At 35.5% G+C, this 60,948-nt stretch overlaps 1 protein-coding gene, 1 long non-coding RNA gene and 1 pseudogene across 2 annotated transcripts; 1 reads left to right on the top strand and 2 right to left on the bottom strand.

Moving 5' to 3' along the window:
* Positions 1 to 4,871: 4,871 nt before the first annotated feature.
* LOC130049422 (uncharacterized) lies at positions 4,872 to 16,142 on the bottom strand. The gene is made up of 3 exons (XR_008797908.1): positions 15,383 to 16,142; positions 9,499 to 9,647; positions 4,872 to 5,098 (listed from the first exon to the last, which is right to left on the bottom strand). It is a non-coding gene; the product is annotated as an uncharacterized LOC130049422 (long non-coding RNA).
* An 8,829-nt stretch (positions 16,143 to 24,971) lies between these two features.
* On the top strand, positions 24,972 to 28,129 carry LOC130049605 (uncharacterized; annotated as a pseudogene).
* Positions 28,130 to 28,448: 319 nt separating this feature from the next.
* LOC130049420 (ATP-dependent DNA helicase RecQ-like) lies at positions 28,449 to 29,707 on the bottom strand. The gene is made up of 2 exons (XM_056146926.1): positions 29,524 to 29,707; positions 28,449 to 28,929 (listed from the first exon to the last, which is right to left on the bottom strand). Exons 1-2 carry the CDS (start codon positions 29,585 to 29,587, stop codon positions 28,460 to 28,462), a joined length of 534 nt encoding a protein of 177 aa, XP_056002901.1. The 5' UTR covers positions 29,588 to 29,707; the 3' UTR covers positions 28,449 to 28,459.
* Positions 29,708 to 60,948: the final 31,241 nt, after the last annotated feature.

The raw sequence follows: 60,948 nt of genomic DNA, 5'->3' as shown, positions 1-60,948 counted from the left end.
CCGGAAGTGATTTTTCAAAAATTGAAACGGCGGTACAAACTTCGAATGGCAACGCATCAATCCTGAAAATTTGAAGCAAATTGATCCAGCCATCTCCGAGAAATCTTCTGCACAAAAATCGGTAAGGAGAAAAAAAAAAGAATAATAATAATAATAATAATAAGAAAAGTGAAAAATCAACAATAGAATAATAGAAAGGTCTTCCGCTGAAGACGGAAGACCCTAATAATAACTAGATGTGATCTCGTTGAGAGCAACGAGTGGGTCTTCCGTCCAATTTTAGATGTGATGAGATAAGAATTTGACTGAGATTTTCATTCATAAATAATGATACAAATATATTGTCTAGACGTACAATTTAGCTTCGGTATTGTTTTACAAATATTGATCATTTAAGTGTTATAAATTAAAAACTCTCTGCCCCTCTCGGCCACTAATTAAAGGGGACAGCCTTTTTTCGAGAAAAAAGTTAATAATGTTGTTTACTGCGATACAAATTCGACTGATCAGACGAGTCATGTAGCCCGGAGGCCTAACTATGATATCATTCTAGACATATCTCGCAAAACTGAACAATTTTTTTTATACATGTCCTATGGAAATTTTCTTGAGAAAAAAAGTTATTGATTGGACATTTATCTTTTTTTTTCTCCTTACCGATTTTGTGCAGAATATTTCTCGGAGATGGCTGGATCGATTTGCTTCAGATTTTCAGGGTTGATGCGTTGCCATTTGAAGTTTGTATCGCCGTTTCAATTTTTGAAAAATCACTTCCGGTTGGAAGTTATTCCCCTTTTATCGATTTTCAGATGACCATTTTGTCCGGACAAAAACTCAAAAACGACATAAGGTAGAGTGCTGAAATTTTCAGTGATGTTAGACGACATGTGGTAGTTGTTCACCTGGGTTTTCAAAATATATAACAAAAGTTGTACAGTTTATGAAGATCTTTCGTGCCATATCAAGAAATGGGCCCATAGGCCCCATGGCTTGCCTGAACCATTGAATTTCGGTTACAGTGATTAACTTTTTTTTCACGAAAGTGTTGATAAGACATGTATAATAAAAGTTGTTCAGTTTTGCAAGATCTATCTAATGATATCAAAAATAGGCCTCCGGGAGTCATGGCTCGCCTGAATAGTCCAATTTATATCACAATTAATAACATTAACACTTTTTTTGTCGAGAAACTTTTGACAAGATATTTAGAACAAAAGTTGTTCAGTGTAGCAAGTGTTAACTAGCGATGTTAAGAAATAGGCCTGAGGGTCTCATGTGCTCACCTGAGCAGTTAGGTTATTGTTGCAATCTATAGCATTTTTGTCAAGAAACTTTTAATAAGACATCTAGAACAAACATTTGTTCAGTTTTGCAAGATCTTTCGAACAACGTCATGAAAAATGCAAGCGGACCTCATGGGTCGACTGAAAAATTTGATTAATGTCACAATTGCTAACCTTTTTCTCGAGAATCTTTTGATAAGACAAGTAGTACAAAACTTGTTCAGGTTTGCAAGATCTTTCAAACGATATAAAGAAAAAGGCCCACGGGCCTTGTGACTTGCCTTAACAGTCTCATAAATTTCAATAACCTTTATCTCAAGAAAATTTCCATAGGACATGTAGAACAAAATTTGTTCAGTTTTGTGAAATATATCTAGAATTATATAAAAAAAAAATAGGCCTCAGGGCGACATGACTCGCCTGATCAGTCGAATATGTATTGCCGTAAATAACATTAACTTTTTTCTCGAAAAAAAGCTGACCCCTTTAATTAGTTGCCGAGAGGGAGAGAGAGTCTTTAATTTATAACATTTAAATGATCAATAATTGTAAAACATTACCGAAGCTAAATTGTCCGTCTAGACAATATATTTGTATCATTATTTATGAACGAAAATGTCAGTCAAATTCTTATCTTATCACATCTAAAATTGAACGGAAGACCCACTCGTTGCTCGCAACGAGAACGTATCTAGTTATTAGGGCTTTCCACCTTTCTGTGGAAAGTCCTATTGTTGTTGTTCTGTTTATTAGGTCTTTCCATCTTTCTGTGGAAAGACCTTTTGTTATTGTTCTGTTTATTATTATTATTTGTCTTCTTTTCTTTCCGCCGCGAGAAGCTCTTGACGTTTTAAGACTTATCAAAAAACAATGTAGACCATCATATTTGACATCTCGAAACATGCTCAGATCTCACCCTGCGTATTTGATCTTTGACCCCTAACGTACTTATGGGGCTTTACGCAAAAAACCCTTGTTATCGGTTCACCTCGAAAACCGTAAATGATAAGAGCATGAAACTTTCACTAAATTCTTTAGTCGATCAAGCTGAAACGTGATAGTGTTTACTTTTAAGTTTTCGGTGATCCCTAAAGGGAGTTAATGGCCCTGAAAGTATACGATTTTTACGGAAAAATTCAAAACTCCTAAAATATAAGTCGTAGAAAGACGGAACCAACTGGAATGGAATACTTGACCTTTGACCTTGAAAATCAGGTCAAGGTCAAAGGCCAAGGTCATCTAGAAACTTCGAAAATAAGCACTTTTCATACTGTCGAAAGCATATAAAGTACAGATATGGTATAATAGGCACAAGAAGTCACAAACCAACTTAAGTCAACGCATTGCATTACGACTCTTAACTTTGACCTTTCTTCGATTTACAGCAACTTGCGTAAAAACCATTGTTATCACTACAGTATGGAAACCGTAAATGGTACGAACACGAAATGTTCACTAAACTTATTGCCTGATCAATTGTAAAAGATGACTTTCTGTTTTTGACAGTTCGCCAATCCGTAACGGGAATTAATGCCCTTGAAAGTTTTCGATTTCGCGTAGAAATTTACAACTCCGAAAGTATTTGTCATAGAAAGACAGGACCAACTGAAGTGACATCCCTGACCTTTGACCTTGAAAATTAGGTCAAGTTCAAATGTCAAGGTCATCTAGAAACTTTGAAAATAAGCAATGTTCATACCGTTTAAAGCATATAAAGTACAGATAAGGTATAATATGCAGAAGTAGTCACAAACCAACTTATTCCAATGCATTGCATTACAACTCTGAACTTTCACCTTTCTCGATTTACAGCAACTAGCATAAAAACCATTGTTATCACTATAGCATCGATTAGATTTTTTGTATTCAGAGACATTGTATGAATGTCTGAAAACCTGAAAAGGTGGAAAGACCTCTAATTGTTCGCGAACAATTAGGATTACTAGTTATTAGGGCTTTCCACCTTTCTGTGGAAAGTCCTATTGTTATTGTTCTGTTTATTAGGGCTTTCCACCTTTCTGTGGAAAGTCCTATTGTTATTGTTCTGTTTATTATTATTATTATTAGGGCTTTCCACCTTTCAGTGGAAAGTCCTATTGTTATTGTTCTGTTTATTATTATTATTATTATTATTATTATTATTATTATTTTCCTGCTGTCAAAAAAAATCTTCGTCTTAAGACTTATCGAAAAACTTTATAGTCCATCATATAGTACTTCTTGAGAATCGAATACAGTTCACCCTGCGTAATTGAACTTTGACCCCTTACGGAGTTATTTGACCTTTCGCAGAAATCATTGTTAGCACTTCTACTTTGTAACCGTAAATGATAGGAGGATGAAACCTTTTCTAAAACACAGAGGGTAATTAGTAGAAGCGAAGAATTTCAAATGAAGGGATTCGGTGTCCCCTAAAGGGAGTTAATGCCCCCTCATGTTTTGCGATTTGTCCCCTACAAATTGACGACTCCTAAAGTCTTCGTCGTAGAGAGACGGAACCCACTGGGACGGGTTGGGTGACCTTGACCTTGAAAAAGTAGGTCAAGGTCAAAGGTCAAGGTCATCCAGAATGGCCAGAAAATGGCACTTTTTATACGCTCTTTCACGCTTCAGATAGCATCGAAATATCACATGGGTCAGCAAGGAATTTTGGACCGGTCTCGGCATCACGAATGTCAACTCTGAACTTTGACCACTCTGCGAATGGCGGCGACTTAACGTCGAAAACCCCGTTATCGCTACTCTCACTAGACCGCAAGTCGTGGAGAGGCGAGACCTTCGCCGACGAATTCCAGATGAAACGCTCTCGCACAGAAAAGTTGACCGAGGGAAACCGAGAACCCCGAAGCACGGTTCTCGCCCCCGAAAGTCTCCGACGTCATCGTTCGAGCCCACAACTTCTTCACGGATGTAGATAGGGATGCGGGACCACTTAAACGAAGCCCCGTGACCTCTCTGACCTTCAAAATGAGGTCAAGGTCAAAGGTCAAGGTCACACTTTCTCCCCCATGTGTTTTTGAGGTTTGACCTTGAAAGTGGGTCAAGGTCAAAGGTCAAGGTCACGCATCCAGGGGCCAGTCTCCACGAGTAAGGCCAACCCACCCATCACGCCTGTCGTCCCCAAGGAAGAAACCCCCCACCCTTCAAGTGATCTGTCTGTCCTCAGCTGTTTATAATACACTATTTTGACCGGTTTCATGCCCAACAACAGGATTTTTGAGGTTTGACCTTGAACGTGGGTCAAGGTCAAAGGTCAAGGTCACGCATCCAGGGGCCAGTCTCCACGAGTAAGGCCAACCCACCCATCACGCCTGTCGTCCCCAAGAAAGAAACCCCCCACCCTTCAAGTGATCTGTCTGTGATCAGCTGTTTCAATACACTATTTTGACCGGTCTCATGCCATGCAACAATTACAGGATTCTAGCTAATCTGACCTACACCTACACATCTGACCTACACCCATTTCTTCCATTTCTTGACTGTCTTGTCAATCAAACATGAATTCCATTTACATTCATGAAAAGACATAGGCCAGATTCAATTGTCTGCCTGCATCAACATAAAGACTTAAGTTGTTTTTTTTTATAATGATGATGCAACTTTACTTGACAGTTGAACTCATTGACATTCCATCCCGACTGTCATTGTAAACAAATAAACACTTACCTGCAGGATCAGATGGGATGCAGTACTCCTATTCTCCGTTCAGATATCCTACATGCACTCAGACACTTTCTAATTCACCGGCCGCCATTTTGGTTGTTTGTTGTCAAAGCCTATCAATCCGTATATGCATGCCTCCTTGGGTGAAATGACTGAAAGACATTGTCTCCGTGAATTAGAACACATAGGATGAGCCATTACAAACTGTATATTCAATTCCACAATCCACAACACACACGGTCAAATCCAGTGCATCTTCACAACATCTGACAACATGAGGCTTGTATAGACTCCCAGCATGCACCAGCAGTTACTACAATCTAGGAAAATGGCACATCCGGTTTCTTTGCACCTCCAAATATCACATCTAACAGGTCTAAAGTCACCCCAAACACCTGCACAAGTCCCATTACACTTTTACCTGATATGTGCATATGTGCTGGCTACCCAACACCCACACCCCTTTTCTCCCTCAAATTTGACGGGTACTTAATGCGAAACCAAGCATTGAACACACCTCAACACTCAAATTTAGGCGGCAAATTTGAATTTCTTTTCTAGCCAAATCAATTTTTTGTTTTTTTTGTTTTTGGGTGAGGGTGGGATGGGGTAGGGGGGGGGGGGGGGGGGCTTTTAGCATTTCAACACTACTGAAAAACCGCTAGAAGGTGGGAAGCCCTCTAATTGTTCGCGAACAATTAGGATCACTAGTTATTATTATTATTATTATTATTTTCCTGCCGTCAAAAAAAATCTTCGTCTTAAGACTTATCGAAAAACTTTATAGTCCATCATATAGTACTTCTTGAGAAACGAATACAGTTCACCCTGCGTAATTGAACTTTGACCCCTTACGGAGTTATTTGACCTTTCACAGAAATCATTGTTAGCACTTCTACTTTGTAACCGTAAATGATAGGAGGATGAAACCTTTTCTAGAACATAGAGGGTAATTAGTAGAAGCGAAGAATTTAAAATGAAGGGATTCGGTGTCCCCTAAAGGGAGTTAATGCCTCTTTATGTTTTGCGATTTATTCATAAAACATGTCGAGCTTGAGAACGGTTTGTCGTAGAGACATGGGACCAACTGGAATAGGATCGGTGACCTTTGACCTTGAAAATTAGGTCAAGGTCAAAGGTCAAGGTCATCAGAAAAGAGGAAAAAGTAGCACTTTTTATACTCTCTTTCCTGCTTAAGATAGCGTTGAAATATTATATGGGTAAGTATTGACTTCTTGATTGGTTTTGATAGTATGCATTACAACTTTGAACTTTGACCCTTCTGTGAATTTCGGAGACTCGCGTCGAAAACCTTGTTATCGCTACTCCTACTTAACGGAAAGTCATAGAGACACGAAACCTTCGCTAATGAATTCACAGTAAAACCCTCTTGCAAAGAAAAAATAATCAAAGGGATACAAAAACCCTTAAGCATAGTTATTGCCCCTGAAAGTCTCCAATATCATTATCTAAGCCTATAACTTTTATATTAATATAGATAGAGACATGGGATCACTTGCATTAAGACCGATGACCTTTGACCTTCAAAATGAGGTCAAGGTCAAAGGTCAAGGTCATCATCAAAATTAATTTTTTTCCATTTTCAAGGTCTTTAAAAGTATTTTTATCATTGATAAGTTAACCGAAAGTAACCGAAAACCCATAAACAAATTATTGCCCCTGAATATCTTGATTAACATTTTTTAAAGCTTATAGCTTTTACATTAATATAGATAGAGACATGGGATCAGTTGCATTAAGACCGATGACCTTTGACCTTCAAAATGAGGTCAAGGTCAAAGGTCAAGGTCATCGTGAAAATGATCAATTAAATTTTCTTGGTCATTTTGAGTTTCGTACATCATCTTAAATATTCTTAAATATCTTTTTTTAAATCATTGCAGGTGGAAAGCCCTCTAATTGTTCGAGAACAATTAGGATCACTAGTTATTATTATTATTTTCCTGCCGTGAAAAAACATTTTCGTCTTAAGACTTATTGAAAAACTTTATAGTCCATCATATAGTACTTCTTTAGAAACGAATACAGTTCACCCAACGTATTTGAACTTTGACCCCTTACGGAGTTATTTGACCTTTCGCAGAAATCATTGTTAGCGCTTCTACTTTGTAACCGTAAATGATAGGAGGATGAAACCTTTTCTAAAACATAGAGGGTAATTAGTAGAAGCGAAGACTTTAAAATGAAGGGATTCGGTGTCCCTTAAAGGGAGTTAATGCCTCTTTATGTTTTGCGATTTATTCGTAAAACATGTCGAGCTTGAGAACGGTTTGTCGTAGAGACATGGGACCAACTGGAATAGGATCGGTGACCTTTGACCTTGGAAATTGGGTCAAGGTCAAAGGTCAAGGTCATCAGAAAAGAGGAAAAAATAGCACTTTTTATACTCTCTTTCCTGCTTAAGATAGCGTTGAAATATTATATGTGTAAGTATTGACTTCTTGATTGGTTTTGATAGTATGCATTACAACTTTGAACTTTGACCCTTCTGTGAATTTCGGAGACTCGCGTCGAAAACCTTGTTATCGCTACTCCTACTTAACGGAAAGTCATAGAGACACGAAACCTTCGCTAATGAATTCACAGTAAAACCCTCTTGCAAAGAAAAAATAATCAAAGGGATACGAAAACCCTTAAGCATAGTTATTGCCCCTGAAAGTCTCCAATATCATTATCTAAGCCTATAACTTTTATATTAATATAGATAGAGACATGGGACCACTTGCTTTGACATCGATGACCTTTGACCTTCAAAATGATGTCAAGGTCAAAGGTCAAGGTCATCATCAAAAAATTTTTTTTTTCCATTTTAAAAGTCTTTCAAAGGATATTTAGCATTGAGAAACTAACCGAAAGTAACCGAAAACCCCTAAACAAATTATTGCCCCTGAATGTCTTGATTAACGTTTTTAAGCTGATAGCTTTTACATTAATATAGATAGAGACATGGGATCACTTGAATTAAGAGCGATGACCTTTGATTTTCAAAATGAGGTCAAAGGTCAAGGTCATCGTGAAAATTATTATTTAAATTCACAAGGTCGTTTTGAGTTTCGTACATCATCTTAAATATTCTTAAATATCTTTTTTTAAATCATTGTAGGTGGAAAGCCCTCTAATTGTTCGCGAACAATTAGGATCACTAGTTAGGGCTTTCCACCTTTCTGTGGAAAGTCCTATTGTTATTGTTCTGTTTATTATTATTATTATTATTTTCCTGCCGTCCAAAAAAATTTTCGTCTTAAGACTTATCGAAAAACTTTAGAGTCCATCCTAGAGCACTTCTTGAGAAACGAATACATTTCACCCTGCGTCATGGAACTTTGACCCCTTACAGAGTTATCGGACCTGTTAGCAGAAATCATTGTTATCGCTACTCCTTTTTAACCGTAAAGGATAGGAGGATGAAACCTTTGCTGAAGCATAGAGGTCAATTAGTAGAAGCGAAGAATTTCAAATGAAGGGATTCGGTGTCCCCTAAAGGGAGTTAATGCCCCCTCATGTTTTGGGATTTGTCCCCTACAAATTGACGACTCCTAAAGTCTTCGTCGTAGAGAGACGGAATCCACTGGGACGGGTTGGGTGACCTTGACCTTGAAAAAGTAGGTCAAGGTCAAAGGTCAAGGTCATCCAGAATGGCCAGAAAATGGCACTTTTTATACGCTCTTTCCCGCTTCAGATAGCATCGAAATATCACATGGGTCAGCATGGAATTCTGGACCGGTCTCGGAATCCTGAATTATAACTCTGAACTTTGACCGCTCTGCGAAAGGCGGCGACTTAACGTTGAAAACCCCGTTATCGCTACTCCCACTAGACCGCAAGTCGTGGAGAGGCGAGACCTTCGCCGACGAATTCCAGATGAAACACTCTCGCACAGAGAAGTTGACCGAGGGAAACCGAGAACCCCGAAGCACGGTTCTCGCCCCCGAAAGTCTCCGACGTCGTCGTTCGAGCCCACAACTTCTTCACGGATGTAGATAGAGACGCGGGACCACTTAAACGAAGCCCCGTGACCTCTCTGACCTTCAAAATCAGGTCAAGGTCAAAGGTCAAGGTCACACTTTCTCCCCCATGGGTTTTTGAGGTTTGACCTTGAAAGTGGGTCAAGGTCAAAGGTCAAGGTCACGCATCCAGGGGCCAGTCTCCACGAGTAAGGCCAACCCACCCATCACGCCTGTCGTCCCCAAGGAAGAAATCCCCCACCCTTCAAGTGATCTGTCTGTGATCAGCTGTTTCAATACACTATTTTGACCGGTCTCATGCCATGCAACAATTACAGGATTCTAGCTAATCTGACCTACACTTACACATCTGACCTACACCCATTTCTTCCATTTCTTGACTGTCTTGTCAATCAAACATGAATTCCATTTACATTCATGAAAAGACATAGGCCAGATTCAATTGTCTGCCTGCATCAACATAAAGACTTAAGTTTTTTTTTTTATAATGATGATGCAACTTTACTTGACAGTTGAACTCATTGACATTCCATCCTGACTGTCATTGTAAACAAATAAACACTTACCTGCAGGATCAGATGGGATGCAGTACTCCTATTCTCCGTTCAGATATCCTACATGCACTCAGACACTTTCTAATTCACCGGCCGCCATTTTGGTTGTTTGTTGTCAAAGCCTATAAATCCGTATATGCATGCCTCCTTGGGTGAAATGACTGAAAGACATTGTCTCCGTGAATTAGAACACATAGGATGAGCCATTACAAACTGTATATTCAATTCCACAATCCACAACACACACGGTCAAATCCAGTGCATCTTCACAACATCTGACAACATGAGGCTTGTATAGACTCCCAGCATGCACCAGCAGTTACTACAATCTAGGAAAATGGCACATCCGGTTTCTTTGCACCTCCAAATATCACATCTAACAGGTCTAAAGTCACCCCAAACACCTGCACAAGTCCCATTACACTTTTACCTGATATGTGCATATGTGCTGGCTACCCAACACCCACACCCCTTTTCTCCCTCAAATTTGACGGGTACTTAATGCGAAACCAAGCATTGAACACACCTCAACACTCAAATTTAGGCGGCAAATTTGAATTTCTTTTCTAGCCAAATCAATTTTTTTTTTGGGTGAGGGTGGGGTGGGGTAGGGGGGGGGGGCTTTTAGCATTTCAACACTACTGAAAAACCGCTAGAAGGTGGGAAGCCCTCTAATTGTTCGCGAACAATTAGGATCACTAGTTATTAGGGCTTTCCACTTTTCTGTGGAAAATCCTATTGTTATTGTTCTGTTTATTATTAGGGCTTTCCACCTTTCTGTGGAAAGTCCTATTGTTATTGTTCTGTTTATTATTATTATTTTCCTGCCGTCAAAAAAACTTTTCGTCTTAAGACTTATCGAAAAACTTTATAGTCCATCATATAGTACTTCTTGAGAAACGAATACAGTTCACCCTGCGTAATTGAACTTTGACCCCTTATGGAGTTATTTGACCTTTCGCAGAAATCATTGTTAGCGCTTCTACTCTGTAACCGTAATTGATAGGAGGATGGAACCTTTTCTAAAACATAGAGGGTAATTAGTAGAAGCGAAGAATTTAAAATGAAGGGATTCGGTGTCCCTAAAGGGAGTTAATGCCCCTTTATGTTTTGCGATTTATTCGTGAAACATGTCGAGCTTGAGAAGGGTTTGTCGTAGAGACAAAGGACCAACTGGAATAGGATCGGTGACCTTTGACCTTGAAAATTAGGTCAAGGTCAAAGGTCAAGGTCATCAGAAAAGAGGAAAAAATAGCACTTTTTATACTCTCTTTCCTGCTTAAGATAGCGTTGAAATATTATATGAGTAAGTATTGACTTTTGATAGTATGCATTTCAACTTTGAACTTTGACCCTCCTGTGAATTTCGGAGACTTGCGTCGAAAACCTTGTTATCGCTACTCCTACTTAATGGAAAGTCATAGAGACACGAAACCTTCGCTAATGAATTCACAGTAAAACCCCCTTGCAAAGAAAAAATAATCAAAGGGATACGAAAACCCTTAAGCATAGTTATTGCCCCTGGAAGTCTCCAATATCATTATCTAAGCCTATAACTTTTATATTAATATAGATAGAGACATGGGACCACTTGCATTAAGACCGATGACCTTTGACCTTCAAAATGAGGTCAAGGTCAAAGGTCAAGGTCATGATCAAAATTATTTTTTTCCCATTCTCAAGGTCTTTCAACGGATTTTAGCATTGATAAGCTAACTGAAAGTAATCGAAAACCCCTAAACAAATTCTTGCCTCTGAATGTCTTGATTAACATTTTTTAAGCTTATAGCTTTTACATTAATATAGATAGAGACATGGGATCACTTGCATTAAGACGGATGACCTTTGACCTTCAAAATGAGGTCAAGGTCAAAGGTCAAGGTCATCGTGAAAATTATTATTTAAATTTTCAAGGTCGTTTTGAGTTTCGTTCATCATCTTAAATATTCTTAAATATCTTTTTTTTTTAAATCAATGTAGGTGGAAAGCCCTCTAATTGTTCACGAACAATTAGGATCACTAGTTATTATTATTATTTTTCTGCCGTCAAAAAAAATTTTCGTCTTAAGACTTATCGAAAAACTTTATAGTCCATCATATAGTACTTCTTGAGAAACGAATACAGTTCACCCTGCGTAATTGAACTTTGACCCCTTACGGAGTTATTTGACCTTTCGTAGAAATCATTGTTAGCACTTCTACTTTGTAACCGTAAATGATAGGAGGATGAAACCTTTTCTAAAACATAGAGGGTAATTAGTAGAAGCGAAGACTTTAAAATGAAGGGATTCGGTGTCCCCTATGGGGAGTTAATGCCTCTCTATGTTTTGCGATTTATTCGTAAAACATGTCGAGCTTGAGCACGGTTTGTTGTAGAGACATGGGAGCAACTGGAATAGGATCGGTGACCTTTGACCTTGAAAATTAGGTCAAGGTCAAAGGTCAAGGTCAATAGAAAAGAGGAAAAAATAGCACTTTTTATACTCTCTTTCCTGCTTAAGATAGCGTTGAAATATTATATGGGTAAGTATTGACTTCTTGATTGGTTTTGATAGTATGCATTACAACTTTGAACTTTGACCCTTCTGTGAATTTCGGAGACTCGCGTCGAAAACCTTGTTATCGCTACTCCTACTTAACGGAAAGTCATAGAGACACGAAACCTTCGCTAATGAATTCACAGTAAAACCGTATTGCAAAGAAAAAATAATCAAAGGGATACGAAAACCCTTAAGCATAGTTATTGCCCCTGAAAGTCTCCAATATCATTATCTAAGCCTATAACTTTTATATTAATATAGATAGAGACATGGGACCACTTGCTTTGACATCGATGACCTTTGACCTTCAAAATGATGTCAAGGTCAAAGGTCAAGGTCATCATCAAAATTATTTTTTTCCATTTTAAAAGTCTTTCAAAGGATATTTAGCATTGAGAAACTAACCGAAAGTAACCGAAAACCCCTAAACAAATTATTGCCCCTGAATGTCTTGATTAACGTTTTTAAGCTGATAGCTTTTACATTAATATAGATAGAGACATGGGATCACTTGAATTAAGAGCGATGACCTTTGATTTTCAAAATGAGGTCAAAGGTCAAGGTCATCGTGAAAATTATTATTTAAATTTACAAGGTCGTTTTGAGTTTCGTACATCATCTTAAATATTCTTAAATATCTTTTTTTAAATCATTGTAGGTGGAAAGCCCTCTAATTGTTCGCGAACAATTAGGATCACTAGTTAGGGCTTTCCACCTTTCTGTGGAAAGTCCTATTGTTATTGTTCTGTTTATTAGGGCTTTCCACCTTTCAGTGGAAAGTCCTATTGTTATTGTTCTGTTTATTATTATTATTATTATTATTTTCCTGCCGTCAAAAAAAATCTTCGTCTTAAGACTTATCGAAAAACTTTATAGTCCATCATATAGTACTTCTTGAGAAACGAATACAGTTCACCCTGCGTAATTGAACTTTGACCCCTTACGGAGTTATTTGACCTTTCGCAGAAATCATTGTTAGCACTTCTACTTTGTAACCGTAAATGATAGGAGGATGAAACCTTTTCTAAAACATAGAGGGTAATTCGTAGAAGCGAAGAATTTAAGATGAAGGGATTCGGTGTCCCTTAAGGGGAGTTAATGCCTTTTTATGTTTTGTGATTTATTCGTAAAACCTGTCGAACTTGAGCACGGTTTGTCGTAGAGACATGGGACCAACTGGAATAGGATCGGTGACCTTTGACCTTGAAAATTAGGTCAAGGTCATCAGAAAAGAGGAAAGAATAGCACTTTTTATACTCTCTTTCCTGCTTAAGATAGCGTTGAAATATTATATGGGTAAGTATTGACTTCTTGATTGGTATTGATAGTATGCATTACAACTTTGAACTTTGACCCTTCTGTGAATTTCGGAGACTCGCGTCGAAAACCTTGTTATCGTTACTCCTACTTAACGGAAAGTCATAGAGACACGAAACCTTCGCTAATGAATTCACAGTAAAACCGTATTGCAAAGAAAATATAATCAAAGGGATACAAAAACCCTTAAGCATAGTTATTGCCCCTGAAAGTCTCCAATATCATTATTTAAGCCTATAACTTTTATATTAATATAGATAGAGACATGGGACCACTTGCATTAAGACCGATGACCTTTGACCTTCAAAATGAGGTCAAGGTCAAAGGTCAAGGTCATCATCAAAATTAATTTTTTTTCCATTTTCAAGGTCTTTAAAGTATTTTTAGCATTGGTAAGCTACCTGAAAGTAACCGAAAACCCCTAAACAAATTATTGCCCCTGAATGTCCTTATTAACATTTTTTAAGCTTATAGATTTTACATTAATATAGATAGAGACATGGGATCACTTGCATTAAGACCGATGACCTTTGACCTTCAAAATGAGGTCAAGGTCAAAGGTCAAGGTCATCGTGAAAATTATTAATTAAATTTTCTTGGTCATTTTGAGTTTCGTACATCATCTTAAATATTCTTAAATATCTTTTTTTAAATCATTGCAGGTGGAAAGCCCTCTAATTGTTCGCGAACAATTAGGATCACTAGTTATTATTATTATTATTTTCCTGCCGTCCAAAAGAATTTTCGTCTTAAGACTTATCGAAAAACTTTAGAGTCCATCCTAGAGCACTTCTTGAGAAACGAATACATTTCACCCTGCGTCATGGAACTTTGACCCCTTACAGAGTTATCGGACCTGTTAGCAGAAATCATTGTTATCACTACTCCTTTTTAACCGTAAAGGATAGGAGGATGAAACCTTTGCTGAAGCATAGAGGTCAATTAGTAGAAGCGAAGAATTTCAAATGAAGGGATTCGGTGTCCCCTAAAAGGAGTTAATGCCCCCTCATGTTTTGGGATTTGTCCCCTACAAATTGACGACTCCTAAAGTCTTCGTCGTAGAGAGACGGAATCCACTGGGACGGGTTGGGTGACCTTGACCTTGAAAAAGTAGGTCAAGGTCAAAGGTCAAGGTCATCCAGAATGGCCAGAAAATGGCACTTTTTATACGCTATTTCCCGCTTCAGATAGCATCGAAATATCACATGGGTCAGCATGGAATTCTGGACCGGTCTCGGAATCCTGAATTATAACTCTGAACTTTGACCGCTCTTCGAAAGGCGGCGACTTAACGTTGAAAACCCCGTTATCGCTACTCCCACTAGACCGCAAGTCGTGGAGAGGCGAGACCTTCGCCGACGAATTCCAGATGAAACACTCTCGCACAGAGAAGTTGACCGAGGGAAACCGAGAACTCCGAAGCACGGTTCTCGCCCCCGAAAGTCTCCGACGTCGTCGTTCGAGCCCACAACTTCTTCACGGATGTAGATAGAGACGCGGGACCACTTAAACGAAGCCCCGTGACCTCTCTGACCTTCAAAATCAGGTCAAGGTCAAAGGTCAAGGTCACACTTTCTCCCCCATGGGTTTTTGAGGTTTGACCTTGAAAGTGGGTCAAGGTCAAAGGTCAAGGTCACGCATCCAGGGGCCAGTCTCCACGAGTAAGGCCAACCCACCCATCACGCCTGTCGTCCCCAAGGAAGAAATCCCCCACCCTTCAAGTGATCTGTCTGTGATCAGCTGTTTCAATACACTATTTTGACCGGTCTCATGCCATGCAACAATTACAGGATTCTAGCTAATCTGACCTACACTTACACATCTGACCTACACCCATTTCTTCCATTTCTTGACTGTCTTGTCAATCAAACATGAATTCCATTTACATTCATGAAAAGACATAGGCCAGATTCAATTGTCTGCCTGCATCAACATAAAGACTTAAGTTTTTTTTTTTATAATGATGATGCAACTTTACTTGACAGTTGAACTCATTGACATTCCATCCTGACTGTCATTGTAAACAAATAAACACTTACCTGCAGGATCAGATGGGATGCAGTACTCCTATTCTCCGTTCAGATATCCTACATGCACTCAGACACTTTCTAATTCACCGGCCGCCATTTTGGTTGTTTGTTGTCAAAGCCTATAAATCCGTATATGCATGCCTCCTTGGGTGAAATGACTGAAAGACATTGTCTCCGTGAATTAGAACACATAGGATGAGCCATTACAAACTGTATATTCAATTCCACAATCCACAACACACACGGTCAAATCCAGTGCATCTTCACAACATCTGACAACATGAGGCTTGTATAGACTCCCAGCATGCACCAGCAGTTACTACAATCTAGGAAAATGGCACATCCGGTTTCTTTGCACCTCCAAATATCACATCTAACAGGTCTAAAGTCACCCCAAACACCTGCACAAGTCCCATTACACTTTTACCTGATATGTGCATATGTGCTGGCTACCCAACACCCACACCCCTTTTCTCCCTCAAATTTGACGGGTACTTAATGCGAAACCAAGCATTGAACACACCTCAACACTCAAATTTAGGCGGCAAATTTGAATTTCTTTTCTAGCCAAATCAATTTTTTTTTTTTGGGTGAGGGTGGGGTGGGGTAGGGGGGGGGGGCTTTTAGCATTTCAACACTACTGAAAAACCGCTAGAAGGTGGGAAGCCCTCTAATTGTTCGCGAACAATTAGGATCACTAGTTATTAGGGCTTTCCACTTTTCTGTGGAAAATCCTATTGTTATTGTTCTGTTTATTATTATTATTATTATTTTTCTGCCGTCAAAAAAAATTTTCGTCTTAAGACTTATCGAAAAACTTTATAGTCCATCATATAGTACTTCTTGAGAAACGAATACAGTTTACCCTGCGTAATTGAACTTTGACCCCTTACGGAGTTATTTGACCTTTCGTAGAAATCATTGTTAGCACTTCTACTTTGTAACCGTAAATGATAGGAGGATGAAACCTTTTCTAAAACATAGAGGGTAATTAGTAGAAGCGAAGACTTTAAAATGAAGGGATTCGGTGTCCCCTATGGGGAGTTAATGCCTCTCTATGTTTTGCGATTTATTCGTAAAACATGTCGAGCTTGAGAACGGTTTGTTGTAGAGACATGGGACCAACTGGAATAGGATCGGTGACCTTTGACCTTGAAAATTAGGTCAAGGTCAAAGGTCAAGGTCAATAGAAAAGAGGAAAAAATAGCACTTTTTATACTCTCTTTCCTGCTTAAGATAGCGTTGAAATATTATATGGGTAAGTATTGACTTCTTGATTGGTTTTGATAGTATGCATTACAACTTTGAACTTTGACCCTTCTGTGAATTTCGGAGACTCGCGTCGAAAACCTTGTTATCGCTACTCCTACTTAACGGAAAGTCATAGAGACACGAAACCTTCGCTAATGAATTCACAGTAAAACCCTCTTGCAAAGAAAAAATAATCAAAGGGATACAAAAACCCTTAAGCATAGTTATTGCCCCTGAAAGTCTCCAATATCATTATCTAAGCCTATGACTTTTATATTAATATAGATAGAGACATGGGACCACTTGCTTTGAGATCGATGACCTTTGACCTTCAAAATGATGTGAAGGTCAAAGGTCAAGGTCATCATCAAAATTTTTTTTTTTCCATTTTAAAAGTCTTTCAAAGGATATTTAGCATTGAGAAACTAACCGAAAGTAACCGAAAACCCCTAAACAAATTATTGCCCCTGAATGTCTTGATTAACATTTTTTAAGCTTATAGCTTTTATATTAATATAGATAGAGACATGGGATCACTTGCATTAAGAGCGATGACCTTTGACCTTCAAAATGAGGTCAAGGTCTAAGGTCAAGGTCATCGTGAAAATTATTAATTAAATTTTCTTGGTCATTTTGAGATTCGTACATCATCTTAAATATTCTTAAATATCTTTTTTTAAATCATTGTAGGTGGAAAGCCCTCTAATTGTTCGCGAACAATTAGGATCACTAGTTATTATTATTATTATTTTCCTGCCGTCAAAAAAAATCTTCGTCTTAAGACTTATCGAAAAACTTTATAGTCCATCATATAGTACTTCTTGAGAAACGAATACAGTTCACCCTGCGTAATTGAACTTTGACCCCTTACGGAGTTATTTGACCTTTCGCAGAAATCATTGTTAGCACTTCTACTTTGTAACCGTAAATGATAGGAGGATGAAACCTTTTCTAAAACATAGAGGGTAATTCGTAGAAGCGAAGAATTTAAAATGAAGGGATTCGGTGTCCCTTAAGGGGAGTTAATGCCTTTTTATGTTTTGTGATTTATTCGTAAAACCTGTCGAACTTGAGCACGGTTTGTCGTAGAGACATGGGACCAACTGGAATAGGATCGGTGACCTTTGACCTTGAAAATTAGGTCAAGGTCATCAGAAAAGAGGAAAGAATAGCACTTTTTATACTCTCTTTCCTGCTTAAGATAGCGTTGAAATATTATATGGGTAAGTATTGACTTCTTGATTGGTTTTGATAGTATGCATTACAACTTTGAACTTTGACCCTTCTGTGAATTTCGGAGACTCGCGTCGAAAACCTTGTTATCACTACTCCTACTTAACGGAAAGTCATAGAGACACGAAACCTTCGCTAATGAATTCACAGTAAAACCCTCTTGCAAAGAAAAAATAATCAAAGGGATACAAAAACCCTTAAGCATAGTTATTGCCCCTGAAAGTCTCCAATATCATTATCTAAGCCTATGACTTTTATATTAATATAGATAGAGACATGGGACCACTTGCTTTGAGATCGATGACCTTTGACCTTCAAAATGATGTGAAGGTCAAAGGTCAAGGTCATCATCAAAATTTTTTTTTTTCCATTTTAAAAGTCTTTCAAAGGATATTTAGCATTGAGAAACTAACCGAAAGTAACCGAAAACCCCTAAACAAATTATTGCCCCTGAATGTCTTGATTAACATTTTTTAAGCTTATAGCTTTTATATTAATATAGATAGAGACATGGGATCACTTGCATTAAGAGCGATGACCTTTGACCTTCAAAATGAGGTCAAGGTCTAAGGTCAAGGTCATCGTGAAAATTATTAATTAAATTTTCTTGGTCATTTTGAGATTCGTACATCATCTTAAATATTCTTAAATATCTTTTTTTAAATCATTGTAGGTGGAAAGCCCTCTAATTGTTCGCGAACAATTAGGATCACTAGTTATTATTATTATTATTTTCCTGCCGTCAAAAAAAATCTTCGTCTTAAGACTTATCGAAAAACTTTATAGTCCATCATATAGTACTTCTTGAGAAACGAATACAGTTCACCCTGCGTAATTGAACTTTGACCCCTTACGGAGTTATTTGACCTTTCGCAGAAATCATTGTTAGCACTTCTACTTTGTAACCGTAAATGATAGGAGGATGAAACCTTTTCTAAAACATAGAGGGTAATTCGTAGAAGCGAAGAATTTAAAATGAAGGGATTCGGTGTCCCTTAAGGGGAGTTAATGCCTTTTTATGTTTTGTGATTTATTCGTAAAACCTGTCGAACTTGAGCACGGTTTGTCGTAGAGACATGGGACCAACTGGAATAGGATCGGTGACCTTTGACCTTGAAAATTAGGTCAAGGTCATCAGAAAAGAGGAAAGAATAGCACTTTTTATACTCTCTTTCCTGCTTAAGATAGCGTTGAAATATTATATGGGTAAGTATTGACTTCTTGATTGGTTTTGATAGTATGCATTACAACTTTGAACTTTGACCCTTCTGTGAATTTCGGAGACTCGCGTCGAAAACCTTGTTATCACTACTCCTACTTAACGGAAAGTCATAGAGACACGAAACCTTCGCTAATGAATTCACAGTAAAACCCTCTTGCAAAGAAAAAATAATCAAAGGGATACAAAAACCCTTAAGCATAGTTATTGCCCCTGAAAGTCTCCAATATCATTATCTAAGCCTATAACTTTTATATTAATATAGATAGAGACATGGGACCACTTGCTTTAAGATCGATGACCTTTGACCTTCAAAATGATGTCAAGGTCAAAGGTCAAGGTCATCATCAAAATTATTTTGTTTCCATTTTAAAGGTCTTTCAAAGGATTTTTAGCATTGAGAAACTAACCGAAAGTAACCGAAAACCCCTAAACAAATTATTGCCCCTGAATGTCTTGATTAACATTTTTAAGCTGATAGCTTTTACATTAATATAGATAGAGACATGGGATCACTTGCATTAAGAGCAATGACCTTTGACCTTCAAAATGAGGTCAAGGTCAAAGGTCAAGATCATCGTGAAACTTATTATCTAAATTTTCAAGGTCGTTTTGAGTTTCGTACATCATCTTAAATATTCTTAAATATCTTTTTTCAAATCATTGTAGGTGGAAAGCCCTCTAATTGTTCGCGAACAATTAGGATTACTAGTTATTCTTATTCTTCTTCTTCAACCAAATTTTCCCGGGCCCTAACTAGAGAACCCTTTGACTTGAAGACTTTAAATTTGGAACATAAAGAGATGGTTTAGAGGAAGGGTGTCCGCCTCTAATATTTTTGACCTTGACCCACTTATAAAGTCAAGGTCAATCTTTTACGACAACATATAGTCCAGGCCAATAGCTGAGAACCCTTTGACATTACGATTTCAAACTTGGAACGTGGGAAGAGGACATAGATACAAGTTGCAATGCACCAACATTTTTGACCTTGATCCCTTTCTTCATTCAAGGTCAAATTAAGAAAAACATGAATAGACCATAACTTTTGAACCCTTTGACATTAAGACTTCAAACTTAGAATATGTGAAGGGGGAGTGAGGAAAGGGGAAATTCCACCAACATTTTTGACTTTGACCCCTTTCTTCATTCAAGGTCAAATTAAGAAAAACATGAATAAACCATAACTTTAGAACCTTTTGACATTAAGACTTCAAACTTAGAATATGAGAAGGGGGAATGAGGAAAGGGGGAATTACACCAAAATATTTGACCTTTACCTATTTATAAAGTCAAGGTCAATTTTTTGTCAAAATATAGTCCATACCAAAAGCTGACTTGACAACCGTTTGACATTAAAACTTGAAACTTGGAATATGGAGAGATTATTTGGAAGAGTGCACCAATTTTTTTTACCTTGACCCCTTTCCTCATTCAAGGTCAAATTAAGAAAAAACATTAATTGACCAAAACTTTAGAACGCTTTGACTTAATATTAAGACTTCAAAATTAGAATGTGAGAAGGGGGAATGAGAAAAGGGGGAATTCTACCAAATTTTTTAACCTTGACCCATTTATAAAGTCAAGGTCAATTTTTTTATGTCAAAATATAGTCCAGGCCAAAAGCTGACTTGACAGCCGTTTGACATTAAAAATTTAAACTTGGAATATTGAGAGGTTTTATGGAAGAGGGGTGCACACTACAAACATTTTTGACCTTCATCCACTTACAGTGTCAAGGTCACTCTTTTACATCAAGACTATAACCTGAGAACTATTTGACATTAAGATTTCAAACTTACAACTTAGAAAGCAGATATTAAGACAAGATGTACTGTACCAAAATCTTTGACCTTGACTCATTTTTTCATTCAAGGTCACTCTTTTACATCAAAGTATAGTCAAGACTATAACCTGAGAACCCTTTGACATTAGGATTTCAAACTTACAACATGGAAAGCAGACATTAAGACAAGATGTACTGTACCAATATTTTTGACCTTGACCCTTTTCTTCATTCAATGTCATGTTTAAAAAAAACTTGATGATTTCATAACTAAGATTTGTTTGACATCAAGACTGCAAACTTGTAATATGGAAAGGTAATATTGAGGAGGGGGTGCACATCACCAACAATTTTTGACCTTGACCAACTTACATTGTCAAGGTCACTCTTTTACATCAAAGTATAGTCCAGACCATAACCTGAGAACCCTTTGACATTAAGTTTTCAAACTTACGTGGAAGGCAGATTTAAGACAAGATGTACTGTACCAATTTTTGTTTACCTTCATCCATTCCTTGAAAAGCAGACATTAAGACGCTTGCACTCATTATTGTTGCTCCGGTTATTAGACAATGAAACTTTGAAGGGGAGACATCTGGGTTTTTAAACAATACCCACTAGTTCGAAGTTAGTTTTGAATCAGTTGTCAACTTTTGTGTTATATTCAGAGTTCACCTCAGTACTATTTCAATTTGGTTCATATGTCATTGTTATGCATACAGTAAAGCAATTTAAAAGCTCTTGAATTTATATGCTGAACTGATTTTCTAGGGGTATCCATCCTTCATTTCCTTCCATAATTATTCAATGAGTAAGTCTCCTGTAAGGACATGTCAGTCTGTAAAAAGGTCACGTGGTACCCCTACTGGAGCAACTCCACAGCAGCCACAGAAGGTATTTGAGGAATAAGAATGTTATCTCAATCACTATATGTGAATTTTACAATTAGATAATAGATACATATAATGTAAATTCATGTCTTTGATCTGATCATACAATATTATATGAATTTGATAAATAATGCACTTTATAATGAATACTGCTATTATAGTTTGGCAACGAAAATGTACGAAAACAACAATGGACCAAAGAAGAAAGGGCTTCATTGAGGAATTATGTTTCCATCAATGGTGGAGTACCTCTTATAAACTCTGAGGAGTTTTGACAGAACTGTGCCAGTTATCTTTCAGAAGTTCATGGTTGTTCAAGAACAGATACATGACATATGTACTAAATAGTCTGTTGTTTTAAAAATAATGTACAAGTGTCAAGTACATGATGAATAAGACGTTTGAAATTTTTGTCACAGTAACAAAGGATATAGTTAGAGAAAAATTTGCCGTATATTGCTTTTGGTTTGTCTGCCTGTTCACAAAACCATTTATTTAAACAATATTTTATTAAAAAATGAATAGGATTGGGCAGCAGGCACAGACTATATATATCAAGGTCAGAATGGAAGTGGAACACAATATATATATATATATATATATATATATATATATATATATATATTAAAAGAAATAGAATAAACAGTACACAAAGTTAAAAATTTAACGCAAGCGCTTTCATTTTATAATCCTCAGGCGTTACATTTTAAAATAGTTTTGAAATGGTCTGACGTCATAAAGGCGTCCTAACATTTCACGTACATAACGACGTCATAAACGAATGAAGGGAAAAGGTTTTTACGTGGCCACATACATCAATATGTTCACTAACTTTAATTTTTCTGTATTCGGGTGCTGAAATGTGTTGTTTATGAACTCGTATACGAGTTCGCAGAGTAGTTCCAGTTTCACCGATATAATGTTTTCCACAGCTGTGAAAATGGAACTACTCTGCGAACTCGTATACGAGTTCATAAACAACACATTTCAGCACCCGAATACAGAAAAATTAAAGTTAGTGAACATATTGATGTGTGTGGCCACGGACAATTCAGTGTATTTCCGTTTTATAAACTGTATACAGAAAATACTATTTCCCGACGAGAAAAAGAAAGACACTTTATTAAGACTTTAAAACCGGCTCTCAATAGCTTACTGTGAAATATGTTTACTGTTATTATCTATGACGTCAAAATATGCTTAACGTAAAAACCTTTTCCCTTCATTCGTTTATGACGTCGTTATGTACGTGAAATGTTAGGACGCCTTTATGACGTCAGACCATTTCAAAACTATTTTAAAATGTAACGCCTGAGGATTATAAAATGAGAGCGCTTGCGTTAAATCTTTAACTTTGTGTACTGTTTATTTTATTTCTTTTAATATTTTATATCGGACACTGTGATTTTTTTAAAAACACAATTTGGATATATATATATATATATATATATATATATATATATATATATATATATATATATATATATATATATATATAAACAATATAAACATAAATACACATATATATGCATACATACATATACACATACAAAACCTTTTAAAAACTCTGGGCATCATTTTTGAACAATTGATGAGGGATTTCCTTTGACTAGATCTTTCTTTGGGTTGCAATTTTTTTTTTACATCATGGCCTTAACCTTGGGGTTTGACCTACTTTTGAAAAAAATTAACCTTGGACATTTTCAATTTTTTTATCATATGGGTGCATTAATCTTTCACACACACACATCTTGTATGTTTGTGTGGCTTCACTCAAAACATTCTTCACAATTTGTATTTGAGGAGATTTACTGTTGACAATTAGAGAGTAATGCAATGTTATTTTTCAATGTTTTGTTATCAAATTTATTTAATTCAAAGGAGATTCATGTAGACAACAATTCCAGAGGAACAAGTCCTTATTCATGGAAATGACAGAAGATCCACCATCTGTAAAGTCCGTCTACATCCACACACCAACAATCTGCAGCCACACCAAATCTACCTTTACACTTCCTGAAATTCCAGTTTTGATGTATGAAAATTCAATATCTATCATTTACAGTTCCTTCGATATCTTTAGAAATTGCAATGATAGCTATTTCCTCATGACTGCACTGCAAATGTTAACAATGCATCTAATAGTATAAAATATTGTCTATTTTACATATGTAATGGCTGGGAATTCTATAAAAATAAAAGATAGAATGTAAATATAAAATAAGTAATTCGCTTAGATCATACCTTCCTATATATATTGAAAACTAAATTTATTATACATTTATTAGGCTATTGCAATTGGTCTTCATCCATCATCATCCGTCTTGTTTTAACAATCATGGAGCATTTTAACCTCTTGATAACTTCCATTCCAATTCTTCTTTTTTTTTTAGGTCATATGAGTAAACTCAGATGATCTATATTGCAATTTGTTGTGTTAACAATTGAACATTTTTAACTTAAAATTCTTCTTGATAACTACCAGTCCAATTCTTTTCAAATTTGGTATGAAGCATCTTTGGGACAAGTGGGACATAGATTGTAAATTGCAGGACTCCTGCACCCCTGGGGTCCAAGGTGCAGGGCATAACTGCCCAAAATTGACAAATTTTCAAAAATCCTCTCTAGAACCTCACTTGCTAAAAAAAAAAACTAAATGCATAGTGATGTAGAACTGGAAGGCCTCTATCAAAAATGTAAATTTTATCATCCCCAGGGTAGAGGTTCTAACTCTGAGTGGGGCCAAACTTGGTATATAATAATGTATATATCAAATAATATCTTCTTTAATGCTATTGATGCTAAGTTGAAACTAAATAGATGTTTAGAGGGAGTAAGTAGTCCTTTACCAAAATTGTAAATTTTATGATCCTAGTGGGTAAGGGTTTGGTTCAAGGATGGAGCCAAAATTATTATAGTGATGATTGTCTTTATTATTTGAAAAACTTCTGTGGGCCTCTTGTTTATTATACAAGCAGCATGTAAAGGTAATGCTTTTGCGTATATCCTTGTACAATGTTTCATTATACTAGAGTATTTACTAACATCATATTATCACACATTTCTAGAAACACCCCAGTTATTAGTTGTATTTTCAATCTTGATACTGATTAAGGTATATTATACCTCTGGTTCAAAGGAAGTTTTGTGGGTAAGAAGGATGAAGGTACAATTGGTTTTGAATATAATTTGTAACCACTGAGACACAGTGTTAATCAAATGCACATTATTATATTAAGGAATTCAACTTATCCCATTGATCAAATGGATCACAGTATTAGCTGCCAAGACAGAGCTGATCTTCTAGATACAATTTTGCATGGTAATGCCAATGACATTGCAAATAAAATAATGGAAATCAAACAAACAAGAAATGTGATTGACAAAATCTTCAAAGATGGCATTGATTCGGATGCAGCTCAGATGACAAATAATAAGTCAGTTTTGTTCAGAAAAACTTTTGAAGATCTACAGTCATTTAAGTGGACAGATGTTGTCAGTGAAATGGTCAATAGTCAGCCTTCTCTAACAAATATGTTGCTTGCTGTAATGTCCAGAAACAAGGTGACAACAGAGTGTCTTCCAGAAAACTTGGTGCCAAAACTGGGGTTGATATACGGCATATTGATGCAGGAACGTTACCACAAGTTGAGTTTAGTCCAGAGAATGTTGGCTATTGTTTTAAAAGATGAACAGACACATGAAAAGGTAAAATGTTCAAGTAATATTTGTTACAAATGACTATCATAGTTTTGATCATTTGTGAATATACAAGTCTGGTAAGTGTACAGTATGCAGCTCGTTTCATTAAATGTAAAACTTATACGGTACCAATTTTGATGCACCATATGCACATTTCGACAAATAATATCTCTTCAGTGATGCTCAACCGAAATCTTTGAAATCCGAAATAACTATGAAGTTTTAGAGCTAAATATAGCCAAAAACAGCGTGCCAAAAAAGTGCAGCCAAATTATATAAAGGGTTAAATGGTAAAATGTGTCTATCTGAACTTGTTTAACTCACAAACTCCACATAAACTTACTCTATACTCAATAAATCTTCACTCAGTCTCATGGAGACTTGTGCGTTCGCATCCCACCACTGGTCAAAAGCAGTGTATATTACTTGGCGAAGTCTCCATGAATTATGAACTCCTTATCTGTATTTCTTACCTTAATTTTCTCTTTTTTTCTCTTTCAACTTTTTCCATTTCTCAGTTATCATGACAGTTATATAATGACTATCATTTGATTTCATTTGTTTTGTGTTTTATTTTTCAAGTAGTTACATGTGTTGGTGTCAGCCTGGAGCAAATCAAGTAAAACTTTGAAAATGCAGTGACATATATTTATGAACATAATTTATAAAAAGTCCTTTTGGACTTTGAATATATATATACCCTCTGTGATTATGTATACAATTAAATAAACAAAAAGATTATATACAATGAAATAAACAAACAAATTATTCATGCAGTGAAACATGTAAGAATTATTATACAATGTTCATCTATGCAGGTTTGATATGAAAAAAATCTTTTCTTTGAATAGGTATTTGATCGATTGGAACCCATTGGCATAACAAGCTCATACTCAACATTACTCAGGGTCATAGAGGAAGTTGGCATAACAAGCTCATACTCAACATTACTCAGGGTCATAGAGGAAGTTGGTGATTGCTGTTATGATAACATTCTTGGTGAGCTAAAAGATGGGAAAAGGTATCGTCTCATAGGTGATAATGTAAATTTTCAAGTTGGGAAAAAGTTTCAGCGCATCAATAACAAGAACAATCAACAATATCACTGGTTTGCATCATGTGCTGTAATTCAAAATTGTGAATTTAAACAATACTCAGATGCCTCTCAAGGACCAGTAAGAGAGCTTAACATGACACATATATTACCCTCTGATTCTGATATTGCTGCTTTGAAAACAAATTATTCCTGTCACATAGCTAAAGTAGCCCAGGAACTTATTCCAGCATTGTCTTTTCTCACTGCTACTGATTTCAGACCTGAATACCCTGACATCATTCAAAAGAAAAATGGGTCAATTCTCCTCCCTGTTCAACCTCTAAATGAGCAATACTACACAGACGTGGTCAAAATTTTGGACTCTTATCAGGAGTTTGTTACAAAAATAAATGAAAAATCAGAAATCAGCTTCAATTCCATACAAATTGATGGTGATCAATTAACACGCGAGAGATTTTCAGGTGCTAAAACTCTTCGAAGTGGTGCATATACAGCCAAAGAAAGATTCGAGAATCTCTACCCGATATCATTTAAGCTTTTTCATACCTCCATGAACTTTCTGGACTTGATGTTCAAAATACCTTTTAACAAAAACAAAAAAAAAGGATTTGAAAATGGAACATTAAATGGAGAGAAAATCAAGATAAATAGGCCATCTGTACACGAAGACGTCAAAAATCATTATGATGACGACTTTATAGTCAGCTTTGTAAAATCTTATATTGCTGCTGCTCTCATGGAATATTTTGGTATGCAAGACATGGCCTCACCATTAACAAAACATAAACCTCCATCAGACCCCTCAGAACTTAAAAAATGGCAGGATGATGTCCTTGCAAATTTCCTGGATGAATACATATTCTAAAAACATCAGCAAACTTTAAATTTGAAGTTACCAGATGGGACACAGATTCAAATCCATATCCCATTATCAAATCAACAAACTGTAAGGAGTCAGAATAATGGAGATAATATGTACAACTATGGAGTTCTGGTAATGGAATTGGGACTAATGTTTCTAGAATTTCAGGAAGTTTGTAAAACTCCTGATAGAGCCAGGTTGATGACAGTTCTGAAATGCATGATGATGATGTTCAAAACAGTAAACAATAATTCAAAGTATGCATTGGAAATTTTGCGTTTTCTGTGCTTTCACCGGTCATCATATAGCCTACAGACCTCATATCAGTCCATTCACGGTCTGTTTGTGAATACACAGGGGATACTAGACTCATCCATCCCTGCAGACCTACATATGGAGCATATGGTCCGAAAGACCAAATATATGCTTAAAAGCCTGGGCTCCAACAAAACACCCGGAATCATCATGCAAAGGTCAAAAGCATTAGCTGGAATGGATGCCATCTCTCATCAATATGACACGGACACAAATGTCATTTTACGTTCTCATCGACACAAATTGAAAAGTACTAAAGATGATGAATTGAAAATGATGCAAGATATTTGTGAAGTTCATCCATTTAAACATACACCTGGAAGATCTTTTGAATTTTTCAAAGGACTAACTAGTCCTCTTCCTTTTTCTGTTGATGCTGAAAAATACAAGGCTTGGGTGCAACATCATCAGAGCATCCTGGACTATGACTTTGGGAAGTAGGCTACTTAGTAAGTACTTTCTTGACAATTGCACATTCAAATTGTAATCATATTTTATTTAGCAGTAATCACCTTTCACACTGCTTATTGTACACCAATCAAGTACTTGTGATGAAAGCAAAATTTACGCATATTGAAACTTTGTAAAATGCATGAATTCAGGAATTTGCTAATCAGTTGATGAGACTGATGTTGCAAGTGCACTATTAAGTATACATGTAATATCAAAACCTGAAATTATTATTAAGTCCGTGGAATTACAAAAAAGTAGAACTTACATTGGTATTAAAAGTCACAATATATCAATCCATCAATGTCGAACAGAATAAGTTTAAGAATTTTGAAACAATGATAAGATAGAAAAAAGAGAATTAGAAACCGCCTCGGGTACATTTGCATTTAACAATGATGAAAGAGATGTCTCATCTCTGATGTACTCAAAACAATCAACAATTGTCTGTAGCTTTTCCTCAGACAAAAGAAATGCTAACTCTCCTGAAGAGTCAGCATTTACATATGTTTGAAGAGAGAGTCTCACATGATGTCTTTGTTCCAGTGAGGGAACCTTAAAACCACGGATATTTGATCTGTCATTGCTACACACATCACAACAGTTATTGACACTTTCAATGGGTGCATCAAAGTATGTAGATAGGTACTGTCTCCTGCATGACTTTAACCGAACAAACTCGATCGTGCTGTTTTCGACAAGTTTCTCTGCAAGATCAGAGTTATTGAAGTATAAAACAGCTTCTGGTGCTTGGCCATCTCTTCCAGCATGTCCAACCTCTTGTACGTACACTGTACAAAAATAAAGGTGATCAATGAAATAAACTTATTCTTTCTAAATTTGTCATTATTCAAAAGAACATATTGAAAAACAAGATATGTTTTAGAAACATGTATGCTCTCCCTCCCATGTGGCAATATTGAAAATTATCAACTTTAAATTTAAAAGTCTATCAGTAATTAGATTGATGATCTTCAATATTGTGATCTGAAAACCAACAAGGGTCATCTAATTTTTAGGAGGTACCAGTGTACCAAGTTGAATCATGTATGTCACAATAAGGATTCATAAGATATTAAGCAGACAATATTTCCTATGTCAGGAGTACTTTGACCTTGTGACCTCTATATCAATAGGGGTCATCTACTTTTTAGGATATGCCAGTGTAACAAGTTTAATGTCTCTCAAGCTATCTAGAGATATTTATTAAACAACATTTGGTCTGTCAACCAGCAGATGCTAAAGGGATCATAAATACACATCTGGGTAAAATTATTGCATGTTCAGCTGAAAAAATGAATGTCAAGAAGGGTAAAAGTATTCCTTTTAGAAGAATTGTATGTATCACAAATTGTTTGTTTGAGATTTTTGAGTAAATAGTTTACCTTCTGGACTGGTTGGCGGTCCAGCATGAATAATGCGTTTCACATTTTGCAGGTCAGCTCCCATTCCAAGCGCAATGGTGGCCAAGACAACTTTCACTCTGTCATTGTTCTTTAACTCCTCAATGATTTGTGAATTTACCTTAATAAGTATTGATCATAATTAAATACCACTACTATGTTCGTTATAAGTTATGTATAAAGAGGTAGACTTTTTTTATTTTTATTTTTTAAACAAACAAGGCACAAAAATAACGGAAAAGAGGCTATAAGTTTGTAATATTGAACTAAATTTTATTTTGCAAAAAGTAATGTTTTAGAGTCAGTAGTGTGATTCAAACTCGCATTAAAATATTCAGGTACATGTACAGTGAAAGTTCCTGGTAGTGAGACTAAAAATTGAGACAGTGAAGTGTCACTAAGGTTACAGATGCGACTACAGTATCAATGCAAGGTGAAGATAACGAACAGTGATCAATCTCACAACTCCTACAAGCAATACAAAATAGATAGTTGGGCAAACACGGACCCCTGGACACACCAGAGGTGGGATCAGGTGCCTAGGAGGAGTAAGCATCCCCTGTTGACCGGTCATACCCGCCGTGAGCCTCATATCCCGATCAGGCAAACGGAGCCATCCGCAGTCAAAATCAGTGTGCCAAGAACGGCTTAACAATCGGTATGAAACACGTCAGACAGCATTTGACCCAATGCGAGGTTGTATTGACGAACTAGATCGTTATAACGACCATAGAATTTGCGAAATGCTGACTTCAATCGAGACTGTTGAAATCCCTGTAACATCAACTTGTTTGTCAGCAGCTTACCTCGATTTAAAAACTGACTATACCCAGAACAAGCTCTTGCATATCGAATCAGTTGAGAAATATAAACACCATATGCAGGTGATAATGGAATATTGCTACATAAATGTGGGAAGTTGACGATGGAGAAGGTGAAATCATCCCGTTTGTCATACAGTTGAGTTGTTAGTTTGCCGTTAATGTCTACTTTCAATAAAATATCTAAGTATGAAGCAGAAGTGGACGACTCTGTGGTGTCCTTTATTTCCAGCTCACAGGGATATATCAAATCGACATATGAATGAAAGCTATCATTGTTAATAGACAAAACGTCATCGATATATCTAAAAGTCGAATTGAAGGTCACAGCGAGAGATTTTTTCTTCTCACGTAGAAGTTTTTGAATAAATTCTGCTTCATATGAATATAAAAACAGGTCAGCTAACAAATTATTCTATAGTCTACCTCTAAACACAAGAATTACTGGATGATATAGAAATTTGGTTTTTCTTTTACATTATGTTACAGATATAAACAAAGCATTAATTGATACTGAATTTTTAAAACATCAAGTAGAACATACATTTTCAGGTTGTGTTGAGTGGTACTGTACAACACGACTGTTTTCTGGACAAGGAGTACCCAGATACATGCCATCTTTCAATATGCGTTTTGCAAGGTCATAACTGTAGGCACACCATTTTAACTTGGAATATATTATTGTAAGAGGCAAAGAATCTGCATTCATTAGAAGATCAAGAAAAACCGGTTTGTAAATGTAGTCATATGCAAATTCTACTTTGTCATTGCCCCCAGTTGAAGGAGGGCGTTCTCGAATAATTATCTTTATGTTTCCATTAAGAATAGGTAATGATTTAAGAAATACAGGCTTTCTCATAGTAAGCTGTGAAGTAATTGTTTTTTGAAGTTTTACAGAAGCAGTGGCTGTTGATGCTAAGACAGAGATGAGGTTTGAGTTTATCGATCTTACGTTGCAAATATTTTTAAACATGGGTCTAAATTCCTCCCCCCCCCCCCCACTGTGGAACCATGTGGGCTTCATCCACTACAATATATGTTCGTCTGTGAAGTGTTGACATCTTTTCTTGAACATTAGAAGATCAACTACCTGGCTTAGTGATATCCTCTGGATGTCCAACAACATACAAAATAGACTTCAACTTAGTTAAATTGTCACTCTCGTCATCATTTACTAGATCATATTATCTTATTGATTTAGAACCCAGTTTTGCAATTCCCTGCTCTATGATGACATTCAATGAACATACTAATACAACCAAACACTGTCTATCATATAATGAAAAGTCAACAAAAGGAAAAATTTCAAATATCAAAGAATTTCCATAGCCAGTGAGCAATATTGATATACAGTCATTTGTTAGAACACTTTTGATTGTTATAACTTGTTTTGGTTTCAGAAAGTTTATTTCTGAACCACAATGTAAATTCAACAGCTGCAGTCCTCTTTTGAATATAATATTCTCCTCAATGTTGCAAATACCAGCCTTTAAGATAGAGATGAAAATGAATTGTAATGACACCTTTGGCAGGGATAGGAAAGTTGAATGTAAATCGGATAAAATGAATTTAACCAAGATTCAAAAGTAAAGAATGATAAAAAAAAATCAAACTTCAAAGATGTAGAGAACAATAAAGAAATAAATCAAATTTATGAGATAAAATTTTTTAAAAATATTTCTGACTCAAAAAATAAACAGAATGTACACTAAATAATTATTTGTACCCAAATGATAGAGGCAACTAAACAGACTAATACATGTAAGTATAGGTCGACAAAAGACAAAAATTATGGAAGCAGCAAGTCTCCACGAAGAAGACATTTTAGATACATTTGTACATGCATTATACTATTAGACATGCTGGATAGTACAGATATTAAATCATGGTGACCTACCACATTAGCACTACTTTTGACTTACTAAACATCAGTAGTGGTGGGATTTGAACCCACAAGTCTCCATGAAATAGAAATATTAGATACATGCATTATAGTTGACATACTGGATAGAGTGTTGGTAACATGCAATTAAAAGATTAACAGCGGGTTGGAAATAATTTTAACCTCCCCCATACAGGCTATACACACCAACATTGGGCATGCAAACAACACAGAAATGGATGCAATATTGGGAGTGTTCGGGGATAAACAATGCAAAACTAAACCCTTTAACTGTATTTAGTTGAGATGACACTGCCTAGAATAAGAGATATTTTAAGTATAAACACTTTCCATACGTAAAGTATGTGCAACAGTGGGTCAAACCACGTGGAATCTCGATCGAAAACTTAGGTCGTTCTGCTACATTAAATGGGGAGCGACATATGCAAAATTGCATACCAATACACAGATCAGTCATATATACACAGGATGCGATAATAAAATTTCGATGTCGGTACAAGACAATGTAAATATTGGAAGTCAATTTTGACTACCTCCACGTGTTCAAAATGTAAACAATTTTCAGTCTGGTGATTTCGAAGCTATTTTCGCCTAAATAAGTAAAAAGAAACGGGAAATGAAAAGAAAAGAACTTAAGTCAACAAAACGAAATAGTGAAATAAGTTGTTCTAAAGTAAAATGAGAGGGTTTATGTATTCTATCTACAGATGAAAACTTACTTTGTCCGCCATTTTAGAATTGCGCAATGTCATACACCAAATCAACCGGTGCCTGACCTCAATGTAGAGAGTGCGCGAACGGAATTGTGGGAAGGGGGACCAGACTACGTGCACAGAGGTACATTTATAACAGCACTGAATTTTCTTGGGTAGCCTTAACTGAGTTGCGTATCTGAGCCTCCCCATACTTGTAAGCTGGTTTATATAAAATGTTTGCTTTTCCACAGCTAATATTTGAAACTTACAAATCAAACATTCTTGCTTCAGAGTGTTAATTAGATTTTAAATGTTTTCATGAAAATGAGATAATGCATTGTCATCAGTATTGTTGTATCCGAATGATTTTTAAAAAATATGAAAATCATCATGTAAGACTACAAGTATATGAAAAAGCAATGTTGCTAAGTCGAGCCGTGAAGTACACCATCTCCTCTTAATCTTCCCATATATATTTAATACACCTTGCACTTTTGCACACCGTTTTCTAGTTTTATGTCTTGAACTATTTTTTCTGATAGACCATGTGCTGTTCCATTACACAGCATAGCAGCATGTGGTAGATAATGTAGTGCCTCAGACAGATCCATTATGATTGCTGCAACATTTTTATATTTGTATAGTGATTTCCTCCAATCATCGAAAAGTGTAGGAATAATTAGTTGACAGCCATGTTCCGTCGAGTTCTACATTGTATTTGATTGACACCTATCACCTAGACATGATTGTAATGGTTATTCTTTTAGAACGATATTTTTCAGAGTTCGATTGAACGACGATGATGTAATACCTGTTGATCTGCACTGTGTACTTTTCAGAAAATGAATCCCCTGGAATGTGTGCTGTTAGTAAACATAGACATTAAATTTTGAAGTAATAAGTACTCTACAGAATTACGTTTGGAGTTTTACATCTGAGTATCTGGTTTGGAATCAACTGGCGATTTGTAACAACATCTGTTGGGTTAGACTCATTATGATCGATAACAGTACCTTTATGAATTCACAATTAATTTTTGAAAATGTTTTTGAAATAAATCAAAATATCGTTGGACATGACCCTAGGTTATGCCACTATAATTTTTCTTACTGAAGTGTTTTAAACATTTAGCATCCTTTCACCCTTACATTTATCAAAATATATTAGAACAATAAAATCTTCACGAAGCTGTACATATAAATGTGTTCTAGAATAATGATTAATGCACACAGATCTGACTGTTTCCCTATGAAATTAAACAGATAAATGTTTGAGTTCTGAACTTATGAGAAGATCACCAATGTTCCCGTCTTTACAGTATACTATAAGAGGAGGTGTGATGGATAGTTTGCTGCATAGTTCATCTTCTTGTATGAAAGGTGAAGATAACAAACAGTGATCCACCCTATAGGCAATGCAAAATAAATAGTTGGGCAAACACAAAATCCTGTACAAATTAGAGGTGGGATCAGGTGCCTAAGAGGAGTAAGCATCCCCTGTCAATTGGTCACACCCGCTGCGAGCCCTATATGTAAAATTTATACGGTACAATTTTGTTGCACCAGATGCGCATTTCGACAAATAATGTCTCTTCAGTGATGCTCAAGCCGAAATTTTGGAAATTCGAAATAACAGTAAACTTGTACGAGCTAAAAGGAAAATTAGAGTGCCAAAAACTGGAACCAAATTCGTCCAAGGATAGAACTATGCATGAGGGAGATAATCCTTAATTATGTTCCCCAAACAAAGTTTGGGAACATATTGTTTTTACTCTGTTTCTTATTAAGGTCTTCCGTTTCCAACGGAAGACCTTCTCGTGATTCTACTGTTTATTAAGGTCTTCCGTCTCCAACGGAAGACCTTCTCGTGATTCTACTGTTTATTAAGGTCTTCCGTTTCCAACGGAAGACCTTCTAGTGATTCTACAGTTTTTTTAAGGTCTTCCGTTTCCAACGGAAGACCTAGTGATTCTACTGTTTATTAAGGTCTTCCGTTTCCAACGGAAGACCTTCTAGTGATTCTACTGTTTTTTCTTATTATTATTATTAAGGTCTTCCGTTACCAACGGAAGACCTTATAGTGATTCTACTGTTTATTATTATTATTTTTTTTCCCTTTCGTCTCCGAGACCGTTGGATCGATTTTCCTGAAACTTTCACAGATTATAGAGAAGGATGGTACCTCGAGGCACTTTTTTCATTTTTTCAAAATTCACTTCCGGTCGCAAGATATGTCCAATTTCCGTCTTTTTACAAGACATCTTGTCCAGCGTTTTTCTCAGAAACGGTAAAAGATAGAGTCACCAAATTTTCAGAGTTAATAGATCTCACTTTGTAGGCGTGCAGTAGGGGATTAAGAATGGCGGCCGTCACTTCCGGTCGTCACCGGAAGTGATTAAAGGAAACATGAATTTCAAACTTTTTTCTTTCAAATTAAAACCTACTTCAGTTTACTATATCTCGTTCTAATTCTCAAAAAATGTTGATCCCACCGGATGTTGAATCTTCAACTTCCGGTTATATCAAATAAAGACTATTCATTATCTCATTTTTCAGTGCCATAAATCTCGGTCATGAAACTAGTTAATGAGTTGAGTTTTACATATATTATAGTCACTATAAATGTCTAGAGTAACATCAAATATTTTTGTAAAATTTACTTCCGGTCGGCAAATACGGCTTATTAGCTGTTTTCGTTGTCCAGCGTTTTTCTCAGAAACGGTAAAAGATAGAGTCACCAAATTTTCAGAGTTGATAGATCTCACTTTGTAGGCGTGCAGTAGGGGGTTAAGAATGTTGGCCGTCACTTCCGGTCGTCACCGGAAGTGATTGATGTATCATAAATTTCAAACTTTTTTCTTTCAAATTGAATACTATATCGGTTTACTAGGTCTTGTTGTAATTTTCAAAAAATGTTGACCCCACCGGAAGTTGAAACTCCAACTTCCGGTTATATCAAAGAAAGATTATTCATTCTCTCATTTTTCAGTGCCATAAATCTCGGTCATAAAACAAGTTAATGATTTGAATTTCACGTATGTTAGAGACAATATAATTGTCTAGATTATATTTAAATATTTTTGTAAAATTCACTTCCGGTCGTGAGATATGGGGTGGACATATTCAAACCTTGTTTTTTCAGTTTCTCAATAATGAATATAGATAGACGTTTGAAACTTGTAGAGTTGATCAACTAGCATTAGTCCATTGTACACATGCATTCAATTTTTTCGTCCGTCACTTCCGGTCTATACCGGAAGTATTTGAAAAAATGTCGATTTTCCAATTTCTTCTAGTGATTTCTCAGAGATGGCTGGATATATTTTCTTGAAATTTTCAGGAATAATGTCTTATGAAATGACCTTGCTATAGGTATATTTGTTTTACAAAATTCACTTCCGGTCGGAAAATAGGGCCGATTTTCTGTTTCTCAAAAGGAATTTTGTCCAGCACTTTTCTTGGAAAAGGTAAAATATAGGTTCATCATATATTCAGGAATGATCAATCTCCGTTTGTAAGCGTGCAGTAGGGGGTTGAACATGTCGACCGTCACTTCTTGTCGTCACCGGAAGTGATGGAAAGAATCGCAAATTTCAAACTTTTTCTTTTAAATTGAAACCTATACTAGTTTATCAACTCTCTTTCAAAGTGTCAAAATAATATTGAGTCTGTCGGTGGTCAAAACGACTACTTCCGGTTTCTTGATAAAATATCTTTTTACTTTTCGTCTCTTTGTCTTCATAAATCTCGCATATATTTGAAGTCTTTCATATGATTTTCACATGTCTTAATAAAAGTATCAACTTCTAGAGTTTTGATAATTTTGTTTTTCAAAATTGACTTCCGGTCGGTAGTAACCTGCTACTTTTTCTTTCTTTAGTCTACTTGTTTTTGTTGAGAACTCTTTCAGATAGAGACGTGAAATTTTCAGGGAATATAGACAGTAAAGATTCGATGTCATTTATAGGAAAACGCATCTGAATAGTTCTTCCGGTCGTCACCGGAAGTTACGAGAAAGGAGTAAAAAATTCGATAATACATTTCTCATTCATTGTTAAGGCACATTTTCTGATACATTTAAATGGTTTTCGTAGGAATAGAAAGCTCTTTACCGGAAGTGGTCTAACGGAAGACCTACTCATTACTAGTAATGAGTGTCTAGTTATTATTTTTTTTTTCCCTTTCGTCTCCGAGACTGTTGGAAGAATTTTCCTGAAACTTTCACAGTTTATAGGGAACGATGGTACCTCGAGGCATTTTTTTCATTTTTTCAAAATTCACTTCCGTTCGTCAGATACGTCCGATTTTCCGGTTTTTGAAAGAAACTTTGTCCGGGGGTAAACTTGAAAACCACTAAAGATAATCGAATGAAACTTTCAGGGATGATAGATCTATTTTCTCTATGGTGCATGCACGTAATATTTTTTGTCGCCGTCACCTCCGGTCGTCACCGGAAGTAATCAAATAAATCATCAATTTCAAACTTTTTTCTTTCAAATTGAAACCTACTTTGGTTTACTATATCTCGTTCTAATTCTCAAAAAATGTTGACCCCACCGGAAGTTGAATCTCCAACTTCCGGTTATATCAAAGAAAGACTATTAATTCTCTCATTTTTCAGTGCCATAAATCTCGGTTATGAAACTAGATAATGAGTTGAGTTTTACATATATTATAGTCACTATAAATGTCTACAGTAACGTCACATATTTTTGTAAAATTCACTTCCGGTCGGCAAATACGGCTTATGAGCTGTTTTCGTTGTCAATCGCTTTTCTCAGAAACGGTAAAAGATAGAGTCACCAAAATTTCAGAGTTAATAGATCTCACTTTGTAGGGGTGCAGTAGGGGGGTAAGAATGTCGGCCGTCACTTGCAGTCGTCACCGGAAGTGATTAATAAATCATAAATTTCAAACTTTTTTCTTTCAAATTGAAACCTATATCGGTTTATTAGGTCTCGTTCTAATTCTCAAAAACTATTGACCCCACCGGAAGTTGAATCTCCAACTTCCGGTTATATGAAAGAAAAACTATTCATTCTCTCATTTTTCAGTGCCATAAATCTCGGTCATAAAACAAGTTAATGATTTGAATTTTACATATGTTATAGACATTATAAATGTCTAGTGTAAAATTAAATATTTTTGTAAAATTCACTTCCGGTCGTGAGATATGGGGTGGACATATTCAAATCTTGTTTTTTCAGTTTCTCAATAATGAATATAGATAGACGCTTGAAACTTGTAGAGTTGATCAACTAACATTAGTCCATTGTACACATACATTCAATTTTTTCGTCCGTCACTTCCGGTCTATACCGGAAGTATTTGAAAAATGTCGATTTTCCGATTTCTTCGAGTGATTTCTCAGAGATGGTGGATAAATTTTATTGAAATTTTCAGGAATAATGTCTTATGAAAGGACCTTCCTATAACTATTTTTGTTTCTAAAAAATTCACTTCCGGTCAGAAAATATGGCCGATTTTCTGTTTCTCAAAAGGAATTTTGTCCAGCATTTTTCTTGGAAAAGGTAAAATATAGGTTCATCAATTATTCAGGAATTATAAATCTCTGTTTGCAGTCGTGCAGTAGAGGGTTGAACATGTCGACCGTCACTTCCTGTCGTCACCGGAAGTGATGGAAAGAATCGCAAATTTCAAACTTTTTCTTGTAAATTGAAACCTATACTAGTTTATTAAGTCTCTTTGAAAGTATCAAAAGAATATTGACTCCGTTGGTAGTCAAAACAACTACTTCCGGTTTCTTGATAAAATACATTTTTACTTTTCATCTCTTTGTCACCATAAATCTCGCGTATATTTGAAGTCTTTCATATGATTTTCACATGTCATAATAAACGTATCAACTTCTAGAGTTTTGATCATTTTGTTTTTCAAAATTGACTTCCGGTCGATAGTAACCTACTACTTTTTCTTTCTTTAGTCTACTTCTTTTTGTTGAGAACTCTTTCAGATAGAGACGTGAAATTTTCAGGGAATATAGACAGTAAAGAGTCGCTGTCATTTATAGGAAAACGCATCATAAAAGTACTTCCGGTCATCACCGGAAGTTACGAGAAATGAGTAAAAAATTCGATAATACATTTCTCATTCATTGTTAAGGCACATTTTCTGATATATTTAAATGGTTTTCGTAGGAACAGAAAGCTCTTTACCGGAAGTGATCTAACGGAAGACCTACTCATTACTAGTAATGAGTTTCTAGTTATTATTATTATTATTATTCTTTCTTTCTTCTTGGGACTTTTTTGTCCACGAGTGTTCTCAGAAACTACTCAAGGGATCAATATGAAACCTTTTTAGGATGATAGTATAGCATATGTAGATGTGCGGAACGAATGTCATTTTGTCTGAAAATGCATGCATGTGCATGCACGTGCATTGGATTTTTTGTTTACAAACTTTGGAATGCGTCTAACTTTTTTATTTTTCAATGAAATCGTTTGCTATTTATATCGTAGGTATAACATGGGACCCTTAACTGTTTGGCATCGTCAAAATTTCAATTCTGCACGCGCATGCACGTGTGCTTCAATTTGATTGGATAATACAAAACCGTTTATAACATTCATACCAATTAAGGAAATTTAATGATATTTACAGGATAGGTAGACATGCCAAATATCTACAGACCGATGTAATAAAAATTGCAAACACGCATGCGCACGCACGTGCATTGTCTTTTGAAGGCTCAATTCTTTCAATGACCATAACTTTTTTGTTTTATGTCAAAATCTTTTCAAACTTGTATTGGATATGTATCTTGATATTCTTAACAAAAATGTATAGTCATAATTACAATCCGGCACGTGCATGCACGTGTACTAAATTCTGATTGGACGATTTTCAAATCGCCATAACTTTCTTATAAATGATGGAAACAATATGAAATTTATACTGTAAGTATATCTATCAAATGTCTATTGAATGACATCAACATTGATGTTGAGTCATACTCACGTGTGCGTGTATGCACGTGCATAGCTTTTCTTTCATTTTTCGGGTACTAAAATGGTTATAACTATTGAATTAAAAACTGAAATGAATTCAAATTTACCCTGAGGATCTATGATATGAATGTCTACGAATTGGTGTCAACAAATTCTCCATTATCAAAATCGCGTGCTCGTGAATGCGCGTGCAATGTAATTTTTGATGTCTAAATTTAAGTATTGGTTTATAACATTTTGAGATTACAATGAATAGGTTTGAAAATTAGGTTCCAGGTATGTTTTGGGCCTCTCAATTTACTAATAGTCTCAAAATCACTTCCCTGCAGGCGCATGCACGTGCGCTTAATTCTGATTGGACGATTTTGAAATCCCAATAACTTTCTTATGAGTGAAGCAATCGATACCAAATTCATATAGTAAGTATATTGTTCAAATGTCTATTGATTAGAATCAACAAAATTGCTGTGTCGTACTCACGCGCACGTGTATGCACGTGCATTGATATCGGTCTTTGTAGTTTTGAGTTACCGTTAATTTCTCGTTTTTCATTGAACAGTTGTGAAACTTCTGTTGTACTCATATAGTAAGACTTCTAATGTATCGAGATGGTCGAATTATTTATATGCACGTACATGCACGTACGTGCACATGCACAAAACTCTCAGATCTTTATAACTGATTTGAACTAGTATGAAATGCACTGAACGTTATAAGATAGTTATATATTCACATACAACACAGTTTGCAATGGTCAAAACAACTTGTACTGAAATAAATGTCACCACTTACTAAATGGGGGAATGTTTGGGGAACATCTGTAACGGTCCCCGTTACAATAAGTACTAGTTAAGGTCTTCCGTCTCCTGCGGAAGACCTTACTATTATTGTTCGCGTCCTTCTTCTTCATTATTATTATTATTATTATTTTCCTTGGTAGTACACGCGTTTTTCTCAGCCATTTCTCGATCGATTTTCACGAAATTTTCAGGAAAGATGTCTTTTGGTGACGAAACTTTGCTTGCAAAATTTCGTGTTTGACGTCACTTCCGGTCAGGAGTTATATCTCTTTTAGTGACTTTTTGAAGGGCCTTGATGTCCACACATCTCCTCCGTTAGTTTTGAAGCTAGAGTCTTGAAATTTCTACACAAGATAGAGTAAACATTTTAGAAGATTTGTGGGGGATTCGATTTTACCGGAGGCGATTTGCCTAAACGCTCGCCTGGACCTGAAAAAATGGATGCCAAAATTTTTCGCCGATTTCGGCGATTTTTGACCTTTGATCTCCAATATCTTTTTTCTTGCAAATATTTTGTTAAGACATGTAGAACAAAAGTTGTGCACATTTACGAGATCTTTTCGAAAATATCAACATTTAGGGGCTAGCCCCTTCAATTAGGGATCTATAAGGGCTCAAAGTCTAGATCAAATATCTCAAAAATCGTTAATATTTTGGTATAAGTCAAAGAACAAAAAATGTTCATCTCAACAATCCAAATCTATTCATATAAAAATTGAGGTCATATGTTACGTAATAAGGGATTTTAAGGGCCAAAACCATAAATTTTTTACCCCTTGTATTTCGAAAAAGACAAATATTTTGAAAAGCAATAAAGAACAAAAGTTGTTCAGAATGATGATCTGAACAATATGCATATTTCGTTTTTACCCTATGTGGCCCCGTTAGGGAGCTCCAGTTTGGCCCCTAAAAATTACTTCTAGAAATAACTCGAGAACGGTAAAGAATTTCTAAATACTTGTTGAACAAAAAATGTTTGAAATGTCATGACCTTTCTTACGATATCAAGCAAAAGGGGCTGACCCTTTAAATTAGGGGCCCAGAAGGGTCCAAAGGTTTATGAGAATATCTCAGAAACTATTAATATTTTGTAATAAGTCATTGAAGCGGAAATGTTCATCTAAACGAGCTTGTTCTTATCAAATCAAAAAGTAGGTCATATGTTACGTAATAAGGGATTTTAAGGGCCAAAATCATAAATAATTGACGCCTCATATCTTGAAAACGACAAATATTTTGAAAAGCATTATTGAACAAAAGTTGTTCAGAATGATAATCTAAACAATATGTACATTTCGTTTTTTCCCTATGTGGCCCCGTTAGGGAGCTACAGTTTGGCCCCTAAATATTTCTTGTAGAGATAACTCGAGAACGGTAAAGAATTTCTAAATATTTGTTGAGCAAAAAATGTTTAAAATGACAAGGCCTTTCTTACGATATCAAGCAAAACGGGCTGGCCCTTTAAATTAGGGGTTCAGAAGGGTTCAAATGTTTTTGAGAATATCTCAGAAACTATTAATATTTTATAATAAGTTGTAGAAGCGGAAATGTTCATCTCAACGAGCTTGATCTTATCAAATCAAAAAGTAGGTCATATGTTACGTAATTAGAGATTTTAAGGGCCAAAATCGTAAATATTTGACACCTCATATCTTTAAAACGACATATTTTTTGAAAAGCATTATTGAACAAAAGTTGTTCAATGTGTCATAACCTATCGATCAATATCAAAAAATGGGTCTGTGGGCCTCATGGCTCGCCTGTAGAGTCGATTTTTGTCGATATCAGTCGATTTCAAAAACTTGTAACTGGTAAATATTTTGTAAGGACATATTGAACAAAAGTTGTTCAGTTTATCGAGATCTATCGATTGATATCAAAAAATAGGCCTATGGTCCTAATGGCTCGCCTGTAGAGTCGATTTTTTGTCGATATTGGTCGATCTCAATAACTTTTTACAGGTAAATATTTTATAAAGACATATCGAACTAAAGTTGTTGAGTCTATAGAGGGCTAACAAATGACATCAAGAAATAGGCCCGCGGGCCTTATGGCTCGCCTGGAGAGTCGAATTTCAAACGAATTTCACCGCAACTTTGCTTCAGAAGCTTATGATATGAAAAATTGATTATATCTAAAGTGTCTTAAAGTCGGAAACTAAATTGGGACTCATTTGTCTTTTTTTTTTTTTTTTTTTTAACTCCGAGTGCATCAACAAATCGGACGGAAGACCTACTCGTTGCTCGCAACGAGATCGTGTCTAGTTATTATTATTATTTTTTTTCCCTTTCGTCTCCGAGACCGCTGGATGGATTTTCCTGAAACTTTCACAGGTTATAGACAACGATGGTACCTCGAGGCATTTTTTCATTTTTTCAAAATTCACTTCCGTTCGTCAGATACGTCCGATTTTCCGGTTTTTGAAAGAAAGTTTGTCCGGGGGTAAACTTGAAAACCACTAAAGATAATCGAATGAAACTTTCAGGGATGGTAGATCTATTTTCTCTATGGTGCATGCACGTATTATTTTTTGTCACCGTCACTTCCGGTCGTCACCGGAAGTGATTAAATAAATCATCAATTTCAAACTTTTTTCTTTCAAATTGAAACCTACTTTGGTTTATTATATCTCGTTCCAATTCTCAAAAAATGTTGACCCCACCGGAAGTTGAATTTTCAACTTCCGGTTATATCAAAGAAAGCCCACTCATTCTCTCATTTTTCAGTGCCATAAATCTCGGTCATGAAACTAGTTAATGAGTTGAGTTTTACATATATTATAGTCACTATAAATGTCTAGAGTAAGGTCAAATATTTTTGTAAAATTCACTTCCGGTCGGCAAATACGGCTTATGAGCTGTTTTCGTTGTCAATCGTTTTTCTCAGAAACGGTAAAAGATAGAGTCACCAAAATTTTCAGAGTTAATAGATCTCCCTTTGCAGGGGTGCAGTAGGGGGGGGGGGTAAGATTGTCGGCCGTCACTTCCTGTCGTCACCGGAAGTGATTAATAAATCATAAATTTCAAACTTTTTTCTTTCAAATTGAAACCTATATCGGTTTATTACGTCTCGTTCTAATTCTCAAAAACTATTGACCCCACCGGAAGTTGAATCTCCAACTTCCGGTTATATGAAAGAAAAACTATTCATTCTCTCATTTTTCAGTACCATAAATCTCGGTCATAAAACAAGTTAATGATTTGAATTTTACATATGTTATAGACATTATAAATGTCTAGTGTAAATTTAAATATTTTTGTAAAATTCACTTCCGGTCGTGAGATATGGGGTGGACATATTCAAACCTTGTTTTTTCAGTTTCTCAATAATGAATATAGATAGACGCTTGAAACTTGTAGAGTTGATCAACTAACATTAGTCCAATGTACACATACATTCAATTTTTTCGTCCGTCACTTCCGGTCTATACCGGAAGTATTTGAAAAATGTCGATTTTCCGATTTCTTCGAGTGATTTCTCAGAGATGGTGGATAGATTTTCTTGAAATTTTCAGGAATAATGTCTTATGAAATGACCTTGCTATAATTATTTTTGTTTTTACAACATTCACTTCCGGTCGGAAAATATGGCCGATTTTCTGTTTTTCAAAAGGAATTTTGTCCAGTATTTGTCTTGGAAAAGGTAAAATATAGGTTCATCAAATATTCAGGGATGATCATTCTCCGTTTGTAAGCGTGCAGCAGGGAGTTGAAGATGTCGACCGTTACTTCCTGTCGTCACCGGAAGTGATGGAAAGAATGGCAAATTTAAAACTTTTTCCTTTAAATTGAAACTTATACTAGTTTATCAACTCTCTTTCAAAGTGTCAAAAGAATATTGACTCTGTCGGTAGTCAAAACGACTACTTCCGGTTTCTTGATAAAATATCTTTTTACTTTTCGTCTCTTTGTTCCCATAAATCTCGCTTATATTTGAAGTCTTTCATATGATTTTCACAAGTCTTAATAAAAGTATCAACTTCTAAAGTTTTGATAATTTTGTTTTTCAAAATTGACTTCCGGTCGGTAGTAACCTACTACTTTTTCTTTCTCTAGTCTACTTCTTTTTGTTGAGAACTCTTTCAGATAGAGACGTGAAATTTTAAGGGAATATCGACAGTAAAGAGTCGCTGTCATTTATAGGAAAACGCATCTGAATAGTACTCCCAGTCGTCACCGGAAGTTACGAGAAAGGAATAAAAAATTCGACAATACATTTCTCATTCATTGTTAAGGCACATTTTCTGATACATTTAATTGATTTTCGTAGGAATAGAAAGCTCTTTACCGGAAGTGGTCTAACGGAAGACCTACTCATTACTAGTAATGAGTGTCTAGTTATGTTCCCCAAACAAAGTTTGGGAACATATTGGTTTTACTCTTTTTCTTATTATTATGTTCCCCAAACGAAGTTTGGGAACATATTGGTTTTACTCTGTTTCTTATTATTATTATTATTATTATTCTTTCTTTCTTCTTGGGACTTTTTTGTCCACGAGTGTTCTCAGAAACTACTCAAGGGATCAAGATGAAACCTTTTTAGGATGATAGTATGGCATATGTAGATGTGCGGAACGAATGTCATTTTGTCTGAAAATGCATGCATGTGCATGCACGTGCATTGGATTTTTTGTTTACCAACTTTGGAATTAGTCTAACTTTTTTATTTTTCAATGAAATCGTTTGATATTTATATCGTAGGTATAATAAGGGACCCTTAACTGTTTGGCATCGTCAAAATTTCAATTCTGCACGTGCATGCACGTGTGCTTCAATTTGATTGGATAATACAAAACCGTTTATAACATTGATACCAATGAAGGAAATTTAATGACAGTTACAGGATAGGTAGACATGTCAAATATCTACAGATCGATGTAATAAAAATTGCAAACAAACATGCGCACGCACGTGCATTGTCTTTTGAAGGTTCAATTCTTTCAATGACCATAACTTTTTTGTTTTTTGTCAAATTCTTTTCAAACTTGTATTGTATATGTATCTTGATATTCTTAACAAAAGTGTATAGTCATAATTACCATCCGGCACGTGCATGCACGTGTGCTAAATTGTGATTGGACGATTTTCAAATCGCCATAACTTTCTTATAAATGATGGAAACAATATGAAATTTATACTGTAAGTATATCTATCAAATGTCTATTGAATGACATCAACATTGATGTTGAGTCATACTCACGTGCGCGTGTATGCACGTGCATAGCTTTTCTTTCATTTATCGGGTACTAAAATGGTCATAACTATTGAATTAAAAACTGAAATTAATTCAAATTTACCCTGAGGATCTATGATGTGAATGTCTATGAAATGATGTCAATAAATTTTCCATTATCAAAATCGTGTGTGCGTGAATGCGCGTGCATTATAATTTTTGATGTCTAAATTTAAGTAGTGGTCTATAACATTTTGGGATTGCAATGAATAGGTTTGAAAATTAGGTTGTAGGTATGTTTTGGGCCTCTCAATTTACTAATAGTCTCAAAATCACTTCCCTGCACATGCATGCACGTGCGCTTAATTCTGATTGGACGATTTTGAAATCCCAATAACTTTCTTATGAGTGAAGCAATCGATACCAAATTTCATATAGTAAGTAAAATTGGTCAAATGTCTATTGAATAGTATCAACAAAATTGCTGTGTGGTACTCACACGCACGTGTATGCACGTGCATTGATTTCGGTCTTTGTAGTTTTGAGTTGCCGTTATTTTCTCGTTTTTCATTGAACAGTTGTAAAACTTCTCTTGTACTCATATAGTAAGACTTCTAATGTATCGAGATGGTCGAATTATTCATATGCACGTGCATGCACGTACGTGCACGTGCACAAAACTCTCAGATCTTTATAACTGATTTGAACTAGTATGAAATGGACTGAACGTTATAAGATAGTTATATATTCACATGTTTCACAGTTTGCAATGGTCAAAACCACTTGTACTGAAATAAATGACACCACTTGCTAAATGGGGGAATGTTTGGGGAACATCTGTAACGGTCCCCGTTACAATAAGAACTAGTTATTAAGGTCTTCCGTTTCCAACGGAAGACCTTCTAGTGATTCTACTGTTTATTATTATTATTATTATTTTTTTTTTTTTTCCCTTTCGTCTCCGAGACCGTTGGATGGATTTTCCTGAAACTTTCATAGGTTATAGGGAACGATGGTACCTCGAGGCACTTTTTTTCATTTTTTCAAAATTCACTTCCGTTCGTCAGATACGTCCGATTTTCCGGTTTTTGAAAGAAACTTTGTCCGGGGGTAAACTTGAAAACTACTAAAGATAATCGAATGAAACTTTCAGGGATGATAGATCTATTTTCTCTATGGTGCATGCACGTAATATTTTTTGTCGCCGTCACTTCCGGTCGTCACCGGAAGTGATCAAATAAATCATCAATTTCAAACTTTTTCCTTTCAAATTGAAACCTACTTTGGTTTACTATATCTCGTTCTAATTCTCAAAAAATGTTGACCCCACCGGAAGTTGAATCTCCAACTTCCGGTTATATCAAAGAAAGACTATTCATTCTCTCATTTTTCAGTGCCATAAATCTCGGTCATGAAACTAGATAATGAGTTGAGTTTTACATATATTATAGTCACTATAAATGTCTAGAGTAACGTCAAATATTTTTGTAAAATTCACTTCCGGTCGGCAAATACGGCTTATGAGCTGTTTTCGTTGTCAATCGTTTTTCTCAGAAACGGTAAAAGATAGAGTCACCAAAATTTCAGAGTTAATAGATCTCACTTTGCAGGGGTGCAGTAGGGGGGTAAGAATGTCGGCCGTCACTTCCGGTCGTCACCGGAAGTGATTAATAAATCATAAATTTCAAGCTTTTTTCTTTCAAATTGAAAACTATATCGGTTTATTAGGTCTCGTTCTAATTCTCAAAAACTATTGACCCCACCGGAAGTTGAATCTCCAACTTCCGGTTATATGAAAGAAATCTATTCATTCTCTCATTTTTCAGTACCATAAATCTCGGTCATAAAACAAGTTACTGATTTGAATTTTACATATGTTATAGACATTATAAATGTCTAGTGTAAATTTAAATATTTTTGTAAAATTCACTTCCGGTCGTGAGATATGGGGTGGACATATTCAAACCTTGTTTTTTCAGTTTCTCAATAATGAATATAGATAGACGCTTGAAACTTGTAGAGTTGATCAACTAACATTAGTCCATTGTACACATACATTCAATTTTTTCGTTCGTCACTTCCGGTCTATACCGGAAGTATTTGAAAAATGTTGATTTTCCGATTTCTTCCAGTGATTTCTCAGAGATGGTGGATAGATTTTCTTGAAATTTTCAGGAATAATGTCTTATGAAAGGACCTTCCTATAACTATTTTTGTTTTTACAAAATTCACTTCCGGTCGGAAAATATGGGCGATTTTCTGTTTCTCAAAAGGAATTTTGTCCAGTATTTTTCTTGGAAAAGGTAAAATATAGGTTCATCAATTATTCAGGAATTATAAATCTCCGTTTGCAGTCGTGCAGTAGAGGGTTGAACATGTCGACCGTCACTTCCTGTCGTCACCGGAAGTGATTGAAAGAATCGCAAATTTCAAACTTTTTCTTGTAAATTGAAACCTATACTAGTTTATTAAGTCTCTTTGAAAGTATCAAAAGAATATTGACTCCGTTGGTAGTCAAAACAACTACTTCCAGTTTCTTGATAAAATACATTTTTACTTTTCATCTCTTTGACACCATAAATCTCGCGTATATTTGAAGTCTTTCATATGATTTTCACATGTCATAATAAAAGTATCAACTTCTAGAGTTTGGATAATTTTGTTTTTCAAAATTGACTTCCGGTCGGTAGTAACCTACTACTTTTTCTTTCTTTAGTCTACTTATTTTTGTTGAGAACTCTTTCAGATAGAGACGTGAAATTTTCAGGGAATATAGACAGTAAAGAGTCGCTGTCATTTATAGGAAAACGCATCATAAAAGTACTTCCGGTCATCACCGGAAGTTACGAGAAATGAGTAAAAAATTCGATAATACATTTCTCATTCATTGTTAAGGCACATTTTCTGATATATTTAAATGGTTTTCGTAGGAACAGAAAGCTCTTTACCGGAAGTGATCTAACGGAAGACCTACTCATTATTAGTAATGAGTTTCTAGTTATTATTTTTTTTTTTTCCCTTTCGTCTCCGAGACCGTTGGATGGATTTTCCTGAAACTTTCACAGGTTATAGGGAACGATGATACCTCGAGGCACTTTTTTCATTTTTTCAAAATTCACTTCCGTTCGTCAGATACCTCCGATTTTCCGGTTTTTGAAAGAAACCTTGTCCGGGGGTAAACTTGAAAACCACTAAAGATAATCGAATGAAACTTTCAGGGATGATAGATCTGTTTTCTCTATGGTGCATGCACGTATTATTTTTTGTCGCCGTCACTTCCGGTCGTCACCGGAAGTGATCAAATTCATCAATTTCAAACTTTTTTCTTTCAAATTGAAACCTACTTTGGTTTACTATATCTCGTTCTAATTCTCAAAAAATGTTGACCCCACCGGAAGTTGAATCTCCAACTTCCGGTTATATCAAAGAAAGACTATTCATTCTCTCATCTTTCAGTGCCATAAATCTCGGTCATGAAACTAGTTAATGAGTTGAGTTTTACATATATTATAGTCACTATAAATGTCTAGATTGAGGTCAAATATTTTTGTAAAATTCACTTCCGGTCGGCAAATACGGCTTATGAGCTGTTTTCGTTGTCAATCGTTTTTCTCAGAAACGGTAAAAGATAGAGTCACCAAATTTTCAGAGTTAATAGATCTCACTTTGTAAGGGTACAGTAGGGGAATAAGAATGTCGGCCGTCACTTCCGGTCGTCACCGGAAGTGATTAATAAATCATAAATTTCAAACTTTTTTCTTTCAAATTGAAACCTATATCGGTTTATTAGGTCTCGTTCTAATTCTCAAAAACTATTGACCCCACCGGAAGTCGAATCTCCAACTTCCGGTTATATGAAAGAAAAACTATTCATTCTCTCATTTTTCAGTGCCATAAATCTCGGTCATAAAACAAGTTACTGATTTGAATTTTACATATGTTATAGACATTATAAATGTCTAGTGTAAATTAAAATATTTTTGTAAAATTCACTTCCGGTCGTGAGATATGGGGTGGACATATTCAAACCTTGTTTTTTCAGTTTCTCAATAATGAATATAGATAGACGTTTGAAACTTGTAGAGTTGATCAACTAACATTAGTCCATTGTACACATACATTCAATTTTTTCGTTCGTCACTTCCGGTCTATACCGGAAGTATTTGAAAAATGTCGATTTTCCGATTTCTTCGAGTGATTTCTCAGAGATGGCTGAAATTTTCAGGAATAATGTCTTACGAAATGACCTTGCTATAATTCTTTTTTTTTTTTTTTTTACAAAATTCACTTCCGGTCGGAAAATAGGGCCGATTTTCTGTTTCTCAAAAGGAATTTTGTCCAGCATTTTTCTTGGAAAAAGTAAAATATAGGTTCATCAAACATTCAGGGATGATCAATCTCCGTTTGTAGGCGTGTAGTAGTGGGTTGAACATGTCGACCGTCACTTCCTGTCGTCACCGGAAGTGATGGAAAGAATCGCAAATTTCAAACTTTTCCTTTAAATTGAAACCTATACTAGTTTATTAAGTCTCTTTCAAAGTGTGAAAAGAATATTGACTCTGTCGGTAGTCAAAACGACTACTTCCGGTTTCTTGATAAAATACCTTTTTAATTTTCGTCTCTTTGTCCCCATAAATCTCGCTTATATTTGAAGTCTTTCATATGATTTTCACATGTCTTAATAAAAGTATAAACTTCCAAAGTTTTGATAATTTTGTTTTTCAAAATTGACTTCCCGTCGGTAGTAACCTACTACTTTTTCTTTCTTAGGTTTACTTCTTTTTTTGAGAACTCTTTCAGATAGAGACGTGAAATTTTCAGGGAATATAGACAGTAAAGAGTCGTTGTCATTTATAGGAAAACGCATCCGAATAGTACTCCCGGTCGTCACCGGAAGTTACGAGAAAGGAGTAAAAAATTCGATAATACATTTCTCATTCATTGTTAAGGCACATTTTCTGATATATTTAAATGGTTTTTGTAGGAACAGAAAGTTCTTTACCGGAAGTGGTCTAACGGAAGACCTACTCATTACTAGTAATGAGTGTCTAGTTATTATTATTATTATTATTATGTTCCCCAAACAAAGTTTTGGAACATATTGTTTTTACTCTGTTTCTTATTATTATGTTCCCCAAACAAAGTTTGGGAACATATTGTTTTTACTCTGTTTCTTATTATTATTATTATTCTTTTTCTCCGGTACTTTTTTGTCCGGTAGTGTTCTCAGAAACTGCAAAAGGGATCGATATGAAACTTTCCAGGATGATAGTATAGCGTTTGTAGATGTGCATAGTGATAGTCATTTTGTCTGCACGTGCATGCACGCGCGCGCACGTGCATTGCAATTTTGGTACAAAAAATGGAAAATCAGAATATTGAAGGAAGCGATATAAAACCTAAATAGGATGATAGTATATCATTTGTACATATGAAATATAATAGTTATTTTTTCAGCACGCGCACGCATGCACGTGCACGCGCATTACAAAATTTGTACTCTAACTTTGGAATCAATGTAACTTTTTTGTTCTTCATTGAAATGGCTTGATATTCATATCATAAGTAGATATTGAGACCCTTAACTGATTTGCATGGTCAAAATTACCAATTTGCACGCGCATGCACGTGCGCTTCATTTTGATTGGATAATACTAAAACGTTTGTACCTATCTTATTTATGAAGCGAATGAGATGATATTCACAGCATACGTAGACAATATGTGTATCTATATATTGGTGTAGCAAAAAAATGCCAACGCACACGCGCATGTGCGTGCAACGTTTTTTAAATGTTTAATTTTTAAAGGACGATAACGTTTTTGTTTTTCATCAAATTATATTGATATTACTGGTTTAGATGTGTCTTGGTACTCCTTACAAATTGCTGTGGTTAGAATTACTGCTCAGCACGTGCATGCACGTGTGCTGAATTCTGATTGGACGATTTTAAAATCGCTATAACTTCCTTATATTTGGTGGAAACGTTATGAAATTCACACTGTGGGTATATGATACACATGCCTGTTGAACGACATCAACAAAAATTCGGATTCATACACGCGTGCGCGTGTATGCGCGTGCAACGCTTTCTTTCATTTTTTGGTACTGAAATGACCATATTGAACTTACTACATGTAATTAAAGGCTAAAATAAAATGATTTTTTGCTATAGATTCACAAGTACATCACTTTTTAATTGGGGGAGGTTTGGGGAACATCTGTAACGGTCCCCGTTACAATTAGAACTAGTTATTATTATTATTATGTTCCCCAAACAAAGTTTGGGAACATATTGTTTTTACTCTGTTTCTTATTAAGGTCTTCCGTCTCCAACGGAAGACCTTCTAGTGATTCTACTGTTTATTATTAAGGTCTTCCGTTTCCAACGGAAGACCTTCTAGTGATTCTACTGTTTTTTCTTATTATTATTATTATTATTATTTTTTTCCCTTTCGTCTCCGAGACCGTTGGATGGATTTTCCTGAAACTTTCACAGATTATAGAGAAGGATGGTATCTCGAGGCACTTTTTTCATTTTTTCAAAATTCACTTCCGTTCGTCAGATACGTCCGATTTTCCGGTTTTTGAAAGAAACTTTGTCCGGGGGTAAACTTGAAAACCACTAAAGATAATCGAATGAAACTTTCAGGGATGATAGGTCTATTCTCTCTAAGGTGCATGCACGTAATATTTTTTGTCGCCGTCACTTCCGGTCGTCACCGGAAGTGATTAAATGAATCATCAATTTCAAACTTTTTTCTTTCAAATTGAAACCTATATCAGTTTACTGGGTCTCGTTCTAATTCTCAAAAAAATGTTGACCCCACCGGAAGTTGAATCTCCAACTTCCGGTTATATCAAAGAAAGACCAATCATTCTCTCATTTTTCAGTGCCGTAAATCTCGGTCATGAAACAAGTTAATGAGTTGAGTTTTACATATATTATAGTGACTATAAATGTCTAGAGTAACGTCAAATATTTTTGTAAAATTCACTTCCGGTTGTTAGATATGGTGTGGACAAATTCAGACTTTGTTTCCCTGATATCTCCGGAACGAGTATAGATGTACACTTGAAACTTACAGGGGTTATAGATTAGCGATAGTCAATCTTAAGCACATTTTGTATATGAGTGTACGTCACTTCCGGTTTCAACAGGAAATGGTTAATTTTTTTTTACTATATTCAAACTTTTTCAACAATATTTCTCGGAGATGAGTGAAAGAATTTTCTTGCCAATTATTAAGATGATAGAGAATTGTAGTACCTTAAGTCACGATCTTTCATTTTTACAAAATCTACTTCCGTTCGTAAGATATGTCCGATTTCCATTTTTCAAAAAATCATCTTGTCCGGGTGTAATCTCAAAAACGACTAAAGATGAACAAATGAAACTTTGAGGTATTATAGATCTCTCGATTGTATAGTGCATGCACATTAATTTGTTTTTCGTTATCACTTCCGGTCATAACCGGAAGTGATTGAAAGAATCACTAATTTCAAACTATTTCTTTTAAATTGAGACCTACACTAGTTTATTAAGTCTCTTTCAAAGTATTCAAAGAATGTTGACCCCGTCGGTAGTCAAAACGGCTACTTCCGGTTTCTCGATAAAATACTCTTATACCTTTCGTCTTTGTGCCCCCCATAAATCTCGTTTATATTTCAAGTGTTTGATATGATTTTCAAATTTCTTAAGAACAGTATCAACATCTTGAGTTAAGACAATTTTATTTTTCAAAATTCACTTCCGGTCGGAAGTAAGCCACTACTTTTTCTTTCATTGGTCTTCTTCTTTTTCTTGAGAACTCTTTCAAATAGAGACGTGAAACTTTCAGGTAATATAGACAATGGAGAGTCGCTGTGGTTGATGGGAAAACACATCTGAATATTACTTCCGGTTACGAGAAATGGGTGAAAACTTCATTAACACTCCTCTCATGTCTTGAAAAGGCACATTCTCTGATATATTTGAATGATTCTCATAAGAACAGAAAGCTGTGTACCGGAAGTGTTCAAACGGAAGACCTCATTACTAGTAATGAGTGTCTAGTTATTATTATTATTTCCCTTTCTTCTCCTAAACCGTTGGATGGATTTTCCTGAAACTTTCACGGGTTATAGGCAACGATGGTACCTCGAGGCACTTTTTTTCATTTTTACAAAATTCACTTCCGTTCGTCAGATACGTCCGATTTTCCGGTTTTTGAAAGAAACTTTGTCCGGGGGTAAACTTGAAAACCACTAAAGATAATCGAATGAAACTTTCAGGGATGATAGATCTATTTTCTCTATGGTGCATGCACGTAATATTTTTTGTCGCCGTCACTTCCGGTCGTCACCGGAAGTGATCAAATAAATCATCAATTTCAAACTTTTTTCTTTCAAATTGAAACCTACTTTGGTTTACTATATCTCGTTCTAATTCTCAAAAAATGTCTAGAGTAACGTCAAATATTTTTGTAAAATTCACTTCCGGTCGGCAAATACGGCTTATGAGCTGTTTTCGTTGTCAATCGTTTTTCTCAGAAACGGTAAAAGATAGAGTCACCAAAATTTCAGAGTTAATAGATCTCACTTTGTAGGGGTGCAGTAGGGGGGTGAGAATGTCGGCCGTCACTTCCGGTTGTCACCGGAAGTGATTAATAAATCATAAATTTCAAACTTTTTTCTTTCAAATTGAAACCTATATCAGTTTATTAGGTCTCGTTCTAATTCTCAAAAACTATTGACCCCACCGGAAGTTGAATCTCCAACTTCCGGTTATATGAAAGAAATCTATTCATTCTCTCATTTTTCAGTGCCATAAATCTCGGTCATAAAACAAGTTAGTGATTTGAATTTTACATATGTTATAGACATTATAAATGTCTAGTGTAAATTTAAATATTTTTGTAAAATTCACTTCCGGTCGTGAGATATGGGGTGGACATATTCAAACCTTGTTTTTTCAGTTTCTCAATAATGAATATAGATAGACGCTTGAAACTTGTAGAGTTGATCAACTAACATTAGTCCATTGTACACATACATTCAATTTTTTCGTCCGTCACTTCCGGTCTATACCGGAAGTATTTGAAAAATGTCGATTTTCAGATTTCTTCGAGTGATTTCTCAGAGATGGTGGATAGATTTTCTTGAAATTTTCAGGAATAATGTCTTATGAAAGGACCTTCCTATAACTATTTTTGTTTTTACAAAATTCACTTCCGGTCGGAAAATATGGGCGATTTTCTGTTTCTCAAAAGGAATTTTGTCCAGCATTTTTCTTGGAAAAGGTAAAATATAGGTTCATCAATTATTCAGGAATTGTAAATCTCCGTTTGCAGTCGTGCAGTAGAGGGTTGAACATGTCGACCGTCACTTCCTGTCGTCAACGGAAGTGATTGAAAGAATCGCAAATTGAAACCTATACTACTTTATTAAGTCTCTTTGAAAGTGTCAAAAGAATATTGACTCCGTTGGTAGTCAAAACAACTACTTCCGGTTTCTTGATAAAATACATTTTTACTTTTCATCTCTTTGTCCCCATAAATCTCGCGTATATTTGAAGTCTTTCATATGATTTTCACATGTCTTAATAAAAGTATCAACTTCTAGAGTTTGGATCATTTTGTTTTTCAAAATTGACTTCCGGTCGGTAGTAACCTACTACTTTTTCTTTCTTTAGTTTACTTCTTTTTGTTGAGAACTCTTTCAGATAGAGACTTGAAATTTTCAGGGAATATAGACAGTAAAGAGTCGCTGTCATTTATAGGAAAACGCATCATAAAAGTACTTCCGGTCATCACCGGAAGTTACGAGAAATGAGTAAAAAATTCGATAATACATTTCTCATTCATTGTTAAGGCACATTTTCTGATATATTTAAATGGTTTTCGTAGGAGCAGAAAGCTCTTTACCGTAAGTGATCTAACGGAAGACCTACTCATTACTAGTAATGAGTTTCTAGTTATTATTATTATTATTATTATTAAGGTATTCCGTTTCCAACGGAAGACCTTCTAGTGATTGTACTGTTTATTATTAGGGTCTTCCGTCTTCAGCGGAAGACCCTTCTATTATTCTATTGTTGATTTTTCACTTTTCTTATTAAGGTCTTCCGTTTCTAACGGAACACCTTCTAGTGATTCTACTGTTTATTATGTTCCCCAAACAAAGTTTGGGAACATATTGGTTTTACTCTGTTTCTTATTATTATTATTATTCTTTCTTTCTTCTTGGGACTTTTTTGTCCACGAGTGTTCTCAGAAACTACTCAAGGGATCAATATGAAACCTTTTTAGGATGATAGTATAGCATATGTAGATGTGCGGAACGAATGTCATTTTGTCTGAAAATGCATGAATGTGCATGCACGTGCATTGGATTTTTTGTTTACAAACTTTGGAATGCGTCTAACTTTTTATTTTTCAATGAAATTGTTTGCTATTTATATCGTAGGTATAACTTGGGACCCTTAACTGTTTGGCATCGTCAAAATTTCAATTCTGCACGCGCATGCACGTGTGCTTCAATTTGATTGGATAATACAAAACCGTTTATAACATTCATACCAATTAATGAAATTTAATGATATTTACAGGATAGGTAGACATGTCCATTATCTACAGATCGATGTAAAAAAAATCGCAAACACGCATGCGCACACACGTGCATTGTCTTTTGAAGGTTCAATTCTTTCAATGACCATAACTTTTTTGTTTTTTGTCAAAGTCTTTTCAAACTTGTATTTTATATGTATCTTGATATTCTTAACAAAAGTGTATAGTCATAATTACCATCCGGCACGTGCATGCACGTGTGCTAAATTGTGATTGGACGATTTTCAAATCGCCATAACTTTCTTATAAATGATGGAAACAATATGAAATTTATACTGTAAGTATATCTATCAAATGTCTATTGAATGACATCAACATTGATGCTGAGTCATACTCACGTGCCCGTGTATGCACGTGCATAGCTTTTCTTTCATTTTTCGGGTACTAAAATGGCTATAACTATTGAATTAAAAACTCAAATGAATTCAAATTTACCCTGAGGATCTATGATATGAATGTCTATGAAATGGTGTTAACAAATTTTCCATTATCAAAATCACATGCGCGTGAATGCGCGTGCATTGTAATTTTTGACGTCTAAATTTAAGTATTGTTCTATAACATTTTGAGATTGCAATGAATAGGTTTGAAAAGTAGGTTGCAGGTATGTTTTGGCCTGTCAATTTATTAAGAGTCTCAAAATCACTTCCCTGCACGCGCATGCACGTGCGCTTAATTATGATTGGACGATTTTGAAATCCCAATAACTTTCTTAAGAGTGAAGCGATCGATACCAAATTCATATAGTAAGTATATTGTTCAAATGTCTATTGATTAGCATCAACAAAATTGTTGTGTGGTACTCACGCGCACGTGTATGCACGTGCATTGATTTCGGTCTTTGTAGTTTTGAGTTGCTGTTAATTTCTCGTTTTTCATTGAACAGTTGTGAAACTTCTCTTGTACTCATATAGTAAGACTTCTAATGTATCGAGATGGTCGAATTATGTATATGCACGTACGTGCACAAAACTCTCAGATCTTTATAACTGATTTGTATTAGAATCAAATGGACTGAACGATATAAAATAGTTATATATTCACATTTTTGACAGTTTGCAATGGTCAAAACCACTTGTACTGAAATAAATGACACCACTTGCTAAATGGGGGATTGTTTGGGGAACATCTGTAACGGTCCCCGTTACAATAAGTACTAGTTAAGGTCTTCCGTCTCCTGCGGAAGACCTTACTATTATTGTTCGCGTTCTTCTTCTTCATTATTATTATTATTATTTTCCTTGGTAGTACACGCGTTTTTCTCAGCCATTTCTCGATCGATTTTTACGAAATTTTCAGGAAAGATGTCTTTTGGTGACGAGACTTTGCTTGCAAAATTTCGTGCTTAACGTCACTTCCGGTCAGGAGTTATCTCTCTTTTAGTGACTTTTTGAAGGGCCTTGTTGTCCACACATCTCCTCCGTTAGTTTTGAAGCTAGAGTCTTGAAATTTCTACACAAGATAGAGTAAACATTTTAGAAGATTTGTGGGGGATTCGATTTTACCAGAGGCGATTTGCCTAAACGCTCACCTGGACCTGAAAAAATGGATGCCAAAATTTTTCGCCGATTTCGGCGATTTTTGACCTTTGATCTCCAATATCTTTTTTCTTGCAAATATTTTGTTAAGACATGTAGAACAAAAGTTGTGCACATTTACGAGATCTTTTCGAACATATCAAGATTTAGGGGCTAGCCCCTTACATTATGGATCTAGAAGGGCTCAAAGTCTACATCAAATATCTCAAAAATCGTTAATATTTTGGTATAAGTCAAAGAACAAAAAATGTTCATCTCAACAATCCAAATCTATTCATATAAAAATTTAGGTCATATGTTACGTAATAAGGGATTTTAAGGGCCAACACCATAAATTTTTTACCCCTTGTATCTCGAAAACGACAAATATTTTGAAAAGCAATAAAGAACAAAAGTTGTTCAGAATGATGATCTGAACAATATGCATATTTCGTTTTTACCCTATGTGGCCCCGTTAGGGAGCTCCAGTTTGGCCCCTAAAAATTACTTCTAGAAATAACTCGAGAACGGTAAAGAATTTCTAAATATTTGTTGAACAACAAATGTTTGAAATGTCATGACCTTTCTTACGATATCAAGCAAAAGGGGCTGACCCTTTAAATTAGGGGCCCAGAAGGGTCCAAAGGTTTATGAGAATATCTCAGAAACTATTAATATTTTGTAATTAGTCATTGAAGCGGAAATGTTCATCTAAATGAGCTTGTTCTTATCAAATCAAAAAGTAGGTCATATGTTACGTAATAAGGGATTTTAAGGGCCAAAATCATAAATAATTGACGCCTCATATCTTGAAAACGACAAATATTTTGAAAAGCATTATTGAACAAAAGTTGTTCAGAATGATAATCTAAACAATATGTACATTTCGTTTTTTCCCTATGTGGCCCCGTTAGGGAGCTACAGTTTGGCCCCTAAATATTTCTTGTAGAGATAACTCGAGAACGGTAAAGAATTTCTAAATACTTGTTGAGCAAAAAATGTTTAAAATGACAAGGCCTTTCTTACGATATCAAGCAAAACGGGCTGGCCCTTTAAATTAGGGGTTCAGAAGGGTCCAAATGTTTTTGAGAATATCTCAGAAACTATTAATATTTTATAATAAGTTGTAGAAGCGGAAATGTTCATCTCAACGAGCTTGATCTTATCAAATCAAAAAGTAGGTCATATGTTACGTAATTAGAGATTTTAAGGGCCAAAATCGTAAATATTTGACGCCTCATATCTTTAAAACGACATATTTTTTGAAAAGCATTATTGAACAAAAGTTGTTCAATGTGTCATAACCTATCGATCAATATCAAAAAATGGGTCTGTGGGCCTCATGGCTCGCCTGTAGAGTCGATTTTTGTCGATTTCAAAAACTTGTAATTGGTAAATATTTTGTAAGGACATATTGAACAAAAGTTGTTCAGTTTATCGAGATCTATCGATTGATATCAAGAAATAGGCCTATGGTCCTAATGGCTCGCCTGTAGAGTCGATTTTTTGTCGATATCGGTCGATCTCAATAACTTTTTACAGGTAAATATTTTGTAAAGACATATAGAACTAAAGTTGTTGAGTCTATAGAGGGCTAACAAATGACATCAAGAAATAGGCCCGCGGGCCTTATGGCTCGCCTGGAGAGTCGAATTTCAAACGAATTTCACCACAACTTTGCTTCAGAAGCTTATGATATGAAAAATTGATTATATCTAAAGTGTCTTAAAGTCGGAAACTAAATTGGGACTCATTCGTCTTTTTTTCTTTTTTTTTTTTTTAACTCTGAGTGCATCAACAAATCGGACGGAAGACCTACTCGTTGCTCGCAACGAGATCGTGTCTAGTTATTATTATTATTTTTTTTTTCTTCCCCTTTCGTCTCCGAGACCGTTGGATGGATTTTCCTGAAACTTTCACAGGTTATAGAGAACGATGGTACCTCGAGGCGTTTTTTTTTTTCATTTTTTCAAAATTCATTTCCGGTCGCAAGATATGTCCAATTTTCGTCTTTTTACAAGATATTTTGTCCAGCGTTTTTCTCAGAAACGGTAAAAGATAGAGTCACCAAAATTTCAGAGTTAATAGATCTCACATTGTAGGCGTGCAGTAGGGGGTTAAGAATGTCGGCCGTCACTTCCGGTCGTCACCGGTAGTGATTAAAGGAAACATGAATTTCAAACTTTTTTCTTTCAAATTGAAACCTATTTCGGTTTACTATATCTCGTTCTAATTCTCAAAAAATGTTGACCCCACCGGAAGTTGAATCTTCAACTTCCGGTTATATCAAATAAAGCCTATTCATTCTCTCATTTTTCAGTGCCATAAATCTCGGTCATGAAACTAGTTAATGAGTTGAGTTTTGAATATATAATAGTCACTATAAATGTTTAGACTAACGTCAAATATTTTTGTAAAATTTACTTCCGGTCGGCAAATACGGCTTATTAGCTGTTTTCGTTGTCCAGCGTTTTTCTCAGAAATGGTAAAAGATAGAGTCACCAAATTTTCAGAGTTAATAGATCTCACTTTGTAGGCGTGCAGTAGGGGGTTAAGAATGTCGGCCGTCACTTCCGGTTGTCACCGGAAGTGATTAAATGAATCATATATTTCAAACTTTTTTCTTTCAAACTGAAACCTATATCCGTTTACTAGGTCTGGTTCTAATTCTCAAAAAAAATTTGACCCCACCGGAAGTTGAAACTCCAACTTCCGGTTATATTAAAGAAAGACTATTCATTATCTCATTTTTAAGTGCCATAAATCTCGGTCATAAAACAAGTTAATGATTTGAATTTTACATATGTTATAGACACTATAAATGTCTAAAGTAAATTTAAATATTTTTGAAAAAATTCACTTCCGGTCGTGAGATATAGGGTGGACATATTCAAACCTTGTTTTTTCAGTTTCTCAATAATG

The sequence above is a fragment of the Ostrea edulis genome, chromosome 8, assembly GCF_947568905.1.
Source record: "Ostrea edulis chromosome 8, xbOstEdul1.1, whole genome shotgun sequence".
Lineage (NCBI taxonomy): Eukaryota > Metazoa > Mollusca > Bivalvia > Ostreida > Ostreidae > Ostrea > Ostrea edulis.
This window is presented reverse-complemented; position numbering and strand designations above follow the sequence as displayed.

Excerpts from the sequence above, each read along its gene's own strand:
- LOC130049420 (XM_056146926.1), bottom strand. The coding sequence starts at position 29,587 with ATGGGAGCTGACCTGCAAAATGTGAAACGCATTATTCATGCTGGACCG. Across the intron at positions 28,930-29,523 it reads ACCGCCAACCAGTCCAGAAG|TGTACGTACAAGAGGTTGGA; the intron begins GTAAACTATTTA and ends ATTTTTGTACAG.